This window comes from Thamnophis elegans, chromosome 12, assembly GCF_009769535.1.
Source record: "Thamnophis elegans isolate rThaEle1 chromosome 12, rThaEle1.pri, whole genome shotgun sequence".
Lineage (NCBI taxonomy): Eukaryota > Metazoa > Chordata > Lepidosauria > Squamata > Colubridae > Thamnophis > Thamnophis elegans.
In genome coordinates, this window is record NC_045552.1 from 46,411,895 (window position 1) to 46,483,983 (window position 72,089).

The following is a 72,089-nucleotide window of genomic DNA, read 5'->3' on the forward strand; positions in this document are numbered from 1 at the left end:
ATGCGTGAGCATGAATGAACTGGTAGCACTGGGATTTGAATCCCACCCACCAAGCCATGCCCTGCCCACCAAGCCGCACCCACAGAACTGGTAGTAAAAAAAAAATTTGAATCCCACCACTGCCATAGACACATGTTGTACAGGTTTTTGCAGTCAATGTGGGTAGGTTCATCAAACTGGTTCTGCATCAAGGCCATATCCAATTTATGATGTGCCATTTGATCCGATCAAGTCTCCTTTTTCAGCAGAAGGAACCTGCAGGGAACCAGAGAGCAGGAGGGAGAGATGCGTCCTCTGCCCACTGCAGTGCTGACCTTCCCCAAGATGTGGCTCCAGAGAGCTGAGGGTCGTAAATCATTTCAGGCGGAGTTTTCTCGTAAATGGTTTCCATTTTGTCTCTCTTTGAGTGGGGGGGAGAGCTCTGCGTGATCTATAGCACAGAGACGGCTGTCCATTTTCCAAAGATCTGTCCCTCCCATTGGGGTCTCTCCTATTTCTCTCCCTCCCCCATATGCTTTTTTTTCCTCATTAATGGCCTGCTTGAAAGCCAAGAAAAGCCAAGAAGTTGCATTGTTAATCTGACCGAGACCATCTTTCAGACCAGGCTGGGCAAAAATAGACAGCAGCACCCTGAAAACATCCTCCATTCTCACTTGAGCCACATTTTTGTTTTACCATGTTTCCCCGAAATTAAGACAGGGCCTTATTTTCTTTTCACCCCTGAAATAAGCACTTGGCTTTATTTTGGGGGAGATCTTATTATTTTTGAGGTGCAGGAGGTGGTGAGCGTGGTCACCTCAAGGCTGCTGCTGTGTTGCAATATTTTCAGAGAGGACTTATTTTCAAGGGAGGGCTTACTTTAGCGCATGTGCTCAAAAGCCCAATTGAGCTTATTATCCAGAGAGGTCTTTTTTTTAGAGAAACAGGGTATGTGTTGTTGTTTTTTTAAATCCTGCATCAAGAGCATACGACCCAGAGTCTTCACTTTTTTGCTTTTGCAGCCCTTAGATCAAAATAATTACTCATCATGCTTTTCAAAGCGCACTGACAATGTCTCCTCGAATGGTGATGAAACGTTTGCAACCAAATTGCCAAGTTCGGAGCTCAAACCAACATCCCGATTACTCATTGTGTTTGGGTGGGAGGCAGATAATGTAGAAGATGATCAGATTGAGACGCAGGGAGGGGTCAAGTGTGTCATCAGTCTTGAGTCCCTTCATGCCCACAAGAGATCTAAGTCCAGCCCTCCTTGAATTCCATAGACTTGAGTGCCAATTTGCTTAGTAGTTCAGATTCTTGTAGGGAGCCTTAGCATGCAATAAACCTATATATTCATTTTAACTGCCTTGCTTCCCGATGCATTGCGCCTGACAGATAAAACCTGTGCTGGACATTGTAAAGTTTAAAAAAGCAAACTTTTCAAACTGTTCCTTAAATCCAAATCTTCCCAAAATGCAGTCTTCAGATCCCCTCGAATGTTACATGTTCACTAGAAGTTGCCACCAGTGCCCTAGGTGGACTAGAAAGCTACTCCAAGGATGGAGAGTCAGACTTTGTCTTCTTGAATGTTTGAATGAATGTTTATTTTATTTATATGCTGCCCTTTTCCCCCGAAGGGGACTCAGGGCGGCTCACAACTCAAACCAGGGAAGGGGGGATACAGACAAATTAAAAACGACACAAAACAATGCATGATTTAAAACACACAACAGTCATACCATTCGAGACGGGAGCAACGGTTCTTTAGCCCCAGGCCTGTCGGAACAGCCAGGTTTTAAGGGCTTTGCGGAAGGCCTGGAGGGTGGTGAGGGTTCGAATCTCCATGGGGAGTTCGTTCCAGAGGGTCGGAGCAGCCACAGAGAAGGCTCTCCTTCGGGTAGTCGCCAGTCGACACTGGCCGGTGGATGGAATTCGGAGGAGGCCTAATCTGTGGGATCTAATCGGTCTAGTGGAGGTAATTGGCAGCAGGCGGTCTCTCAAATACCCAGGTCCAATACCATGAAGGGCTTTATAAGTGACGACTAGTGCCTTGAAGCATATCCGGAGACCAATAGGCAGCCAGTACAGCTTGCGGAGGATAGGTGTTACGTGGGTGAACCGAGGTGCACCCATGATCACTCGCGCGGCTGCATTCTGGACAAGCTGGAGTCGCCGAATGCTCTTCAAGGGCTGCCCCATGTAGAGCACGTGCTCACATAGGGATTCTAGATTGAGCCCCTGTTTGACTCCTCCCCCTGATTCATCCAGTCTCTCTCCTACATTCACTGAATTGTATGCTTTGCATAGGACTTTGAGAAGCTTTAGTCCAAAAGTGGGAGAAGCTAAGGTTTATTTGGAGACTGAGTTCTGAGATTTCAAGGGGTAAAATGGGCACTTTAAGTATATACAATGTCGATGGCACCCTTTTCACTGCTGAAAGGGATTCCAAAAAGAATGATGGAAAGTTGGCATTCAGATCCAGCTCATGATTCAAAGAATGCATTTAACTTCAATGGCTCCACTTGATCCAGAAGCCCTGAGACACTGGGGCAGCCCTTGATGGACTAACTAGTGCCTATGCAATGTCAATTAGGCTGTATGCCATGATATCATCCAGATGTTTGCTGGGGGAGAGGGACATGGAGAGTAATGTAATGTCACCAAATTGTTTATGTGGAACTGATTGCTGAAACAATTTATCAAACTACATCAGCAGGCTGGAGTTACGTTGGAAAGCACAGTGGCTTTGTGCTTTTCTGCTGGATTTGACTGCCCTCCAATGGTCTCTTCTTCCTTTGCAAGAGATTCTTGAAGCTGAGCCATTGGAGCTATTGGAAATCTACTTTATTGTTATAGGGTCTAATAACAGAATCTTGAAAACCTGGCAACGATATTCTCTCCCTTTATACCCAAGAGAATCAAGATAATGAAGCCTTGAGTTTCTTTCTCACCATCTTCCTCTTTTCAGAGGAAGCTGGCTTTTACTTAATGGCTGTTGAATATCTTCTTCAAGGTCATTTCCATACAGCTGTACAGAAGGATCTAACTATACAAAAAATAGTTTGCCTTGGAATAAATGCACACTATTCATAGGCAGAGCATGACAGGATGGATCAATAGACACACACCCAGAGTCTTGAGAGCTATAGACACCCCAAATTCATCTCCATGTTTCTGGAGCTTGGTGGGAAAGGGAAAAGATGATGGCATGCTTAAAAGAAAAAAAATGGCTTAAAGAACTGTGCTCATTGAGTTGAAGATACAGTGATGTTTCTTTAAAAAGCAGGGTTGAAGTACATGATAAATATATTGGACTGGAGGATGAGTGAATAGTGATTTTTATTACATACTAGTTGATAACCCGGGGTTGCCTGGGTATTTATTTATAGGGGAGAATTGTCCGTACCAAATGTAATTTCTAATGTTGGATTTTCCCCCTTACCAGAGGGAGCCCCCTTGGTGGGTGAGTTGCCATGGTGGCGTGAAGCCGTCACCATGGCAACTCCACTGCACTGTACAGTAGAAGCCATTTGAAGGCACAACAGGTTATATCTTAACAGAACACACTCCCCACAGGGTGTTAGGGTGTCTTATCCCCACAGTATTTGTTTCCAGAGAGTAAGTCATCTGTGTACCGTTTGGTCGAAATTGTTTGTTCCAGAGTTATGTTGGAACATATCCACACACAGCCATTTATATATCTATAAGTTTTATGGGTTTAATGTGTGCGAGAACAAGTAAAGCTTTGATTACACCATCACAACCACTTCCCTGATATTTGTTGGCCACACCATTTGAACACTCTGGCATAAGTTTTCATAAATATTATGAATTGCACCTCTTTTCATCAGGGAGCCTAGTGCTAAGGCCTAGTAGTAGAGGTAGTCCTCGGTTTATGACCACAATTGAGCCCAACATTTCTGGTGCTAAGTGAGACATTTGTGAAGTGAGTTTTGCCCCATTTTACAACTTTTCTTGCCACTGTTGTTAAGTGGATCACTGCAGTTGTTAGATAGCAGATTTAGCAGATAGCTGCTACTATCAAGTTTACAATCAATTCCTTTTTTGTTTCATTTATATCCCGTTTTTCCACCAGCAACAATAATGCAATCCTCGGTGACATCTCTAGGTTTACATTCATCCGACAGATAATTTTATTATTTTTTCCCTTCTACAACACCTTACAGTCATTATATCAACATTATTGTGTCATCATACCTGTACATGTATATAATATTTCGCTTCTATATTTACACACTTTATACACAGTTCTATATATATTTATATATATATTGTTTTTTGGCTTAATTAATTTTATTCCTGTTTTGCAGCCATTTTTTACCAATTGTTCCAAATTTCATAATATTCTGACTCTTCTTTATCTTTTAATTTCAGTGTTAATTTGTCCATCTCTGCACAATCCAAAGTTTTCTTTATCAGGATCACTGCAGTTGTTAAGTTAGTAACACAGTGTTTTAGTTAAGGGAATCTGGCTTCCCCATTGATTTCGCTGGTCAGATGGCCACAAAATGTGGCCATATACTCTGGAACACTGCAACACTGGTCATAAATATAATTTAGTTGCCTACATCTGAATTTTGATCACGGGGATGTTGCAATAGCCGTAAGTATGAAGAATGGTCATATGCCACTTTTTCCAGTGTTGTTGTAACTTTGAATGATCACTAAACCAACTTTGTAAGTTGAATTTGTATCTGTATTGTTTTCAACAATACGAGCAAGGTGGGTTTGTTTAGATCTGGAAAACAATTGAGAGGGGAAAGGGGTCACTTGCATCTCTTCTTAATATCTTTCAGAGCGGAAATTCTTTCTGCACCATTTACTCTTTGTAGACCTTATAGGCAACGCGCCTTCACTTGCCCTGCAGGAAAAGATACGGCAGCTTTCATAAGCCTCCACTTCAATTTCCCACCACAAGAGGGAGCACGTTGTCTTCTCATTGTTGGGCTTTCCAGCCTGTGTATCTTGACCAATATGATGTGAAACTTAACTGTCAAGTTAGAAAAGTTTTCAAATCTCTCCGAACTAAAAAAAATCAAAACGAAAACAAACTCCTAACAGCATATTTGTAAGGTTGTTCTGAAAATCTTTGCCCAGATAATCCTTGACTTATGACCAGTCACTAAGCAACCAATCGAAGTTATGACAGACTTCCCCAAAGGTAGTTATTACTCAATTCTGAGATATCTACCCCACCTGTGATCATGTGATGCTCACCAACTGGTCCATGTTTTATGGGCATATGTAGCATCCCACAACCATATTTAATTCTGGTTCCTGACAAAAAGAAATGCCCATAGTGAATAATAGGTTCACTGAACAACCATTTAACAAGCAACATTTTTAATAACTTTGTAAAATCAGGTCAGTCACTTGATGACTTTACAACCCTCACAGCTTGTGACTGCAATTGGCAGCACACCCAATATATTCAACCTAGTAGAATGGTCCCATAATCCTGGCCCTATGCAATAGAATGGAATGGGATGGGATGGGATGGGATGGGATGGGATGGGACGGAACAGAATAGAATAGAATAGAATAGAATAGAATTCTTTATTAGCCAAGTGTGATTGGACACACAAGGAATTTGTCTTCGGTGCATAAGCTCTCAGTGTACATTAAAAATACATTCATCAAGAATCATAAGATACAACACTTAGTGATAGTCAGAGGATACTAAGTAAGCAATCAAAATCATACTGGGAAACTAAATAAAACAATGTAAAGATATGAGCAACAAGGTTACAGTTATAAGTAGAAGGAGATAGGAAGGATAAGAATAATAGTAATACAGTCTTAGTAAATAGTTTGACAGTGTTGTGGGAATTCATTGTTTGGTAGAGTGATGGCATGTGGAAAAATACTATCCATATGTCTAGTTGTTCTGGTGTGTAATGCTTTATAATGTCATTTTGAGGATAGAAGTTGAAACAATTTATGTCCAGGATGCGAGGGGTCTGTAGATATTTTCACAGCCCTCTTTTTGACTGGTGCAGTGTACAGATCCTCAATGGAAGGCAGGTTGGTAGCCATTGTTTTTTCTACAGTTCTGATTCTCCTCTGAAGTCCGTGCCTGTCTTGTTGAATTGCAGAGCCAAACCAGACAGTTATGGGGGTGCCGATGACAGACTCAATAATTCCTCTATGGAACTGCATCAGCAGCTCCTTGGGCAGTTTGAGCTTCCTGAGTTGGCGCAGAAAGAACATTCTTTGTCGTGCGTTTTTGATGATGTTTTTGATGTTAGGTGTCAATTTTAAGTCTTGAGATATGATAGAACCTAGAAACTTAAAGGGATGACCCTAAAGCTGACAACCAGCACCTTGAATTGATTCCAGAAAGTAACTGAATGGGATATTCTTATCTTTGATGCTCATGTTTAGTAAACTATTACATATTTGAATAGTAGGTTAAGGTTTCCTACTATACATAACACCCTTCCATCTTTTAGTTTCTAAAGATGCTAAGGTTTGATTGCACCCACCTATCCATGCGCACACGCAATCATTCTTAGCTTTCACAGATTCATGATCTTGTCTTTTTAAAAATGGGCTTCTCTGATATAATGTTCCTTTGGATTTTTATTTGCTGATGCAGCTGGTTGGTTGACTTTGTCTCCTCTGGGATAACCCCCAGGGAATGTTCTCCCTAAAAAGGCAGGACCTTCAGCGGTGACACAATTATCAATCAACAGAGATCCACCCGGATCGTAATTTGCTGGCCAGAGAACCTTTAATATCCAAAGCCAGCTATTCAACAATGTGGATTCAGCCAATGCTTTGATGCTTTTTACCTTTGGCAACAAGGCTGTTACAGAATTAGCAATCCGGTTACTGAACAATTTTTTGCTTTATTTTGTTTCAATGTATTTCATGCCAACTGCTCTTTTTTTTTTGTCCAACAGAGCAGTAAGATATATATTCCACTTCCTTTTGTGTGTGTGCGTGTGTGCTCTTCATGTGTCGTCTGAAACAGGACAATGGATCACAGATGCTGGTCCACGAAAGCCAGAAGGTGCTGGAAGTGATGCAAAGCAACGTAGCAAAGGAAACAGTTTACGGGAATCAAACGCCTTCTTTCTCTCTCTCCCTCTCTGTAAGTACCTCCACCTGTGTACTGGATCCGTGTCCCTCATGGTTAGTTACTAACTGCAGTGAGGTGACACGAGGCTGGATCCAGGCGGTTGTCACCGCCTCACTTCGGGAGGGGAACTTCCCCGCCGCACTGAAAGCGGCGGTGGTGAGACCCCTCCTGAAGAAGCCATCTTTGGATCCAGCTATCCTTAATAATTATCGTCCAGTCTCCAACCTCCCCTTTCTGGGGAAGGTTGTTGAGAAGGTGGTGGCCTTCCAGCTCCAGCGGTCCTTGGAGGAAGCAAACTATCTAGACCCCTTCCAGTCAGGCTTCAGACCCGGTTACAGCACAGAAACCACTTTGGTCGCATTGACCGATGATCTCTGGAGGGCCAGAGATGGAGGACATTCCTCCATCCTGGTTCTCCTCGACCTCTCAGCGGCTTTCGATACCATCGACCATGGTATCCTTCTGCGACGACTGCGGGAGGTGGGAGTGGGAGGCGCCGTGTTGCGGTGGTTCTCCTCCTACCTCTCGGACAGGTCGCAGTCGGTGTTAGTGGGGGGGCAGAGATCGTCCCCTAGGCCCCTAACTTATGGGGTGCCTCAGGGCTCGGTCTTATCCCCCCTACTATTCAACATCTACATGAAACCGCTGGGTGAGATCATTCACAGGCACGGGATTAGATACCATCAATATGCGGACGATACTCAACTGTATCTGTCCGCCCCGTGCCAACTCAATGAAGCGGCAGACGTGATGAACCGCGGCCTCGAAGCTGTTATGGACTGGATGAGGGTTAACAAGCTCGTGCTCAACCCAGAAAAGACCGAGTGGCTGTTGTGTTTCCCTCCCAGAGATTCGACCAATATTCCATCACTCAGGCTGGGGGGTCAAATTCTACACCCCTCAGAGAGGGTTCGCAACTTGGGAGTCCTCCTGGACTCACAGCTATCGTTTGACCACCATTTAATGGCTGTGACCAGGGGGGCATTCGCCCAGGTTCGCCTGGTGCGCCAGTTGCGACCCTACCTGAATCGGGAGGCTCTCACAACAGTCACCCGGGCCCTTGTGACCTCTAGGCTGGAATACTGCAACGTGCTCTACATGGGGCTGCCCTTGAAGAGCATCCGGCGACTTCAGCTAGTACAGAATGCGGCCGCGCGAGTGATTGTGGGTGCACCTCGGTTCACCCGCATAACACCTATCCTCCGCGAGCTGCGCTGGCTACCTGTCGATCTCCGGATGCGCTTCAAGGTGCTATTAGTCACCCATAAAGCCCTACATGGCAGTGGATCTGGATACTTGAGAGACCGCCTTCTGCCAATTACATCCCTGCGACCAATAAGATCACATAGATTAGGCCTCCTCCGTATACCATCGGCCAGCCAGTGTCGGCTGGCAACTACAAGGAGGAGGGCCTTCTCAGTAGTAGCCCCGACCCTTTGGAACGAGCTCCCCGTAGAGATTCGCACCCTCGCCACCGTCCAGGCCTTCCGCACAGCCTTGAAGAACTGGCTCGCCCGTCAGGCCTGGGGACAAGGATAATTCCCCTCCCGAATGATGAATGTATGTTGTTTATTATTTTATTATATGTCTTATCTTAATGTCTGTATCTCCCCTTCCCCTATTTTATGTGAGCCGCCCTGAGTCCCCTCAGGGAAAAGGGCGGCCTACAAATATTAATAAATCTCTAAATCTCTAAATCTCTTCCTGCTTGCCTCCATTTTTCGCAGCTGTTGAGGTTCACTTGTGAAGAGCTTTCTCATGTCAACCCTAAAAAAAAAATACCACACACACAGCATAACAAGAGACTTGAATACTTTAGAATTTTTTGCTCTAAAAAGGATAAGGATAATAATGATTTTATGTATACTTGATAGGTAATATAATGTATAACGTTAAGAACATATTACAATGATATCTTGTTGTTGATAAATAATTTTAATAAGGGAATAATTGAAAATTGGTATATATATATGGGGATTATACAAAGGTATACTGTTATCAAATAGACAATCAAGAATGTAAGGGAATCATGATTTACTGGGGAAAAAATAATACTAATTAACTGAACATATACTGTACAGTGAAAGTGAGGTATTTAGTTATACTAGATGTAAAATCTGAGATGGTAAATGTTATTCGAGAATATGGATGTTAAAACATCTGTAACCAAACGACATGCTGTATGTGATGATGGTTTTTTTTGTTTTCTTTGTTTGTTTTTTTAATTGTTGTGTGTATGTGTTGTCTATGTAATAAAAATAAAAATCTATATTAAAAAAAAAAGAGAGACTTGGCTGGCTGAGTCTAGCAGGAGAAGATCCTGCTGATGATGTCAGCAGAAGCATATTTTTAACCTGTGTTCAAGCCAGCAGGAAACGGCCCCAAGAAAAAACATCAAAGCTTGGACAATGCAGATCCTGCTTGGATTTTCCCAGAACAACAACAACAATGATTGAAACAAAGTTTTTTTTAAAAAATCCTGTCTTTGCAGGCTGTTCTTTGGGGGGGGTGGGGGAAATTATAAAGGAATTGGAAACAGGAAGCGCCAGCTAAATAAAGACTCTGCTCTCTTCCCTTTTCCAGGCCTTGTGCTGGGAATCGGGAAGAATACGCATCAGCCCTTGAAAAGGAAGGTCCAGCTGGGGTGGAGGGGGGGTGAGTAGGGTTACTCATTCTATTTGCAGCTGCCTTAGAAGCCAGTGCCTTGCGAACCTTTATTGGAAAAAGAATGTGATACAACAGGCTTGCTACATTTTGAGGAACATCCGTGACTTCCAAGTGAGGTCCTCTTGACGGTAAGAGTCAAGTTGAGCAACACGTAGAGGTTGCATCTGGAGCAAAGCACTTACGTAGGGAAGTAGGGAAAGGAAAATGTGTCACTCCAAAGAGAACATGGATTTTCATCTGATGTGCACATGCTGGTGTAGAGATGGAAATTTGGAGCAAGTGACTCAAGCTGAAATGCATGTGTCTCACTGCTTGGGGAAGGCGATTTTTATGCAACCACATTATTTATTGTTAGAGCTGCTGATGAACATCAAGTCCTTCTAATGAATTCTTTAAACCTGACTTGCCATGGTGGCTGCTGTAAATAAAAGATTCCCCTCAAAGAGGTTGAGAATGACTCCACTTTAAATGAGAACTACCCTCTATAAAGTGGACATATTGACACTCTAATCAAATGTCATGGTTGACAACTCATTTTTGTATTCTATCCCACATTCCTCCAAAATCCACTTTCTTACTCCTGGCCCAGTAAATTTCTTCTCCAATCTTCTTCAAGCGAACCTCACAGTCATCTGTGTATGACTAGAAAATACGTTGCATAGATTTGTCATGTCCTGTGTCTTTTGCACAACATTTGTTGTTGTTAGTTGAGAAGTCATGTCCAACCCATCGCAACCCCATGGACAACATTCCTCCAGGCCTTCCTGTCCTCTACCATCCTCTGGAGTCCATTTAAGCTCACTCTGACTGCTTCAGTGACTCCATCCAGCCACCTCATTCTCTGTCGTCCCCTTCTTCTTTTGCCCTCCATCTTTCCCAGCATTAGGCTCTTGTCCAATGAGTCCTTCCTTTTCATTAGGTGGCCAAAGTGTTTGAGTTTCATCTTCAGGATGTGGCCTTCTAAAGAGCAGTCAAGATTGATCTCCTCTAGGACTGACCGGTTGGATCGTCTTGCAGTCCAAGGGACTCGCAGGAGTCTTCTCCAGCACCATAGCTCAAAGGCCTCCATTCTTTGGCACTCAGCCTTCCTTATGGTCCAACTTTCACAGTCATCCATTGCAATTGGGAAAACCATCGCCTTGACTATACACACTTTTGTTGGCAGGGTGATGTCTCTCCTTTTTAGTATGCTGTCTAGATTTGCCATAGCCTTCCTTCTCAGGAGCAGGCATCTTTTAAATTCTTGGCTGCAGTCCCCATCTGCGGTGATCTTGGCACCCAGGAAAATAAAATCTGTCACTACCTCCATTTCTTCCACATCTATTTGCCAGGAATTGAGAGGGCCAGATGCCATGATGTACAACATACCTTAACTTAAAAGTTCTGGAGGAGAAATCATATCCTGATCATTACTGATCAACTCCTTCTGTAATCATGAACAGTTGCAAAAACATGTCCCCAATCAAATGGAGAAGTCTCGTGACCCGCCAAAAGCGCGAACGTCATAAGCGCGCCGACAACAGCGCGCCGACAACAGCGCGCTGACAGAAGCACGATTTCATTTAAGGTAAGATTTACAGTTAGGTTTAGGGTTAGGTTTAGGGTTATGTTGAGGGTTATGTTGAGGGTTAGGTTGAGGGTTACGTTACAGCGCGCTTCTGTCGGCGCGGTTTTGTCGGCGCGCTTTGGGGCTAATTAGTTGCTCATTCGTCGCGCGGTTTTGTCACCGCGCTTTAGACACCGCGGTTTAGTCGGGCGCGCTTTTGTTGTGCGCGCATTTGTGGTGGAACCGAGAAGTCTATGCTTGTGATGGTGGTAGTCTATGACAGTGTTTCTCAACCTTGGCAGCCAAGATGTGTAGACGTCGACTTCCAGCCACCATGGTAGTTGACTTCTGGGAGTTGAAGTCCATATATCTTAAAATGGCCAAGGTTGAAAAATAATGGTCCAGGACAAGTTGATGCTATCCATCAATGTTGGATTAAAACTCCTTAACTCTTAGGAGTTTTTGTCCAACACAGTTGAGGAAAGCTGACATGGAAAATGATTTCCGAAGGAGGCATCAAAAGCAAACAATCAACTACAGTAATAGCAAGAACAGCTTTGAGTCTACTCTGGAAGACTTTTTCACCAACTTCTTTACCCTGGGAGGATCAGTACATATAATCCTAATTTCAGTACACCTCTGTATGGGAAGTGGCTTCTGTGGGCAGCTTCTCTTATTCCAAGCTGTGTCACTCTCAGAGAGAAGGAAAGAGGGATGGGACATTGCTTTTTCTCTTCACTTGAATCAGTGTGCCTTTCCTTGTAGGAAGAAGTAGCAGATTAGACAGCAGCATCAAGAAAGTTGGACAATGAACTGAGCCAGTGGTGGGTTCCAAATTTTTTCGAACCTCTTCTGTAGGTGTGGCCTGCTTTGTGGGAGTGGCTTGGTGGCCATGAGACTGGGTGGGAGTGGCTTGGCAGTCATGTGACTGGATGAACGTGGCCAACTTGTAAAATGTGGTGAAACTCACTTAACAACGCTCTTGCTTAGCAACCAAAATGTTGGCTCAGAAACTCTGGCATTTGAAGCACGCAAGTCTTAAAGCTGTCAAGTTACAAGACCTTTGCACCCCTAATACTTTAGGAAAAAAAAAACCAGGGGTGTTCAAACTTGACAGCTTTAAGACTTGTGGACTTCAACTCCCAGAATTCCTCCTCTCGCTCTTCATCTTGATGATGTGAGGACGGGGGGGGAGGGAGCTGGAACTGGTTCTAAACGGCACTGTAGATTTGTGGAACCTCTTCTATAGAAGAGGTTAGAACTGGCAGGAACCCACCCCTGAACTGAGGCTTCTAGAATATTAGCACCAAGGCTTTCAATGGTACGGTGGCCTTGGCAAGGGCTTGACAACACTGTAGCTCCTGTGCCAACCCTGATTCAGTGCTTGCAATCTGAGAAAGATGAACTGTGCCAGAAGCTGTGAAACCCATCAAAGATCTTCATGGCATTTGCATGAATGACCTTCTCCAGGGAGTGAATGAAAACAAAAAGCTTGTGAATGAACAAAAGGATGAATGCAAGAGCTGAAGGTAGAAGCATTCCATTAGAAGTTGCCATCCTACCCAGCATCCAACCCAAGTAAGGAAGAATCAGTGAGCAGAACCACCGGTAATATCTTCTAGGCTGGCGTATCGTCCCTGCCGCAACAGCAGCCTGCTTTGCATTTCTTTCCCAATTGCAATCGGAAAAGAAGAGGGTTAAATGCAGAGAAACAGATGGCAGTCCCCAGAGAGCAAGCTTTGCTTTGGGACTCTGCCGCTGCTGACTTGAATATGCTAGGAATGCATACTGAGACTTCCTGTTGTGCTTTCCCCACACTGATGAGGTCAGATCATTTTAGTTCCTTGGCAATGGTCCAGCCCCTGGGCTCTAGCACCTAACTCCCTTAAGTGTCAGGACCTCTTGGGAGTTCTCCAGCTGGACATTGTTGACTCTTGGGGTCCAGGGAAGGCTTTCCAAATCCAGAGGAGAAGATGGGAGGGAGGCAGTCTGTCCTGTAGCCCCTCCAATAATCTCAAAGAGCCTGGATGTCTTCTAAGGATCCTTCTTTCCTTTGAGATTGTTGGCTGACTTCCCAAAACATGCTTCATCTCATGCCTGAATTCACCCATTTTCTGCCTTCACCTAGTGTTAAACCAATTAGGCTGTGATCTCACAACATGCTTCCCCCCCGCCCCGCAATTGCCTCCCAAACAAGCAAAAAGCACATTCAAATTAAAAGCAAAGCTTTGGAAATGGAACAGTGGTGGGATTCAAATCATTGAACAACCGGTTCTCTGCTCTGATGATTTCTTCCAACAACCAGTTCACCAAACTGCTCAGAAAGTTAACAACCGGTTCTCCCAAAGTGGTGCGAACTGGATGAATCCCATCACTGAAATGGAACTATTCAACTATTGCACTGACCCAATTAAGAATATTGTGCAAATGTCATTAATGGGCAATATGGAAGCATTCTTAGTACGAGAACCACCACCACCACCACCACCACCACCACCAACAACAACAACAACAACAACAACTGTAGTTCTAGATCAGTTTTCCCAATTTTGTTATGTTCTTGAGGTCTACAGCTATGAAATCCTATCATACCCACTCATGGGCCCTGCCCAGCAGTGAAGTTCTCTGAAGTCTGCTACCGGTTCGGTGAGTCTACTACCGGGCGCGCATTTTGTATGCACATGCGCCTGAGGCGTGCCCAGACAGCACTAAAAAAGGAACATTTTGAAGCATTCTGAGTCTGCAAAGGTAAGTAGAACAATGGGGGGGGGGGTGGAATTCTCTGTGCCACACGATTTAGATTAGCTAGAAAGCAGGTAATCTGACGATTCTAGCTAATATAAATCATGCATCACAGATGATTGTTACCAAGCTGATCATTGGAAATACTTGTTCGGCCAAACCAGTAGCATTTTCTGCTACCGGTTTGGGCAAACTGGTCCGAACCGGTAGTATTTCACCCCTGACCCTGCCTAGGAATGATTGGACCTGTTGTGCAAATAAAGAAGGTACTATAGACTCATCTTTTCAGAGAAGCAGAAGGATCTTTGAGACCCAGCCAAAGACATCAAAGATCCTACTGCATGTCCCTACAAAGCAACCAATATTAGTATCTCCAGCAGTGCACTGCGGACCCTCATTACCACAGGGGAGATTAGCAAAAAGGAGAGACTAAGTAGCCTTTCAGAACCTCTGCAAGAAACTCACACGGTTGGATCACTTTCTCTGCTGTCTAAATGGGACCGTACCCTTCTTTTTTTCTGTTGTATCTAAGGAGAAAAGACTAAATGAGGAATGCAGCAATATTACTCTTTTTGAATAGGTAAAGGTAAAGGTTCTCCGCACACATATAAGCTAGTCGTTCCTGACTCTAGGGGGCGGTGCTCATCTCCATTTCAAAGCCGAAGAGCCAGCGCTGTCTGAAGACGTCTCCGTGGTCATGTGGCTGAAATGACTCAATGCCGAAGGCGCCCGGAACACTGTTACCTTCCCACCAAAGGGGGTCCCTATTTTTCTACTTGCATTTTTTACATGCTTTCGAACCGCTGGGTTGGCAGAAGCTGGGACAAGGAACGGGAGCTCACTCTGTCACGCGGCACTGGGGATTTGAACTGCCGAATTGCCGACATTTCTGATCGACAAGCTCAGTGTCTTAGCCACTGACTTTTTGAATAGTCTACCACTAAACTTCTCTCTTATTCTCTTAGTGTCGGTTGAGATGGTTGTCACTCACTGCTCAGAAATGAGCAACTCTGCAGGAGAAGACAATGAGCAGAAGCCTGAGCAGATGAAGGAAGCTCCCTGCTAGGGAGGGAGGGAGGGAAGGAGGGAGGGAAAGTGGAAGGAAGGAAGGAAGGAAGGAAGGAAGGAAGGAAGGAAAGAAGGAAGGAAGGAGGTAGAGTTGGAGGAAGGAAGGAAGGAAGGAAGGGAGGAAGGAAAGAAGGAAGGAAGGAGGGAGGGAGGGAGAACGATTCCCTATGGCCTGACAGCTGGTCAATATGCTATGGATGCAGACTCCCTTCAGGCAAGGCTTCTGCCTGGCCACAAAAGCAACTCTCCTCCCTGTCTCTTCTCTCTTTCCCTCTCCCTCCCTTCACTCAGGCAATCCATTCCAATCAAGCCAGCTCAGAGATGGACGGGCTATTTGCTTAGTCTAACCTCCGCCCAAAGAGATCCATTAACCACCCCACAGTTCCTGGAAGGCAGACAATCCCTGACCAATAACACAAGCAGACAGCTATAAAGGAAGATGCACTGAATGGGAGGGAGAAAAGGAGGGGCCGGAGGATGGCAGGATCCAGGCTGTTTGTCTGGACCCCAGGCTGGAGCTCTGCAAGAGACATCCTCAGGGGAGGCTCCCTGATTTTTCCAGATATGCTTTCCAGAGCAATCCCCAGCCTCTCTGGTATCAATCAGCAGGTGGCGGGAGAACCTGTCCACCTGAGATTACACTATTAAACTTATTGAGACAGACAGATAAATAAGCTGAGCTAGACAAGGCATCTTCCAGGGTCCCAAAACTAATTCTGTTCAATAAATGTGATCCCAAGTTAGAGGGAAAAGCAAAGTTCTGGCATAGTGAAAACAGATTGCTGGTGTTTGTGCTAAAACAACATTCATGGGTAGCATCTCCAAATGTCCATTCCCCCTAAGACAAACGGCTAATGTTGCTTCCTTCCACCTTTTATTCCCTACCCTTGGAGAATTTCCACTTTGAGCATACTTCAAAACAAAGCATGCAGCAGATATCTCGACCACTCTTTAATTTCTAAACATAAAGGAGGGGAGAGTTACAGCACAATGAGACCTACAAGATTGTTGTCAGCCCCCCAAGTAGGCGAGATTAGGAATCTTAACTCCTTAGGAAGACTAAAGCTATTTCTATTAAGGGGGGCTTTAATAATAAATTTAAGGACCTTTTGATCCTTCTTACACTCATGTGAATTAGGGTGGGGTCTGTCTGAGTTTCTTGGGTATAAATTGGTTGTTTTAGATTTAAGATATTTTTTCCTGTCATTTTAATAACAGGTCTTATTGATTCCCATCAAGGTTATCTTCCTTACAGTTTGCATTAAGGCTCACAAATATCAAGTTTCCTTCTCTTGTCCTGGTTAAAGGATGTTAAAGTTCTAGGACTGAAGATCTAAACATCAGCATCTTGTTGTCAAGTCTGCAATCTTATCCTAGTTCATATTATCATTATCGCTAGGAAAATGTCTTCCAAAGGTGAAATAATAGAATAAGAGTTGGAAGGGACCTTGGAGGTCTTCTAGTCCAACCCCCTGCTTAGACAGAAAACCCTATACCACTTCAGACAAATTGTTATCCAATGTCTTCTTAAAAACTTCAAGTGTTGGAGCATTTACAGTTCCACCACAAATGTGCGAACAACAAAAGCGCGCCTGACTAAACCGCGGTGACAAAACCGCGCTGACAAAACCGTGCGACGAATGAGCGACGAATTAGCCCTAAAGCGCGCCGACAAAAGCACTCCGACAGAAGCGCGCTGTAACGTAATCCTAACCCTAACCCTAACCCTAACCCTAACCCTAAACCTAAACCTAACCCTAAACCTAACCCTAAACCTAACCCTAAACCTAACCCTAAACCTTACCTTAAATTAAATGGCGCTTCTGTCGGCGTGCTGTTGTCGGCGCGCTGTTGTCGGCGCGCTTTTGACAGCACGGTTTTAGCGCCACGCTTTTGTCGGCGCGCTTATGACGTTCGCGCTTTTGTCGGGTCACGGCATTTACAACTTCTGGAGGCAAATTGTTCCACTGATTAATTGTTCTAACTATCAGGAAATTTCTCCTTAGTTCTAAGTTGCTTCTCTCCTTGGTTAGTTTCCACCCATTGCTTCTTGTCCTGCCCTCAGGGGCTTTGGAGAATAGCTTGACTCTCTCTTCTTTGTGGACAACCCCTGCGATATTCAAACACTATGATATCATATCACCCCTAGTCCTTCTTTTGATTAAACTAGACCTACTCAATTCCAGCAACCATTCTTGTGTTTTAGCCTCCAGTCCCCTAATCATCTTTGTTGCTCTTCTCTGAGTCTCAACATCTTTTTTACATCATGGTACCCAAAACTGGATGCAGGATTCCAAGTGTGCACTTACAAAGCATTTTAAAGTGGTATTATCACTTCATGTGATCTTGATTCTATCCCTCTGTTTATGCAGCCTAGAACTGTGTTGGCTTTTTTGGCACCTGCTGCACACGGCTGGCTCATATTTAGATGATTGTCCACTAGGACTCCAAGATCCCTCTCACAGTTACTACTATTGAGCAAGATACCACATGCATTTTATTTTTCTTGTCTAAATGTAGAACCTTACTTTTTTCACCATTCAATTTCATTGTGTTAGAGAGTGCCCAATGTTTTTAATGTTAAAAAAGTTTAAACATTTGTTTATTGGTATACCCACCTTTGCCATCTAACAGGGTATTTTGGCATAGTCATTCCCATCAAATACAGTTTACAAATCTGGACTACAAATCCTAGAATTCCCAGCCAGCACGATCCCTTTGGTGGCTCCAGAATGTCTGGACAGCACCCAATTTGAAAAAGGGCATCCTTCATTTGACTAGTCATCACACTGAAAGAAAGAGAAGAACATCCCATCTATCCCCAACAGGTGATGGAGAATCAGGACATTGTTCTTAGGTGAGTTGATTTTTCTTCTGTGCAAAACCTGGCCTCCAATTCTACTTGCTGTTCTCAGGACAGCAAGAGGTTTTCCATATTGTGGCCATTGTCCATGCAAAGAAACAAACTCACTTACCCTGTTTTCCCCGAAAATAAGACCTAGCATGATTTTTCAGGATGCTTGTAATATAATCCTACCCCCAAAATAAGCCCCAGTTAAGATCATCAGCCAGATGGATGCAATTAGTACCGCATTTCCCCCAAAATAAGACCTAACCAGAAAATAACCCCTAATGCACCTTTTGGAGCAAAAAATAACATAACACCTGATCTTATTTTCTGGGAAACATGGTATTATTTGAAGGACTATCTTTTCCCACTTATATCTACCCGACCCATCAGAGAGTGGGATCCAGAAGAAGGACCTTTTCTTTGATGGCTTCCTCACTGTGGAATATTATCCTTATAGAAATAAGATTGACTCCAACCAGAGGTGGTATTCAGCAGATTCTGACCAGTTCTGGAAAACCGGTAGTGGACATTTTGAGTAGTTCAGAGAACTGGCAAATACCGCCTCTGACTGGCACTGCCCCCATCTATTCTCTGCCTCCCAGAGTCCCAGCTGATCCGGAGGGAATGGGGATTTTGCAGTAACCTTTCCCTGCCATCCCCACCAAGCCCTGCCCACAGAACCGCTAGTAAAATAATTTGAATCCCACCACTGACTCCAACCTGACATTCTTTCAAAAGGCCCAGAAAATTTGGTTTTGCCAATGGGCCTGGGGACCGCAAGGTGATATGGAATCCATCAAATGGTTGTTATCTTGAGGCGGTAGAGATTTATGGGCTTCTATATTGAGATTTTGTTTTTATAAGCCTCCAGGAGTCACCCATGAGTGGGTTAGGTGGCCATGTACATTTTCTTAATTAAGAAAAAAATAATAATATTACTATTCACCCCAGTTCCAAAACTCAGCCCTGAAGAGTTCCGGAGTTGTTCTAGGGAATCGGGGTGGGAAACGTGCAATGGGAGAAGGGAGGGTTGGACTGGAAGGACTTCTTTGCCAGAAAGCTGTTTTAGCTCCATCACGGAAAGAGTTGAAATGTGGAAACAAAAGGAGCTCTCAAGCTGCAGCCGCAGTGGCTCCTTCCTCTGCTATGCAACAGGATTTCAGAAACAGCTATCTTGGGAGAGAAGGCAGGGAAGAGTGGCAGTACAGCCCAGAGATAGAAAGAGATTAATCCCTGCCTCAATGCAGGCAAGCAGCAGAATAACAGTATAACAGAACTGGAAGGGACCTTGGAGATAACAGAATAACAAAATTGGAAGGGACCTTGGAGGTCTTCTAGCAGGAGACCCTTTACCATTTCAGACAAGTCTTTTCTTTAAAACCTCCAGTGAGAAAACACCCACAACTTCTGAAGACAAGCTGTTCCACTGGTTAATTGTCCTCACTATCAGGAAATTTCTCCTTAGTCCCAGGTTGCTCCTCTGAGAGAAGTGAACAGAACTTCACACTCCTGAAACGAATGAATCTAATGAACAAACAAATTGTTTCCTGCAAAAGCCCACTCCCCTTTCGCTCCTCTTTTATTTCCTATGGGGAGGGGCCATTCACCGTCCACCTATGGCTTTACTCCCAAGTCGACCCTGATTTCTTCTGGCAGCTCTGCACCTGTGCACAGTGGGAACAGGCTCCAGCTGTTCCTCTGCCTCCCTGCTGTCTAGCTCTGTAGGCACCTGATCACTGCTAGACAGCATCTCTGCCTCTGATGCAGAGCCCTCATCCGAGCCTTCTGCAGCCTAAAGGATTGGCCCATGCTCCTCCCCAACCTCCTCACTGTCCTCACTCTGCTGCCAGCTCCTCTGGCTGCTGGTGGGCCACAACAGTTCCTAACTTAACAACTTTAGTGATTCACTTAACTGTGGCAAGAAAAGTTGTAAAATGGGGCAAAACTGACTTAACAATTGTCTCACTTGGCAACAAAAAGTTTGGGCTCAAATATAAGTCGAGGGCCACCTGTAAATAAACCATTCCTAGTTTACCACGTTGATTAGAGTTTGGAACGTGCTGTAAGTATAATCTTTATCATCATTGTACTTAAATACCAGGGGTGGGTTTCTTGCCCCGTTCCAACCGGTTCAGTTGGAACGGGGCCGGCGGCGTCCTCGTGCACAAGTGCGGTGCACGCATGCATACTAGCGTCTGCGCGACGCTCCAGCTGCTCCTGCACAAGCGCAGAACTCGTCAAAACCGGGTAAGGACCGCAGGCGGGCGGGCGCACCCTTCGCCGTTCCCGGAAGTTACTTACTTTCGGGTTCACCGACCAACCGGTTCGCAGGGACCTCCGCGAACCGGTTGAAACCCACCCCTGTTAAATGCAATGAAATTGGTTATACGTGAGCATTCCCATCATCTCTGCTGGCATAGGCTCATCTCCAAGATGGATAACCATATTTTCAAAACAGGGTTTGAATAGCTATCCTTCCTTTAAAAAAAGAAGAAGTTGGAGGTTTTCAGAACAACTCCATCTCCTGATGGGTCTATCGGCCCCTGCTGGGCCCTACGTGCTCCCACTTGTCCTGAGGATATGATGGACAGCTATCTTCATCCTGAATGACACTTGTGGACTCCACAAAGTGTGTGAGGGGTTTTGTGGATGACTGATCTGGCTTTCCCCCCCCCCTCCCAGGCAAAGCTAACAAGAAAAGGCCGTCACCCCTCTTTAATCCACCTTCGGCTCTGCCACCAAGGGGAGTCAGTGAACCTTGTCCTTCTGACCCAAGGAAAGCTAAAGAAACAAGGCAGCCAGGAGCAAAAGCATCAGGGCTCTGCACAGTGGGTCAGCATTTGCTATCCCCCTGCTAGGCCCAGCCACTCCCAGGACTCTTGTCTCTTGCATTGTGCCCACCGAAAGAGGAGGTGGGGCCCCCAGAATATTTCAATCCAATTGGTACCATGACAGAAGGCTTTGTTGGACCCCTGTCACTCTTGCCAAGGTGTCATGGCCTCTGTTGCCAGGGCAACGCAAGGAGACTGAAGGGACGGGGAAAAGGTATATGATAGAGTAGATGGTTGTTGTTGTTTTTTAAGTGCCTGGGAATTAGCAGTTAACAAGGGGAACCCGTAAAAAAGCATCACAGTCTGTAAGAAAGCATCACAGTGTGGGAACTTCTCTTCAAGGTTCTCTCTTCTCTCCTTTAAGAATAAGTGAATGTTGTTGTTCATTTGTTCCTTTGGGATGTCCCCCCCCCCCCACCTCCCCAATTCAGAAGGACTCTGGGCAGTGAACAACCAGTTTAAAAAGCAAGATCAGAACATCAGCCTCAAAACCAAATAACCAGCAGCAAAGGACTCGACGTTCATCTCCCTAATATGTACTTTGAAACCTCTCTAAGTGTTAGCTTTAACTCACTACGCTGGTTCAACACCCGTGGGAAAAATAACAAGTCTTCAGTGATTTTCAAAAGAGCAACAGGGTCATCGCCATCTGAATTTGGGGAGAGGGAGGGGATGGTCTTCTATAACTGCTGTCACAACAGAGGAAAGAAGCTTCTTTGGTCATATAGCTATTGAGCCACTTGAGGCAAGGTTGGGCTCTCAGGAATAGATTGCCCTTAAGGTGCTGGTGTTAGTGATGATGATTTCTGGGAAAACTTTGACGATTCCCTTTTTGAAGTGTTGTTGTTGTTGTTGATGATGATGATGATCCATTGATATAGGAATGTCTAAACTTGCAATACTTGGGCTGGATATATGGAACACATTTAACCTCAACACAACACTTCTCTGTGGCTGCTCCGGCCCTTTGGAACGATCTCCCCATGGAGATTCGGACCCTCACCACCCTTCAGGCTTTCTGCACAGCCGTCAAGCCTGGCTGTTCCGGTGGGCCTGGGGCTGAGAGTTCCCAGCCCCACTCGAACTGTTGCGGCTGTTGAGATGTTTTTAATTTGTCTTTGTACTTGTTGTTGTCTTGTTTTGTCTTTTTGTATTGCCCCCTTTCCCTATTGGTTTGTCAGCCACCCTGAGTCCCTTAGGGCGGCATACAAGTTTAATAAACCAAATCTAACCAACCAACCTAATACAATAGCAGAGTTGGAAGGGACCTTGGAGGTCTTCTAGTCCAACCCCCTGCCCAGGCAGGAAACCCCATAACCATTTCAGACAAATGGCTATCCAACATCTTCTTAAAGACTTCCAGTGTTGGGGCATTCCCAACTTCTGGAGGCAACTTCTGTTCCACCGGTTAATTGTTCTAACTGTCAGGAAATTCCTCCTCAGTTCTAAGTTGCTTCTCTCCTTGATTAGTTTCCACCCATTGCTTCTTGTTCTACCCTCAAGTGCCTTGGGAAATAGTTTGACTCCCTCTTCTTTGTGGCAACCCCTGGCAGCCCCTCAAGCTAGGTGAGCGAAATGCAATGTGTGTTTTTACATGATGCATATTAGGATTTAACATGATGATCTGGTGTCGTTAAAATGCTAAGACTTGGCAAGCAGGCATCTATTCATGACTATTTCAATGTCCTGAGGTCATGTGATCACCATTTGCAAGCCAGGTACCAACAGCCAACATCAATGGACTCGCTTAACAACCACATGAATCACTTAACAATTGTGGCGATCCTCTTAACAACCATGGTTAAAGAGGTCACAAAATTGGAATGTCTCACTTAACCACCACCTTGATTATCAATGGACATTGCTACGTTATGGTTGTAGTTATGGTTGTAAGTTGAGGACTAGCTGTATTTTTCGCCCTGGTTCTTACTTAGATTAATAAAAGAATAACAGAGCTGGACAGGACCTTGGAGGTTTTCTAGTCCAACTCCCTTCACAAGAAGGAGACCCTATACCATTTCAGACAAATGGTTGTCCAATCTCTTCTTCAAAACCTCCAGTGTTGGAGCATTTACAACTTCTGGAGGCAAATTTCCTGTCAGGGAATTTTTCCTTAGTTTTAGGTTGCTTCCCTGCAGGGAATTGTGCAGCTGGTGTCCAAAACAGTGTCAGAGACGCTGGCACGACCCAGTTTTATACAAATAAATATATGTACAGTAAATAAGATAGACAAAGAGGAGCATCATCAGGTAAGTCCCTGTTTGCAGGGACATCGTGAGGTAAATTAACAGCGAGGACAGGGCGGAGGGAGAAAAAAGGCGGGAAAGGAGGAAATCCTCCCCTTTACACTCATAGCAACCAATCACAGCTCAGATTACCTCATCCAGTGCCCAACTCTCTTCAACAGATTAGCCATAACTGTGTGTTCTTCCTCATAGTCCAACCCTTCACTGTTCCAGCTATTAAATTTTAAACAACATTCTCTCCTTGGTTAGTTTCTGCTTTCATGTCACCCCTTATTTTTATTAAATTCCAGCAGCTGAGCAAAGTTGAATAGAGTAGAGTTGGAAGGGACCTTGGAGGTCTTCTAGTCCAGCCCTCTGCTCAAGCAGGAGGACCTTTACCATTTTAGATAAGTGGCTGTCTCTAGACTCGTCTTAAAAATGTCCAGTGATGAAGCGCCCATGATTTCTGGAGGCACCCTGTTCCATTGCTTTATTGTCCTCACTGTTAGGAAGTTTCTCCTTAATTCTAGGTTGCTTCTCTCCTCGGTTAGTTTCCAATCATTGTTTCTTGTCCTGCCCTCCAGTGCTTTGGAAAATAAATTGCCCCCCTCTCTTTTCTTTGTGGCAGCCCCTCAAATACTAGAATACTGCTATCATGACCCCCCCCCTAATTCTTTTATTTAGACCAGCCAAACCCAAATCCTGCAACCATTCTTCATATGTTTTAGCCTCCAGTCCCCTAATCATCTTTGTTGCTCTTCTCTGCACTCTTTCTACGTCTCAGAGGTTGTTGTTTTTTTACACCTTGGCAACCAAAACTGGAAGACATATTCCAAGCGTGGTCTGACCAAAGCATCATAAAGTAGTAATAATTAATCTCTGAAGCTTCTGCTCGGCACAGATTTACAAGGCCCCCAAAATCCCACTGAATGCAACGGGAATGTTCGGTTCAGCTGCAGCTACCTCTTTGCTGCCCATTCAGGCCTGAATTCATTTTCACCTGCGCAACTTTGTCAGCCTTGCCTGGGATGTGAAGCTCTTGAGTGCAGGTGATTCCCTTTGTGATATGGATATCTCACACACACACACACACACACCACCTCCCTCCAGAATGTTTCAATGCTGTGTTGGCTGCAATGAACAAGACTAGGAAACGTGATATTTATTATTGCACCAACTGCAGTATCGTTTTACCGGGCTTTGCAAATCCCTCGTTTGCTCAAGCCAATGAAGAGGTGGGCAGCGAAACTCAATGCTGCCGCTTCCATTCAGGAGGATTTTTCAGAGAAACCCATAATGAGCCTGCCCTACGTGATGTGATCCTGTAAGCCCTGCCTTACACCTGCGTCATTAGCAGCCAATGTCACAGTTTCCCTTTTGCACCACCTTTGCTGCTACTGTCACTTGAAGACAAAGCTATCTTTGGATTCCCTGCATGGTTTGCCTCTACCAAATCTCACTCCCTTTGATGTGCTTGTTTGAAAGAAATGTCCTTCTGGGTTCAGCTCCAAGTGGGGAAGAAGACACTGGAGACATGGAGGCTGCTTGGAAAGATGGTTTATTGTTGGACAGGACCACATGGCTTGAGCCCTGAACAGAAAAGGTGATCACATGGTTCAACGTAGGTGGAGAAGAAGAGAAGGGCTGAGGAAGGGGCTTGCTAGGCTTTTTATACCCTGTTTAGTCCCACCTCTCTGTTTCCTGTTCCTGTGTAAGAAATGTATTCTGATTGGTTGTCAGACTCCCATGGTGCCATGCAGGGGGCTACTCTCTAGGCTGTGATGAGTCCAGGTATAGATGAGTTCTCAGATGCCATGTGGAGAGTTGAGTAATATCCCTTCCCCCTGCAGCTGCAGTGGGGAAGTCTTTATTATGTAAAGTGAGCTAGGCTGGCCTTCTCAATGGCCTATTGACAAAGTGTGGATGGGCAGGAAGCTACAGGAAACTATTCTGTCTTTTAAAGCATGTTTCTTTCTTTTCACATCCAGAGAAATATTCTGCCTTTTCAATATTTCCTAGGATATTTCATTTTTCTGGGAGAGGGCTGGGTGATAACTTCCCACATGCTAAAAGAAACATGGCCACAATTTCATTTTCGTTTTATGATTAAATGTTTTTTTTAATCCCAGCTTCATTACTTTGTAAGTAACTCAAGGCAGCCAAGGTTGAGGAACATTAGTACAAACATATAAAAGTGTTTAAAAGAGAAAACAAAAACAGGAAAAAAAGTGTCAAGGCTAGCTAAGGAACAAGAAGAAGAAAAAAATAAAGATGCACCAGGAAGAATGAGGAGAGAAAGAGAAGGGAGAATAGGAGAATTCCCAAAGATGATGGGTAGATAGATCTTCGAGGCAAATGTTCCCCAGAGTCCATCCATTCTACAGAACACACCTGTCATTATGTGCCATTCAGTCAGGATCCACATATGTTTAAAATACCAGTAGGCACACAACTTGGGTTAACTATTGATATATTTTCCTTGGTTTAATCTCTATATATAAAAGGCAAATACCACTCACTCATCACGAAATCTCCAGAACCGTAAAGCCTACAAACTTGAAATTTGGCGTGTATGTTCCTCTTGGCTTCTAGGTGCTCACTAAGAAAGGATTTGTCAAAATGGCCATCAGGTCATTAGTAGTTCTTATACAGTATTAGATTAACATGCTCTGATGCTAAGGAGTTAGACATTCTACTTCCCCTCCCCACCTGAAAACAACTCTGTTCCAACTGCCAGTTGCCTTATATTAACACACTCAGATGCTAAGGAGTTAGAGATTCTACTCCCCTGGCCCACCTGAAAAGAACTCTGTTTCAACTGCAGACACAATCCATCTGGAGACCTCTGATTGGGAAGGTTATTCAAGAAATAGCAAAATTACAGGAACTGTGGGCATGGCTAGTCTATTGAAGAAAAGGACCAGGGGAGACATGATAGCAGTCGTCCAATATTTGAGAGGCTGCCACAGAGAGGAGGGGGTCAAGCTATTTTCCAAGGCACCTGAAGGCCAGACAAGGAACAATGGATGGAGACCGATCAAGGAGATATTCAACTTGGAAATAAGGAGAAATTTCCTGACAGTGAGAACAATCAACTCATGGAACAGAAGTTGCCTTCAGAAGTTGTGGGAGCTTCATCACTGGAGGCTTTCAAAAAGAGACTGGACTGCCATCTGTCAGAAATGGCGTATAGTCTCCTGCCTGGGCAAGGGGGTTGGACTAGATGACCTACAAGGTACCTTCCAACTCTGTTAATCTGCAACTTGTCAGGCTGGTCCAGAAAAAAAAAGTGGTTTCTCCTCCTCCTGATTTGTTTAAGACATCACACAGTCAATGGCTCACCCAGGCTTATGTGCTCTGCTCTTTGACCTTCGGGAGGCCAAAAGATTAAGTGATACATACCATTTTTTTCTCTGCCTCTTAATTCTTCCTTTTGGCCCCGTTCTTTCAGGGCTCAGCAGAATAGAAGCTTGGATGAAGGCTAGATGACCTTCCAGCCTCTTCCCAGAAGGTCAAATGCTATATTTTTATCCTCAGGATTCCTCAAAGTGGATTTCTCTGTCTCTCTTTTATTTTCCTCTGTTTCTTTTTTGTCATTTCCTCTTCTTTAATTTCCCCATATCATCCAGGCACCGTGCAGTGGGGAAAATTGATACAGATAAGGAAGCAAATGTGGCTTTGGTCCAAAGAAAATCAGAGGTGCTATTAAGTTTCTTGACAGAACAATTAATCAGTGGAACAGCTTACCTCCAAAAGTTGTGAGTGCTCCAACACTGGAGGTTTTTAAGAAGAGATTGACAATCATTTGTCTGAAATGGCATAAGGTCTCTTGTTTGAGCAGAGGGTTGGACTAGACAACCTCCAAGGTCCCTTCCAACTCTGTTATTCTGTTAATCTTCAAAGGATTCATAAAACGTTCCCCAACCTAATGTGTGTGATAGGCTACAATATCCCACAACTTTTAAAGTCGAACACATTTTTAGTCCTGGCTCCATCTACTTTGTAATATGGCTGTTGACCTACTGCAGAAAACTTGGGATAGCCCTCAGATTGACCAAATCTATAGATCCAAGCTTTAAAGTAGCAATAGACCAGTTAAAAAGCCAAGTCAACCAAGAAGTTCCCCTCGCACATATGTGCGAGTTGTTCCTGACTCTAGGGGGTGGTGCTCAAGTCCGTTTCAAAGCTGAAGAGCCAGCGCAGTCCGAAGACATCTCCGTGGTCGCGTGGCTGGCATGACTCAATGCTGAATGTTAGGGATGTAACCTTAGTCTTGGCTTGACAATGTATATGTATAAGCATAAACCATGATTGTAACAAATGTAGCTGTTACTTTAAATGCTAGAGAGATGTAATTGGATGCTAATTGTTTTAAGCAGCCATAAAAGGAGGAAGGAACTAGTACTGAGTTCTCCCTGATGCTCCTTGATGCCCCTGATGCTCCTGATTCTACTGTTGTTCCTGATAGTTACTGACTATTACTGTATGTGCTTAGTAATTGGAGAGAAGTCCGTGTATTGGATGGTGGCTAGTCTGTATAGTAGTTACCTGTAGAACGCTGTTACCTTCCCACCAAAGGGGGTTCCTATTTTTCTACTTGCATTTTCACGTGCTTTTGAACTGCTAGGTTGGCAGAAGCTGGGACAAGTAACAAGAGCTCACTCTGTTATGCGGCACTAGGGATTCAAACCGCTGAACTGCCAACCTTCTGATTGACAAGCTCAGGGTCTTAGCTACTAAGCCACCGGGTCCCATTTATGATGGAGCACCTGCTGAGCCACCACGTCTTACTTTTCCTATTTGATTTACTTACTTTTCCTATTTAATGGGCTTCATCTCTTAAGCCTCAACCCTAAAGTCCTCCATACCTTAAACAGGGTCTTTACCTGTTCCTGAGCAGAAAGATCCCAGGTACCTTACTTCTAAAAATCCATCTTGCCTTTAGCACCAAGTGCTAAAGAAGCCAGCCTCATAAGCAATTACTTCCCAGCCAGAATAATTTGTGTGATTTCATATCTAGGGGGCAGCTGACTTAAGTAGGAGCTGCATTTGTGGTGTGTGCAGCTCAGCTCAGCTGAAGGAAACCAACCCACCCTCCCGCCCACCCATTCTGCTCTTGACTTCCATCAGCTCAGAGACCCCCTTGGAAGGGAGCAGAGGTTAGCTCTTCTTCTGAACTTTCAGGTAGGAAACAGCAGAGTTAATAGGTGGCCTGGAGGATCAGATGAAGACAGAAGAAATAAGCATGACATGTTGCTACGTTAAAACCATAGAGCTGATTTGGGTAGTGAGTGGGGACTTGAAAATGCTTTTCCATGGCTTTTTAGTTCCCTGTTGGTCTATGTTCTGACATAGCATGAAGCAAATGCCTGGTCCTGACAAAAAAAAACCCTTTTATTAATTTATTGTAAATTCTGCTTATTCACATACAGCAAAGTCTTTCAAGGGAGGATTTACAGTCACAGACCTTCTCTGGCTTGGAGAGCTGCCAGGCTGATATCTGCAAAACTTGGCAAGGAGTCTCGGAGAGTCATGAACCAATTAAGCAAACTAATTGTCTCCTGCAAACTCCACTCCCCTTTTGCTGCTCTTTTATTTCCTCTGGGAGGGGCCATTCATCATCCACCTGTAGCCTTACTCCCAATTCGAGCCCTGTTCTTTAGCTGTTTCCTTTGTCTGGCAACTCTGCGCATGCGCACACTGGGAACAGGCTCCAGCTGTTCGTCTGCCTCACTGATGTCTGACTCTGAAGGCAGCTGATAACTGGCATATGGCTCTGGCCCCCTCTCTGCCTCCAATGAAGAGCCCTCATCAGAGCTTTCCCCAGACTCCAGGACTGGCCCATGTTCCTCCCCAACCTCCTCACTGTCTAAATCTACTGCCAGCTCCACTGGTTGCTGGTGGGCCACAACAGTCTATTTTTTAATTTCATAGCAGTTCCATCCCCATTTTGCTTTGAATTGGAAGCATCACCTTGGTATATGACGTGCAGAAGGTAGTTATTTCAAGCAAGGTGTGCTACAGACATCTGAACTGCAAGTAAGGTGTCATCTTCTTTCAGTCAGCTGGTGCTTTTAGCACTGGTGAGATTTCCATGTCTCACTTCCTCATTTATTCCCCCCACCCCATCTCGAAAAGTTTGGAGCCTGAAGCACAGGGCTGGCATTTTCATGAAGAGCAAAGTATGATCCAGGGCCAGCTTTCTGTCCTAGATCCTTCCATCACAGATCTCTTCCTGATTCACAATTTTGTAACTTTAACCTGGGGAAATCACAACTTTCGTTGTGAAGTTTCACGCTGTTTGAGAATCAGAAGTGTGGATATGCAATAGGGCCTTTTCAGTTGGATACCCTCTTCCAAATCAGGAATTCTCAGGAAGTGGGAGAGAGGGAAGAAGAAGAAGAAGGAGAAGGAGAAGGAGAAGGAGAAGGAGGAGGAGGAGGAGAAGGAGAAGGAGAAGGAGAAGGAGGAAAGAAAGAAAGAAAGAAAGAAAGAAAGAAAGAAAGAAAGAAAGAAAGAAAGAAAGAAAGAAAGAAAGAGGAGGAGGAGATAGAGCTCATGTTTGGCCTACATCCTCTAGGATTTTGCCCACCCAGAGACATTCATAGTTTTTGCAACACTTCACATCAAAACAAGAACAAAAAAAGATTCAAAATGAATATATAGATATTTTTATTGTATAGTTGCTTTGATGTAGCTTAGAACACCACCCATAGAATTGTTTTTCTTCTCATTATTTCAACCAGAGGTTCAGAAATTCTTTACTTTGGTTTGCAAGAAAAAGGAAGAGGAGGAGATAATTAAGAAAGTTATAATAAATACACTAGGATGCATTTTAACCCTTTAAATAAATTTCTGAAATAAATAGCTTGCTTTGTTGCAGAAGATATGAGTATAGTTAACAAAAATATATACAACAAAGAAGGAGGTATACAGTCAGCCATTATTATATTGTATATAAGGACTTGCAAAAAACACAACTTGAGGGAACAGACTAGTCAGAATGCCTTCAGTTCGAGATCCTAGGAAGAAGCTTCCCAAAAACAAAGAAAGGAAAATATGTCACTTATAGCAGAAGCTATAAATGCTTGGGATGGAGGTGGTGGTGGTGGGCTTTAAACTGGACAGGCCAGAGGATGATAGCTTCAAACGTTTATGAAAAAACAAAGAAAATAGGCAACAAACAGATACTCAAACCATTATTACTTTTGCCAGACAAGCAGTGACCAGTGACTGTGGACGCAAACAATACCCATGATTTAACCATATTTAGCTAATGGTATCTAGCTCAGGTGTGAAATTCAGCAGGTTCTGATGGGTTCTGGAGAACCGGTAGCAGAAATTTTGAGTAGTTCGGAGAACCGGCAAATGTCACCTCTGGCTGGCCCCAGAGTGGGGTGGAAATGGAGATGTTGCGATATCTTCCCCCAGGAGTGGAGAGGGAATGGGGATTTTGCAGTATCCTTCCCCAAGGAGTCGGGAGGGAATGGGGATTTTGCAGTATCCTTCCCCTGTCTCACTCACCAAGCCACACCCACAGAACTGGTAGTTAAAAAAATCTAAGTACCCTTTGGTCTCCACATGAACAAAGAGAAGAGAAATTATTTTTTACAAAACTTCTGGTTTACCCTCCACAAAAAAAGGTGTTTTCAGACTGATGTTTTTACTGTTTTGATTTTCACAAAAGGAGACCATTTTCACAAATAACCTCAAATCAGTAGCAGCATAAATCTTCAAGATTTGGAAAGCTGCTCCTCTCTGGTCTTGATGCCTACAAGGGACTGCATCATTAGAAAATAGTTTCCTAATGAATTAAATGTTTCAAAATTGGCATGATGCAAAAAACTAAAGGCAAGGCTACCGGTATGACTAGTCTAACGAAAAGAAGGACTAGGGGTGACATGATAGCAGTGTTCCAATGTTTGAGGTGCTCCTCTAAAGACGAGGAGGCAAAAGTATTTTCCAACAAAGTAAAAGGCAAGAGGAGAAACAATGGATGGAAACTAACCAAGGAAAGAAGCAATCTAGAACTAAGGAGAAATTTCCTGATGACCAGCTGGGTAGGCGTGGCTTGGTGGTCATGTGACTGGCTTATGTGGCCAAGTCAACGTCTCTCACGTCGATAGGCACTTGGCCTTAGTGTTACAATGTCATAAGGGTTAACTGGAGAGGCAGTTTCTGTAAGGAGGGCAATAAAGATGAGGCTAGAAACAACACCAGAATGTTTCCTTCCTGCCTTCCTTACAGGATTAGCCCTGTAAAGTGGGAAAAAACAAAAGGAGATTTCTTCCAACAACTGCTTCTCCGAACTGCTTAGAAGGCTAACAACCGGTTCTCCTGAATAGGTGGGAACTGGCTGAATCCCACCACTGCTCACAACTCTTCTTCCTCAAGGCACATGGGATTGAATCTATGATCCTTGGAATGTGAGGGCATCTCTGTGACCTCTGAGCTGTGATTCTCCCCAAATCCAAAAAATGCAGCTCTTCTACCGCAGTGCCTAGACAGTGCAAGACTTTCAGGGTAGAGGTAATTGTGAGTTATGTTGGTCTCTTTAAATGAGTGGGATTGAGGTCCTCAGGTAAGACAGGGAGCCAATTCCACAACACATCCAACAGATGGTGCAGCTGAAAGACTGTTCCTGCCCTTCTTAAATGAGAAGCTCCATTTTCATTGAAAATGAAACTCTCTATGGCCAGGCCAAAGGGCATGAACTTCCCTTCCCTTGTATGTTTCCATTTGTGCTTCAAAGAGGAAAAATAAATAAATGGGTCACGGATGCCAGTTATAAAAAAAAGTTGCTACTTTTATTGGTAGATCAGGGCTTGGTTCTGTAACACCCCAGAATAGAACCTCTGTGCCGGGAGTCAGGAGATGGGTGGGGAAGCACCTCCGATTCAGAAGTGGTATCTGCCAAGTAGGACCTCAGGAGGACTTGGTTAGTTGTGATCTCTAAAAAGGGGTCGAAAGAAGAAGAATTCAGTTGTCCAGAAACCCCTCACGTTAAACCAAGCTGTAAATCAAAGGACTATAATTGTGCAAGACACTCCACACCAGTGATGGCAAACCTTTTCAGCACTCAGTGCCCAAATTGGAACACGTATGAAGGCTTGCGTGCCAGAGCACCAAAAACCACAGCTGGCCAGGGGGCATGAATGCAACTACTGGCTGGTCTTCGGGTTTCCAGCACATGCATGCATGCCGGCCAGTTGGTGTTCGCACACACTGGGGCACCAGAAACCTGAAGACCAGCTGGCTAGCACACACATGCCTGTTTTTGGCTGTTTTGAGGGCAGTTTTCAGTCTGAAAAAATGGTCCCAAAACAGCCAGAAAACAGCCTGAAAACAGCTCCAAAAATGGCCTAAAAACAGCCTGTTTTGTGGAAGTTTCCAGGCTGTTTTCCGGTGCTCCAGCACCTGCAAAGACCAGCTGGCCAGTGTGCATGTGCGTGCCACAAACCGTAAGAGCAGCTGGCGACAGCGCATGTGCCCACAGAGAGGGCTCTGTGTGCCACCTCTGCCATGCGTGCCATAGGTTCATCATCATGGCTCCACACTGTCCTTCTGCCATTCTTCCGAAGCTACTTAACTTCCCTGTATAACCAGCGAGAACATCCGTGTCATCTTTCTCCTCTCTGGAAACCTCACCTTGCTACAGGTTTGCAGAAACACCTGTTCCTACAGCATTTTTAATGCTTCCGGCGACCAGCCTCTTCTCACCTGCAAACTGTGCACAGCAGATGGAAGGGTTGGGATGCCAGGGAGGCAGCCATGGTGGCCCGGCGAAAAAGAAAGGAAGAAAACTGGGTGGCCTTGTCCTGAAGATGCCATGTTTTTTGGAGGGGGGCAATACCTCTCTTTTTGGAACCCCGACAGACGAGTCAACTCATAAGGCATTCTGGAGGTCACACTCCTGAGCCAATCCATAGCAAATTGCATCTTCCCTCCCACCCCGCCCCCTTCCACACCCAACCTGATGTCCAAGATGACTAGTGCATGCCTCCACCTGCCCTTGGCTAGGACCAAAATGTGCGAGGCCTTAAAAAGCTCAGCTTGGACACAGCGACCCGTGGCTTCCCCCCCATTCCAGAAACGGTGGTTAATCTCCCAGGAGAACCTCAACAGCTAACCAAAAATTTGGTGCTCTGCTTTGTTCTCGCGCCAGAGGCTCTCAAGAGAAGGGAGCCGAAAGAAGGAGGTCAAAGAGAACAACCATTTCCCTACCCCTTCCCAAGAGGAGTCATACTGGTTTGTCCAAAGTTTTGGGGAGAGCGAGACCACTAGGCGGGGAGATCTTCCTGCAAACGGTATTGGTGTGGTTCTGGCAGCGGCAGCCTGGCCGTTTGACGGCATCGTAGCCCTTCTGGCAGAGTTTGAGGCAACCAAAGGTAGGTAGATAGCAGCATAGGCAGGGCATGAGCAAGGAGAGCAAGCCCATGGCCACCCAACGGGCACAGCAAGAGCCAGGGCCACAGGAGCAGGGATCGTCTGCACAGGTGTCCTCATCATCCGAGGAGCAGTGGTAAAAGATCCCCTTGACGCAGCAGAGGCAAGTCCCATAGTCAATGAGGTTCTCCGGCGAGCAGAGGCAACGCTGGTTGCAGAGCCAACAGGAGGGCAAGGTGCGGGCAGTGGCGCACTGGGCACATTTGCAGTGACCACATTCTTCACAGATGAAGAGATGGCCTGGGTGAAGGGTGGGGGATTTCTCCGGGGTCCCCTTCAGCAGCTCTTCGGCCTTCGGGTCGCTTGCCCGAGGCTGCGTCCGGATGAGTGAGTGTCCGGAGTGCGATGGCGTGATGGCCCTGAGGAGCTGCTGCTCTGACGTGGCAGTGCTGTGGGAGATGGAGCTGGCTGTGCTGGAATGGCTCAGAGGCTGTTGGGGCAGGAGTGTCTGGTGGGGTTGGCTGGGGTGAAATTCCTGGAAGACGGGGGACACCAGGCGTTCCTGAGTCACCTCCACTTTATGGACCGGCGGCGTCTGGGACAGCGAAACCATGGAAGTGGCCTGTTTGCAGGCAGGTCTCTCCACGTAGTCATTGGTGGCACGGGTGGCACGGATCTGGCTGATGGAAAGGACCTGCTGGAACTCATCCGGCATGGAGTCCATGACTTCTTCAGGGCTGTGCTCAGTGGTGCTGGATGCCAGGGGCATTCTGGGAGAGCAGAAAGGCTGGGATCAACAGGGAACATCAGAAGCTCCTACGGGGGAAAGAAGAAGAAGAAGCAAAAGTTATGAACAACAAGTGTGTTAATCCTAAGAATGAACAAATATCATCAAGTTGGGGGGGGAATCCCTCCAGTGCTACCCAAAATCGTATAGCTTCTGAAAACACCCATCAGTCTTCACTCAAAGGACAGCTATATACGTCTTGACATTCCAGATACACAATTCTGTATCCTGGAACAAGCTTTCAACAGAAGTTTCACAGATACAATCCAGCTAGAGAAGGTTTTTTTTTAATATATTGCAGAGAAGTTATAAGTCATCTATGAAGAGAAGATCTACCCAATGGTAGATCCCAGAAATCAACTGAAAGAGAAAAAAGATAGATGTTAGTCCCAGATTCCATAGAGGAAGGGGTCAAAGAAGAAGAGGGAAACCCAGAAGAAAATAGGGAGATAACATCAAAGACATACTACAACAACATCAATTAACAATGGTTGAGGCTGCCAGAGCAAGAGCTACACCCAAAGCAGTAAAAGAGGAATTAAAGGAGGAGGAGGAGGAGGAGGAGGAGGAGGAGGAGGAGAAGGAGAAGGAGAAGGAGAAGGAGGAGGAGGAGGAGGAGAAGAAGAAGAAGAAGAAGAAGAAGAAGAAGAAGAAGAAGAAGAAGAAGAAGAAGAAGAAGAAGTAGTAGTAGTAGTAGTAGTAGTAGTAGTAGTAGTAGTAGTAGTTAGCTCCAGATTTCAAATGCTGGGTCTTTTCATATGCCTCTTGAATAATTGGAAATTCCAGCCTTCAGAATGGGGGACACTTGCTCACTGTTGACTTAATGATGCTGCTTAGCCTTGCCCATGTCAACTCTTACACTTTCTCCAGTTCCCTGCACAAAAGCTGATTGGATTGGCAACGGACGCTTACTTCAGTCTGATACTGTAAAGTTAAAGCTCCCCTCACACATATGTGCTAGTCATCCCCAACTCTAAGGGGTGGTGCTCATCTCCATTTCAAAGCCGAAGAGCCAGCACTGTCCGAAGACGTCTCTGTGGTCATGTGGCCAGCATGACTAAACACCAAAGACGCACGGAACGCTGTTATCTTCTGATACTGTAGGAAGCTACTTAAAAGAACAAAAGAACAGGTGGGGTACTCAACTTTCTCTTCCCACACCTTGCTGCCTTCCTTCCTGTATTGGAAGATATCTCCCTAATGCCATGGTTGGTAGATCCTAGACAGGAATTTTTAGGAAGGCAAAGACATGCATGTTTGAATTGGAAACTTATTTGAACAGGATCTGATTGGTATCTATGATCCTTGCTTAACTCATTCAGCAACAGTTCAAACTTATGACAGCACTGAACAAGTGGTGATTACTACTGTCCTTGGAGTTCTAGCCATTACAGAATCCTGAAGTCACATCATTGTAATTTGCAGCCTTCCCTGCTGGTTTTCCACAACCAAAGTCAATGGGGAAGCCAGCAGGAAGTTGGAAGTCGCACTTACCTAATGTCCTTGCTTAACGACAGCAATTGGGACTGCCAAAACTGCTGTCACTAAAGCAGTACAGTCGTGTGACATTGCACTTCATGACTGCATTGCTTAGTGATGGCCATTCCAGTCCCAATTTCTTTCATAAACTGAGGACTACTTGTTGTCATAGAGAACATTTGTATGGAACTACTAATTCAGCCATCTCTATTGAAACACAGGATGATTTCACACATGTTTCAAGTTGGCAAATCTCTTGTTAGGCAATGTTTGATACCAAAGCATGTAATCTATTGCATGGCTCAACCTCAAAGGCTTGGTTTACACAACAGGCTAGGAGAACAAGCAATCATCACAACATTCTGATCCACGGATTCCATCCCAATCCACAGATAGCATATTATATGAGTCCGTCCCTTCCCCAGCATGTTAGGAGGGAGCTGTTACCTGACTAGATAGCAAGACTGCTGTTATAAAAGAACCAGCTGAATCAGCCATTTTGCAGTGAGGAAATAACAGAATTATAATCATCTGAATCACCTTGTTCCTTTTCCTTGTTTGAAAGCTTGGAGCAGTTGAACAGGGGTAGTTCATTTGTGTCCCATCCAGGCCACAATTAAGCCCACATTTTCTCTGCTGCATCTCTGTAGAACATTTTTGTTGGGCTTTCCATGACATCCCCCACCTCCACACACACACACACACACACCAGTGGTGGGTTTCAAAAATTTTTTGAACCTACTCTGTGGGTGTGGCTTCCTTTGTGGGAGTGGCTTGCCGGCCATGTGACCTGGTGGGAGTGGCTTGCCGACCATGTGTTTTCTTTCTTTCTTTCTTTCTTTCTTTCTTTCTTTCTCTCTCTCTCTTTCTCTCTCTCTCTCTCTATCTATCTTTCTCTCCTTCCTTTTGTCTCTCTGTCCCTTTTTCCTTTTTTTCTTTCATCTCTCACTTTTTCTTTTTTCTTTTTTTTTCTTTCTTTCTTTCTCTTTCTCTGTGTAAGTCTGTCTGTGTGTGTTTGTGTGTGTGTGAGTGGTGGGTTTCAAAAAATTTTGGAACCTCTTCTGTAGGTGTGGCCTGCTTTCCGGGTCCACTAGTGGAACTTCTTCTAACCAGTTCGGTAGATTTGATGAACCGGTTCTACCGAACTGGTGCGAACTGGTAGGAACCCACCTCTGACACACACACAAGAGAATGTCAAAGCTCGGGTTTGGGTTTAGCATTCACTGGTTGGCAATCCTTGGTTGCGTTTCGTAGTCTCAAGTTAAAAATTTGCTCAATAAACTGTAGGGACAACTGAAGAATATTTGAAGGCAGTTGCTTCAGTTGAAGGATTTGAAGACTCATATGACCAAAGTCATCCCGTGCATTAAGTAGCAAATGTCCCATCTGCTGTGATCCATTAGTCTAGGTTATTATGGATGCATCCTTCAACAAACCATAACTTAGCCGAATATGCCCATCATTTACTTGGCTTGGATGTTACAGTACCTGGATTAGTTGGGGACAGAGAAGCTTCATTGATCAATCCAGAGAGGTTGGCCTCTCAAGGATCAGGGGGGGAAATCATTACTGGAGCAATTGATTGGACACAATCCATTGATTGCTCTCCATTTCTTAGAGAAAGCCTGATTTCTATATTATAGTCTTCCCAACCTGATGCCCACTAGAGTTTTTTTTTTAGACGACAACCCTCCATTTGAGCCCTGTGGTTCCACCCCAGCTGGAGGCTTCCAGGTTAGGAAAGGAGCAAACGGGGAAAACGTGATGTCCAGGCCAACAAAATTACACAAGAGCTGGTGCTGCCTTGAACAGCAAACCGCTGACAGGAAGAGGCACAGCGGTGGGAAGATTGATTTTCATTGGTCAGGTTGACCTTGAAGAAGAGTGGAAGATCACGATCTCCTCCCTTTGATTGCTAAAAGCCAAAGCTAATTTGGGTGTTCCACCCATCAAAGGGAAGATAAAAGAATGACAAGCAGCAAGGATTCATTGAAAATATTCTCTCTTTTTTGGGTTCAAACGAAAAGGATGACAGGAGAAAACAAAAGAAGACGATGCAAATCTTAATCTGAGTTGGGCAGGGGCTCAATGCACAGGACAGTTTCTTCTGCATCACATGTGCATAACATCTGCCCACCCTTAGAACCGTTCCAAGCTCTACATGGTATTTTAGAATAGAACAGAAAGCTAGGAGGTCTTCTAGTCCAACTCCCTTCCCAAGCAGAAGATCCTTTACCATTGCAGACAAGTGGCTCTCCAGTCTCTGCTTAAAAGCCTCCAGTGATGGAGCATTCACAACTTCTGGAGGCAAGTTTTTCTACTGATTAATTGTTCTCACTGTCAGGAAGCTTCTCCTTAGTTCTAAGTTGCTTCTCTCTTTGTTCAGTTTCCACCCATGGCTTCTTGTCCTGCCCTCAGGGGCTTTGGAGAGTAGCTTGACTCCCTCTTCTTTGTGGCAACCACTCAACTATTGGAACAATGTTATTATGTCACCCCTGGTCCTTCTTTTCAATAGTCCAGTGATGGCAAACCTTTGAGGCACAGAGTGCCCAAGCTGGAAGGTGCACATGCACACTGGAAACTCAATGTCCAGCTGGCTGGTGCGCACGCACACACAGAGCCAAGGTGGCGCAGTGGTTAAATGCTACTTCAGCTGACTGCAGTTCTGCAGTTCGGCTGTTCAAATCTCACCGGCTCAGGGTTGACTCAGCCTTCCATCCTTCCGAGGTGGGTAAAATGAGGACCCGGATTGTTGTTGGGGGCAATATGCTGACTCTGTAAACCGCTTAGAGAGGGCTGAAAGCCCTATGAAGCGGTATATGTCTAACTGCTATTGATATTGCTATCTCGGAAACCTGATGACCAGCTGGCTGAGCTGTGGCAATGGCAAAAATGCCCACAGAGAGGGCTCTGCGTGCCACCCCTGGCATGCATGCCATAGGTTTGCCATCACGGCAATAGACTACTGTAGATAAACACAATTCCTGCAACCGTTCTTTAGGTGTTTTAGCCTCCAATCCCCTAATCATCTTTGCTGCTCTTTTCTGCACTCTTTCCAGCATCTCAACATCTTTTTTTATAATAGGGTGTCCAAAACTGGATGCAGTATTCTAAGTGTGTCCTCACACATGACCATCACAGGGTTACCACAGTCACACGATCTCAACTCAAGTGCTTAACAAGTGGCCTGGACATTGTTTACGATGGTTGCAGCATCCCAGGTTCACGTAATTGACGTCTGGGACCTTTCCAGCTGGTTTCTGACAAGCAAAATTGATGGGGGAAGCCAGATTTGTTGAACAGCTTAACAATCACAGCAAAAAAAGGGCTGTAAAATCAGGTGCAGTTCACTTAAGGACTGCATTACTTAGTGACAGATGCTCTGGTTCCAAGTGGAGGACTACCTATAACTCAGAGCAGTGAAGCAGACGGTGGAAGAAGACTGTCTAGGCACATTATTCACCCCAGCATCTACAATGGCAAAGCACCGGTCCAAGTATTCTCCCATGCCATCCCACTCTTTTGGTAAGTCTTTGGAGCCTCAGACATCCTGGTATGGCCCACAGAGAACAATGTAGTAGAAACCTTGCAAAGTGAAATACGGGTGATCTGTAAGCTGAGCTAAAGTCCTCTTGTCCAAATTATGGAGCTTTGGGGATTCACAGAGGGCTAGTTTTGCAAAACCACGTTAAACTCAGATTCTCAACCCATATAAGTTTCATTAACCAAACACGCTAAACCCACATCAATATACCATAATATGTTCCCAGATATAAATGTATCATGGATGGATGGATGGATGGATGGATGGATGGATGGATGGATGGATGGATGGATGGATGGATAGATAGATAGATAGATAGATAGATAGATAGATAGATAGATAGATAGATAGATAGATAGATAGATAGATATTGAGACAGGGGGGAGGACAGATAGATACAGATTGAGATAGAGATAGATAGATGCATATATATATGTACATGCACACACATACCTATACCCACACCTATAGCTATACATATACAATACATAAACAAGAAATTGAGCTTGTCATCTGTCAAAACCCAAGCGATAAAGATATAGATACAGATACAGATTAAGTGTTTTTTCTTCTATCAAAGTACCTGGTCTTCCCAAATATGGGGGGGAGGAAAACTTGTGGCTCAGAGATTAATACAAGTGCCTAAGATGTAAAAACAGCCCAGGTTCAAATCCCAGTAAGGGTATGGCTAGTTGATGAGAGCTAAATAGCTTGAAATAGATCTATACTAGTCTATCTTTATTTCTTTATCAGCAAAAAATATATACATATACGTACACACTCCCCATAATATTCATTGACGGTACCCACAACCAAATGAATCACAAATCATTCAGCTCCATTTTAGCTGAATGTGTTGCGTGAATCCATCCGGGGATTTCCCATAGTGTGGGAAGAAGGAAGGGAGAAAAGAGATCCTATCCTGGCACTGACGGGATCCCTATGGAGGATGAAAATGGAGGCGGTGCCCAAAGGAAGAACAAGGGCTCCTTTCCGCAATTGAAAAAGAAAAAAGAAAATCGCGCTACACTAAATGCATCTTTGGAAATCAACCCAATTCTCCCAATCCAATTTCTTTTGTTCTTTCTCCTTTGCTGGAGATCCTGAGCTAGAGTCCGGGAGCAAAGCTGGCGGGTGGGTGGGGAACAACCTTGTTCTTAAAAACAGCCTCCAATGCAAAGTAAAATCAACCGAGGTGGCAAAAGCATTCAATTTCTTCTCTGTGTGAAGGCCCCGTGCTGTCACTCAACCGCTTGGCAAGGAAGACTTCCCCATTCCGTGGACAAGGCATATTAAAATCCTAGGCCATATCTATTGTCATTAGTTCCCTGGCACTCAACCAACATCTGGATGTAAGGCTGCCCATTTAGCCTTCGCTGCAAGGAAGATAATCACTAAGAGAGAAAGGTCCCTCATTCAGACAAAAGCTCTCTCTCCATGCCATGGAAATGTGAATGCTCCGTTGGATATCACTATTCGACAGCATTTTTGGTGTGGCAGCAGTTATAGAGAAGAGGAGAGAAGGCCAGCTCCGTTGGTATGGACATGTCCTGAGAGCAGCACCTTCCAAGGTTCCCAAGACTGCCAACCAACTAGAAGTCAATGGCTGACAACCTCATGGGCACCCAAAACAGAGATAATAATAAGACACCATCAACAAACAAAGCAGTGGACCTGCGCCCTGGAGATGAAGTTGACCATGCAAAGTTCAATGATCCAAAAAGAAGAGGAGGAAGAAGAAGAAGAAGTAGAAGAAAAAGAAAAAGAAGAAGAAGAAGAGGAGGAGGAGGAGGAGGAGGAGGAGGAGGAGGAAGTAGAAGAGGAAGAGGAAGAGGAGGAAGAAGAACAAGAGGAGGAGGAGGAGGATCACTTATTAACTATAAGAGAGTCATTTATCCTGGATGGGCTGCCAGTATTTTTCTAGGATCTCAAGAACTTAAAGAGTTCTTGAACCATTGAAACTGGACACAATCACTTTACTTATTATATGTATGCTTTATTGGATTAATAACCTCTTTTATTCTGCCTGAAATTCAAGGTAGCACATGGAAACCTCCTAGCTTTTCCTTCAAAACAAAATACAGAATACAGCACAACAGAGTTGGAAGGTCCCTTGGAGGTCTTCTAATCCAACCCCAGCTCAAGCAGGAGACTCTATATTCCATTCTGGATAAATTTCTGTCCAATCTCTTCTTAAAAACTTCCAGTGTTGGAGCATTCACAATTTCTGGAGGCAGGTTGTTCCACTGATTAATTGTTCTCACTGTTAAGAAATGTCCTCCAAGTTCTAGGTTGCTTCTCTCCTTGATTAGTTTCCATCCTTGTTTCCAAACAACAATCCTGTGAGGTAGGCAGGGCTGTGAAAGAGCGACTAGCCCAAAGCCATCCAGTGAATTTGGAGAGTGGAATGAAGCATCCCTACTTCAACAATTAACCAAGAGACGTTTCCACAGTTTAAGATGGACTTAACCACTTAAGCATTATATCACATCAGCTATCACATAAAATAGTCATCTTACCTTACTACAGTCTCAAATCACATCTATAATTCAGCCAGCCAACTTCTGGGTTTCTTACCACCGCAGTGCTGAATAAACCACTACTGGCTGGGTTCACACAATCCTCTCTATACCATTAAATATTACATTAGCTGGAGTGAAAAATCTGCAAAGCCTATTGAAGGCCACCCAAACAAACCACGTTGTGCTTCAGTACAACAATCATCTCACAAAGCACATCATAGTTTTTTTTTAAATGCTAGAGAAACTCTCGGCTCAACTCATCTCACAGGCGTTGCTATTGTGGGTAAAATAGAAGGCGGAAGAAGTATTAGGTGCATTTGCTACTTCAAAGTATGCACAAATGAATGAATGAATGAATGAATGAATGAATGAATGAATGAATGAATGAATATTTTTTTAACCCTACAGATAATCAGGAAGTCTGGGAAAGTTTAAATAAATAAATAGGAGGAGGAAGGAATATAGGGTATGTTTGCTACCTCAAAGTAGAAAGAAAGAAGGAAGGAAGGAAGGAAGGAAGGAAGGAAAGAAAGAAAGAAAGAAAGAAAGAAAGAAAGAAAGAAAGAAAGAAAGGGAAGAAGTATGGGTTTGTTTGCTACCTCAAAATATGAATAATTGAATGAATGAATGAATATTTTTAACCCTACAGATAATCAAGAAATCTGGGAAAGTTTAAATAAATAAATAGGAGGAGGAAGGAGTATTGGGTATGTTTGCTACTTCAAAGAAGAAAGAAAGAAAGAAAGAAAGAAAGAAAGAAAGAAAGAAAGAAAGAAAGAAAGAAAGAAAGAAAGAAGGAGTATTGGGTATGTTTGCTACTTCAAAGAAGAAAGAAAGAAAGAAAGAAAGAAAGAAAGAAAGAAAGAAAGAAAGAAAGAAAGAAAGAAAAAGAAAGAAAGAAAAGGAAGAAGGAGTTTTGGGTATGTTTGATAATAAATGTATGAATGAATGGATGAATGAATGAATAAATAAATAAATAAATAAATAAATAAATAAATAAATAAATAAATAGACTTTTTTAACCCTATAGCTCATCAGGAAAGCTGAGAAACTTTATAGGAAACTCACCTTATAGGGAAGATGGGCGGCATAAAAAATAATTTAAAAATACGTTAAAATAAATAAACTATCACCAATACCAGCTCTGTTGACCCTAAGCGTACAGTGACAACCACCAGCCAGCCCAGAAGTCAGGACATGCTCCAGATGCAACTCCTAAAATCCACTCAAAAGAACCATTGCTAGGCTGTCCAGGGGCTTAATTTGAAGCACGCACGTTGCCCTGCCACCTAGTGAGGCTTTCCGTAAAATAATACAAGGTCTGCCTCTCTGACCTGAAGAACGACGGGAAGGTCCCTTTAAGACCTGCCACAATTCTCCAGCAACAAACTGAAGGGAGGAGGAGGGAAGAGGGAAAGCGGAAGATTGAATGACAATAAACTGTTTGCCATTCAGAACGGAATGGCAGGAAGGATCCAACCCAGCCAGCAGGAGAGACTGAAATAGATACTGCAGGGAAGGGAAAGAAAGGAAGGGGGTAGGGTGGGGGGGAGGAAAAGAGGAGAATTGGCCACTGCAGCAGCCGAGCATGAAAAGCAGGCTGAAAAGAAGCTGAGAAAACCCCGAGGAGGAGAAATTGGTTTGCAACCGTGCCTGGCCACACACCAGTGGTGTTGGCAATCCCAAGAAGCAGAATAGGTGGGACAAACTCAAGTGCCATTAAGGGCTCATCCTTCTCCGCCTGGCCCGAAGCCACAGAATAATGCGCTTTAGAGTCCAGGAAGGTCATTTCTCAATCTCGTTAATGGGGAGAGTGCTTCTGAGCATGTGCTGAGCGCATTCAACACCACAGCCTGCAGAAAATGGTCCTTTTGGCATCTCAGAAGTTGCCCCAGGTGGACTCCTGATGAAACCAATGGACAGGCTCCAAGCAGATCTAAACCCTGGGATTGTTCTTCACTGACCTCCTATAAATGTATAAAAGTAAAGGTTCCCCTCACACATATGTGCTAGTCGTTCCTGACTCTAGGGGGCGGTGCTCATCTCCATTTCAAAGCTGGAGAGCCAGCACTGTCCGAAGACGTCTCCGTGGTCATGTGGTCGGCATGACTAAACACCGAAGGCGCATGGGACACTGTTACCTTCCCACCAAAGGTGGCCCCTATTTTCCTACTTGCATTTTTTACATGCTTTTGAACTGCTAGGTTGGCAGAAGCTGGGACAAGTAACGGGAGCTCACTCCACTACGCGGCACTAGGGATTTGAACCGCCGAACTGCTGACCTTTCTGATCGACAAGCTCAGTATCTTAGCCACTGAGCCACCGTGCCCCTTATAAATGTATAGTCAATCGCAAAGACACGCCCATCTTGTAAACTACCCCAAGTTGCATGCTTTGGATTAGCTTTTCGTGGTTCAGTTGCTAAATTGTGTCCAAGTCTTTGCACAACCCCATGGACCACAGCACATCAGGTTCCCCTGTCCTTCACCATCTCCCAGAGTTTGCCCCACTTTCGTGTTCATTGCATCAATGACACTATCTAACCATCTCATCCTCATGCCTTCTTCTTTTGGCCTTCCATCTTTCCCAACATCAGGGTCTTCTCCAAAGAATTGGGTTGTCTAACAGGGATGAATTTCTAAATTCTGCTGCTGCCCAATTCTGCATTCGACACCTGATTTCTGCAGATAACAATAGCACTTATACCACTTTACAGTGCTTTACAGACCCCCTAAAAGTGGTTTTACAGAGTCAGCCTCTTGCCCCCAACAATCTGGGTCCTCATTTTACCCACCTCGGAAGGATGGAAGGCTGAGTCAACTTTAGCCTCAGGATTGAACTATTGGCAGTGGGCAGAGTTAGCCTGCAATACTGCATTCTAACTGGGAGGGAGGGAGGGAGGGAGGAAGGAAGGAAGGAAGGGAGGGAGGGAGGGAGGGAGGGAGGGAGGGAGGGCAATAGCAACGTGGCACGACAAAACCGCGATCCACTAAAGCGCGCCCGATTAAAGCACGTACCTGACGTCATCAGCAGCGCGACAAATACGACCGCGGAGAAAAAAGGGCGCTTTAAAAAGCGCTTTTAAAGCAAGCCGATTCACGTAAAGGTAAGGGTTGGGTTTAGGGTTAGGGTTAGGTTAAGGGTTAGGGTTACGTTAAGCGTTAGGGTTAGGTTTAGGGTTAGGTTAAGGTTTAGGGTTAGTTTTAGGGTTAGGTTAAGGGTTAGGTTTAGGGTTAGGTTTAGGGTTAGGTTAAGGGTTAGGTTTAGGGTTAGGGTTAGGGTTAGGTTTGGGGGGGTTAGGGTAAGGTTTTTGCATTAATTTTAACTTTACCGCTCACAGCGTGATGTTTTCGTCGCGCTGTGATGACGTCAGGTACGCGCTTTCGTCGAGCGCGCTTTAGTCTACCGCGGTTTTGTGGTAGAACTCAATAGCAATACCACTTAGACATATACCACTGTGCAGTGCTTTCCAGCCCTCTCTAAGTGGTTTACAGAGTCTATTGCCCCCAATAATCTGTGCCCTCATTTTACCCACCTCGGAAGGAGGGAAGGCTGAGTCAACCTTCAGCCTGTTGAGATTCAAACTGCCAAATTGCAGTCAGCCGGCAGTCAGCAGCAGTAGCCTGCAGTACTGCACTCTCACCACGGCGCCACCACAGCACCCCTTCCACTCTATACAGATAGTCCTCAACTTACAGCAGTTCCTTTAGTGACCATTCAAAGTCACAACAGCGCTGAGAAAAGACACTTACGACCGTTTTTCACAGTTCCGACTTTTGCAGCATTCTCATAGTCACCCGATCAAAATTCAGACGTTTGGCAACTGGCTCATATTTATGAGGGTCGCCGTGTCCTGGGGTCATGTGATCCCCTTTTGCGACCTTCTGAGAAGCCAAAGGCCATGGGAGGGTTGGGCAGATTCACTTAACAACCGGGTTAATAAGATCAAATGCAGTGATTTACTTCACCACTGTGGCGAGAAAGGTGGTAAAATGGGGCAACACTCACTTTAACCAATGTCTCACTTAACCACAGAAATGTTGGGCTCAGTTGCGGTCATAAGTTGAGGACTGCCTGGTCCAAGTCATCATTTTCCTTCTATGCCAATGATAGGACGTCTTAGGAGAATAATCATCCTAGTCATTTTCCATGCAATCCATTGCCAATCCTTCAGTTGCCGAGAATCAGATTGAAAAACCAGCTTAAAAGCCCAACAAGTAGCAACTTTTCTATCTGTTTCCTCTTTCCTGGGAGCCTCCTTTTGGAAGCTTGCTCAATGCCCTCCGCGAGGGCGTGGTCCCAATGAATGAATTTGGAAACGGTCCCTCCTCTGGCTGCAAATTTCCCAATCAATGAATGCTGATGTAACCACTAGCTGCAGGCAGAACTTCCTAGATCCAAGTCTTCGTTGTGGTATCTCAAGGGCTCTCAGCTCCTGCCACAGACCCAGACCTTCTTTTAGAGAAACAAGGAGAAGGCTGTAGCACAAATGGCCACGGACAAATCACTGGCCACTAACCTACTTTGCTGGATAGTGGCAGTGATGTGTTGGTTGGTACTAGACCAAAGGTGATGGATTTTTTTTATTATTATTATAATAGAAGACTCTTACAATTAAGAGCCGGCTCAAGGGATTGTCAATGGTCAATGACAAGCAATCAGGTTGATTCCTTTATTTAAAAAACCCTTCTCTAAAACGATGATGGTAGAAGGAGAATGAGGAAAAGGAGGAGGGGAGGAGGAGGGGAAGGAGAAGGGGGGAAGAAGAAGAAGGGGAAGAAGAAGGAGGAGAAGGATAGTATAATCTTCAATGTCATTGTACAAAATAAATGGAAGAGGACGAGGAGAGGAAGAGGAAGAAGAATAATATAGTCTTTATTTCCTTTATTTAGAGGAGGAGGAGGAGGAGGAAGGAGAAGAAGGAGAAGGAGGAGGAGGAGGAGAAAAAGAAGAAGAAGAAGAAGAAGAAGAAGAAGAAGAAGAAGAAGAAGAAGAAGAAGAAGAAGAAGAAGCTATCTGTTCAATCGTATCCAATATCTGTTGATTCCACAGATCAGCTCTCTCCAACATTTTCTAATTTTTTCTTACTGTTTTTTTCCCCTTTCGATTGTTTCTTTGCTCTGGTCTGTGTCAGCTTTGATGGCACCTCACCACCTCTTTTCTGGCAGCCTTGTTTCCTTTTACTGCTGACCCTTCCAAACACAACTGCCTTTTCCAGTGAGCTTTGGTCCACTGGTGGACCAAAATACGGGCTTGCAAAATTGTTCACAAAATGCCTTCTTCCCAAGAAATATCTTCCCCTTGTTTCATTAACATCCTTGATCATCTAGCCTTGGATCATTCCCCCACCCCCAAGCTGCTCAGCCAGCCCCCTTTCCCGGTTTCCTATTTGCCTAACTGCCCCAGGGAATCCATGGGTCTCCTTCAAAACTACTGGATAACAAGGTTTTCCCCCTTTCCCAAATTATTTTCTGTCTCCCGTTCCGACAATCTATCCAAACCTCAGTTGAGCTTGCATTTTGCCTACTTCAGGGATACATAGAATGATGAAGAGAGCACCCTATTTTTTTTAGTGCAGCTACATCCACACCATCCACATTCTGCCATCCCCCAAGAGCTTAAAGTTTGGTAGAAAAGACCAAGAAGACACCCTCCCCAACCCAATTCCTGCAGCAGACACCCAAGAAACCTCTAAGACGTCAAGAGAGAACCCATCCATTACTCCAAGGCAGATTCGCCTCTCCAGGTGAACATTTCATCGAGCTATTTTACCCGTAATAGTCAAATCGTCGGAGAATTTCCCAGTCCTGTTTGCCCGAAGAGATCCATAAACCTCGCCACTTTCTTGAGCATTAGGAATACTATTTTTTTTAAAAAAAAGCGAACACCTGTAGGATGATTTGGGATCGCGCAACATCCCAGGGATCAGGAGGAAGATTTGGATTGCAATGCCCATCTCTCCCAATTGAACAGTAGCTCCGCAGAGCATCTCTTGCCTTCTCTCGGCCGTCCGTTCTCCTGCTCCTAATTCTTGGGAGGGCAGAATAGGGCAGAATTCCACTCAATAAGGAATTCTCCTACCACCAATATCCCCCACCCCTACCCCCACCCGGGCTGCAACATTCGTGAATTCTAAACGATGGTTATTAGTTTTAGTTCTTCAATCCATATACATCTTCTTCTTTTTTTGTGGGGAGGGAAGTGAGAAAAAAGCAAGACCCCACAAGCTGGAAAGTCCAACACACACACACACACACACACACACACACAGAGAGAGAGAGAGAGAGAGAGAGAGAGAGAGAGAGAGAGAGAGAGAGAGAGAGAGAGAGAGAGAGAGATCTTCTTGTTAGACAGGGGTCTAACGTTCGATTCTTAAACCCGGTTAGATCCCCAGCAGAATCGAGGTTTGCCATTCGGATCAAAAGCCCGAATGGTTGAGATCTCGACGAAGAAGGAATAAAGTCGCACCTTGAGCTCCGTCGGAGGGACGAGCAGGGAGGGGGGAATCGCGGCTCCTTCCAAAGCACCCCCCCCCCGCGCCCTCTGCGGCTCGCCCCCTCCCTCCAAAGAGCGACCCCACCCACCCAACGGCAAGAGCGCAGAGAGGACGCCCCGAGCGCCAAGGTGGTCGGGTTTCCCCCATTGGTAGTTCCCGTAGACAGCTTTCCCACCCCGGGAAAAAAAATCCCTCGTGGAACGGACGGGGCTTGGCAAATCCCTGCCAGCGGGTGCAGCCAAAAAGGGCCGTCTGATTAAGAGCAGGAGCCGTCGGCTCTCCGGGAGAGAAGTGTCCCCTGCGTCCTGCGTTCCGCGTCCAGGGCTGGGAGACCCAAGGAGGCTCTAGATCGCTCCACTTGCCCCGGAACCCGGAGCCAAGAGGCGGATGCGCTGCCAAAAAGCCACCGGAGACCCCGGAGCGAGCCCCGGACGGATGAGGTCTCCGCCGGGATGCCTGGGAGCTTACCTCGACGTCGCTCCCGTTCTCCGGGCGTCTGGCCGGGCGCTCTCCCCCTCCCCCGGGTGGCAGTCAAGGGACGCCGCCAGCGGCGAGGAAAAGCCGCGCCGTCTCCCGCGAAAGCGCAGCGGCTCCGGATGAGGCTGGGAAGGGACCTCCCTACGGGGCGGAGACGAGGCCTCGAAGGGGCGGCGGCTGGCTTTCTCTTTTTTTGTGAATGTAAAGAGCGCTCGGGGGCGCGCTTTGTGAATGGAGAGAGGGGAGGGGAAAAGAGAGGGGTGGGGACTCCGCCCCCTGACTCCTCCCCCTTCTCTTCTCTTCCCTCCCTGCGTTCCTCACCCTCCCCATCCCTCTCTATTTCCCCATCCCCATCCCCCTCTCTCTTCTTTCTCCCCTCTCTCTCCTCCCTCTCCCTCTCGTTCCGTCTCTCTCTTTCTCCCCCTCTCCCTCTCTCCTCTCTTCTCTTCTCTCTTCTTTCTTCTCTCTCTCTCCCTCTCCTTCCGTATCTCTCTGTCTCCCCCTCTCCCTCTCTTCTCTTCTCTCCTCTCTTCTTTCTTCTCTCTATCTCCTCTCTTCTTTCTTCTCTCTCTCTCCTCTCACCTTCCGTCTCTATCTCCCCCTCTCCCTCTCTTCTCTACTCGTTCTTCTCTTTCTCCCTCTCTCTCCCTCTCTCCCTCTCCTTCCCTCTCTCTCTGTCTCCCCCTCTCCCTCTCTTCTCTCATCTCTTCTCTCCTCTCTTCTTTCTTCTCTCTCTCTCTCCCCTCACCTTCCGTCTCTCTATCTCCCCCTCTCCCTCTCTTTTCTACTCTTTCTCTCTTCTTTCTTCTCTCTCTCCCCCCCCCTCTCTCTTACTTTCCTGGAGCAATTAATGCTCTCCAAGTGGCGTCATTGCGTTGAAATGGAATCGGCCCATTAAGGCGTCCCCGCAGGGAGCTCCAGCTCTCGCGCGCCCGCCGCCCGCTCCTTCCAACCGGGCTGCCTGCCACGCAAACAGCCAGCGGCGGAACCGCACGAATTGCCGAGGCTGGGGCGGCTGGGAGGAGAGAGGGAAGAGAAAGAGAGAGACCCCCGCTCGCCAGTCTTGCAAGCGGGGATGGCTCAGTCCTGGGGACCGAGTCTCGTCCGATCAATTGAGTTGATCCCTCCTTTGTAAAAAAAATAAAAAAATCCCGGAGACGACCGTGCCTTTGAGCATTATTTATTTATTTGTTTGTTTGTTTGTTTATTTCCTTGCTTACTTACTTAGTTACTTACTAATTTACTAATTTGCTTATTTATTTATTTACTTATTTCCTTCCTTGCTTGCTTATTTACTTATTTATTTATTTAGTTGGTCACACAGGTGCAAGATAACAGGAATAAGAATAAACATGAATGAGAACACAGGAAATGGGTACAAATAAATGGGGGCAGAAAGAAAACAGAGACGTTAGGAACGCTGGTGCACTTATGCCCGCTTTTAGGTTTATGCCAACCCCTTATGCTTTTGCACTTATGGGCAAAGTCTCCCTTCCTGTCTCTTCCCCGCCCACCGCCTCCATCCCAACTGATCTGGGGGAAGAGGTTGTTGGTCGGAAACAACGTGAAAGTAGCGACAAATAAAATAAACAATCAGAGAGATTGAGAGAGAGAGAGAGAGAGAGAGAGAGAGAGAGAGAGAGAGAGAGAGAGAGAGAGAGAGAGAGAGAGAGAGAGAATGCACCTGAGTTCTCAGCACACACGCATTATTGGAGCTTTTAAACGCTCAGATCAATTGGATGGGGGGGGGGCTCAAAGATCGGACAGTTTATCATCCTGAATATGTTACCACACAACAGGAAGGTCTGGTGCATTAAAAAGAAAGGGAAGATGATTTCTGAGCATTGGAGTTTCCCAGCAGGGAAAGATCAGAGAAAAATACCCATGGGTGAGAAACCTCAAAAGCTGGCTTTGAAATCCAGGATTCTTAACACACTGCGAGAACTGCCATGGCTTAACCCCTGTTTTAATCATGGTTTATTGAACAAATCACAATTGGCTGTCTGCAACATGCTAAGCCTTAAGATCCTGCCGAAAATTCAATAAACTGCATTGTATTAGCATTGGAAAAGAACTTTAAGCAGAAAATAAGAAACACGCAATCTAAAACTGCAAGAATCTTCTTGAGAGCCAATATAATATAGTTGTTAAGAATAAGAATACTGTCCCCCAAAAAAATGCTTTTTCAAGAGGCAACTGGACTTTCTTGCTTTTCTTTGAAGATGTTTCGCTTCTCATCCAAGAAGCTTCTTCAGTTCTGACTGGCTGGTGTTTGTGTGTGTGTGTGTGTGTGTGTATGTGTGTGTGAAAGGATGCATACTCTTTGCAGATAGGTCGTTTGCATTCTTCTGCATCTCAAACTGAAGCAAAAATGGTTCCTGCAGTCTGCAATTTTCCATTCCCCACCAGCCAGTCAGAGCTGAAGGTGGCGCAGTGGTTAGAGTGCAGTACTGCAGGCCACTTCAGCTGACTGTTATCTGCAGTTCAGCGGTTCAAATCTCACCGGCTCAAGGTTGACTCAGCCTTCCATCCTTCCGAGGTGGGTAAAATGAGGACCCAGACTGTGGGGGGCGATATGCTGACTCTGTAAACCGCTTAGAGAGGGCTGAAAGCCCTATGAAGCGGTATATAAGTCTAACTACTAAGAAGCTTCTTGGATGAGAAGCAAAATGTCTTCAAAGAAAAAAACCAGAAAGTCCAGTTGCCTCTTGAAAAAAGCATCTTTGGGACAAACATGACCTGGATGACTGAGAATCTCCATAGACAATAAGAATACTGAGATCTGGATTCGGGTCCATTCTTGGTCATAGATATACTCTTAAGTAGCTTTGGGCCAGTTTCTTAACCATTCTGCCTCCCAGGGTCGTTGTGGCGACAGAATGAAGGTAAACACTTATGTAGAACAGGTGGGGTCATCTTTATCCATCATAATAGTCTTGATACCTTAGGAGCAAATCCTCTTCTGGTTAGAGCATCATCTATATAATGACATTATGGTACTTATGTTAGTAATATAATACCAATAGAAAACTCAGTTCCTTTGCTTCTGCAATTAAGCAGATCACATCTAGAAAGAAGGAAGCAGAAGGATGGAGGTGGGAGGGAAAATCAGACACCAACTTATGTGGGCTGGACAGCTTTAACAGATTAACAGAGTTGGAAGGGACCTTGTAGGTCATTTAGTCCAACCCCCTTGCCCAAGCAGGAAACCCTACATCATTTCTGACAAATGGCAGTCCAATCTCTGCTTGAAAGCCTTCAGAGATGAAGCCCCCACAACTTCTGAAGGCAACTTCTGTCCCATGGGTTGATTGCTCTCACTGTCAGAAAATTTATCCTGATTTTCAGGTTGAATCTCTCCTTGATCAGTTTCCATCCATGATTCCTTATCTGGCCTTCGGGTGTCTTGGAAAATAGCTTGACTCTCTCCTCTCTGTGGCAGCCCCTCAAATATTGGAAGACTGCTATCATGTCTCCCCTGGTCCTTCTCTTCATTAAACTAGCCATGCCCAGTTCCTGCAACCGTTCATCGTATGTTTTAGCCTCCAGTCCCCTAATCATCCTGGTTGCTCTTCTCTGCACTCTTTCCAGAGTCTTAACAGGTTTGGCAATTCGGTGTCTCAGCAACTTTAAGAAGTGTGGACTTTAACTCCCAGAAATCCCCAGCCAGCATTCTTGAAGTCCACACCTCACCAAGGCTGAGAAACATTGGACTGCATATGAGCTGGGTGCAGAATCTGAACAGATAACCCTCAGCACTGTGTCTGGTTTTTCCGGGTTCCATTTTGTGTGTATTTTTGCGTGCATACAACTTCCCGCCCTGTATGATTATATTGTCATGCATGTTACATAAGTTGCCCAAGAAAGATGTACATTCTCTATTTGGGGAAAGTTTGCTTTGCATAAGGATTGTGGTGCGTACTTCTTGAGAAGGAAACTGCATGGAGTTCAATGAAATGAATGTTCTCGTAGCACTTACAGCCACTTAACTGGAGCAGCTTCTGGAGAGCAAAGGGAAACTACTTTGTTCTTTTCTTGAATTGAGGTTTAGCTGCAAATAGGAAGCAAGAATAACTTTTGTGTTAATACTCTGGCAAGTCAGCCAGTTCAGCCTCCAGGGATTTAGGTTTCCTTCCTTCCTGCCTTCCTTTCTCCCTCATTCCCTTCCTCATTAACTTTCTTTCTTTCTTTCTTTCTTTCTTTCTTTCTTTCTGCCTTCTTCTCCCTCATTCTCCTCCTTTCCTCATTGACTTCCTCCCTTCCTTCGTTCCTGCCTTCCTTTCTCCTAAATTTCCTTCTTCCCTTCCTCATTAACTTCCATTTTCTCATTCCTATCATTTCTCCTTTCCTGCCTGCTTGCCTTTCTGTCTTCCTTTCTCCCTCATACCCCTCCTCCCTTCTTCATTAACTCCCTTCCTTCCTTCCTTCCTTTCTTCCTGCCTTCCTTTCTCCCTCATTTCCTTCCTCCCTTCCTCATTCCCTTCCATTTTCTCATTCCTATCATTTCTTCTTTCCTGCCTGCTTGCCTTTCTGTCTTCCTTTCTCCCTCATACCCTTTCTCCCCCATTTCCTTTCATTCTCTCATTCTCATTACTCCTTTCCTTCCTTCCTTCCTTCCTTCCTTCCTTCCTTCCTTCCTTCCTTTCCTTTCCTTTACTTCCTTCCCTCTTTCTTCCTTCCCTCCCATCCTCTCTCTCTCTCTCTCCCTCCCTCCCTCCATGTGTCCATCTATCCATTTTTTCCTTTCTGATTCAGACATGAGCACAGCAAGTTTCTCTTTAAGGCAGCAGTTTGAACGACACCTTATTCAACCCAAGAACAAGAAGGTATCATTTTTAAAAGACATTGGATCACAGATCAAACTGCTACAATTCCTTTATCAATCATAGGGGATGGGTGGGCTAACTGGGTTCCTGATTTCTTTCTGATGAGCCATTTCTCTCCTTGGCTTCCTCCTAATGTTCAAAATGCTGATTAAAAAAAAAAAAGACTAAGAAGCTAATTTTGGAGCCAAGAAACTCCTAAAGTTCCAAGCTTCCTCGTCCAAACGAGCATGGGGAGAGGAAAGCAGGGAGCTATTTCCGAGATCCATTAGCACTTTCTCTGCATTTTCTTTTCTATTTTTTTCCCCTTCCTGTGTGTGTCTTTCCATTTACTATCCAGCCCAGAGTCTGCTTTCACAATCCAATAATAAACTGCCATGAATCAGCCAGAATGCACTAAAGAGGAAGGAGAGAATGACTTGTAGCTGGCTACTGAGGTGGAGTGGAGGACCAGCTCCCCCCACCCCACCACCACCGAAGGGAACAGAGGTTCCCCAGTCATGTCCGCCCCCACTTTCCAATGAGAACTAAAACTGTCTTTAACAAGGAGGTTAAAAAATTCTCCCCGACCAAGATAGACAATTTATGTCAAGGTTCCAAGTACTGTCTTTCCCCAAAAATAAGACAGGGTTTTATTTTCTCTTGACCCCCAAAATAAGCGCTTGGCTTTATGGAGGAAACATTGAAAAAGAACATTGAATATTTGTGGTGGTAGTGGTGGTGGTGGTTGTGGTGGAGGAGCAGGAGCAGGAGGAGCAGGAGCAGGAGCAGGAGGAAGAAGAAAAAGAGGGAAAGAGAAGGAGGGAAAGAGTAGGAGAAGGAGAGGAGGAGGAAGAAGAAGATGGGGAGAGGAGGAGGAAAAGAAGAAGGAGAAGAAGGAGAAGGAGGAGGAGGAGGAGGAGAAGGAGAAGGAGAAGGAGAAGGAGAAGGAGAAGGAGGAGAAGAAGAAGAAGAAGAAGAAGAAGAAGAAGAAGAAGAAGAAGAAGAAGAAGAAGAAGAAGAAGAGGAGGAGGAGGAGGAGGAGGTGGTGGTAGTAGTAGTAGTAGTAGTAGCAGTTGTTGTTGTTGTTGTTGTTTCCATTGAAACAGAGAACTGACTTGGTCAATCTTTCTTTCTCAGTCCAACCATGTTAGATAGAAAATCCCTTGGAATTTCATGTAGGGAGATTCCAGGCCACGGGTCAGATGGCTTTGTCATGAAAACAGGACAGTATCTCTCTCTCTCACACACACACACAACCCTCAGCCATCTCATCAGTAAATAAGTGTGAGAATACCAGTCCACTCCAGAGAATTTTTGAAATTCTTTTGTTTTTCAGCAAGATGTTCTCTTCCTTTTTCTTGTCATTAATCAAGCTAAGTAAAAACAAATAGAAGGGGGGGGGGTAAATACAAGCTTCCCCCCCTTTTTTTAAAAAAAAAAACAAATGTACACTTAGGGGGATTGCAATTATGCTGAACTTTATTATTTATCTATTTATAAAATGACTCACGGTGGTTTATGATTATAGTGGAATTTTACAGAGTTGAACAAAAAAACGCAACAAGCATTTAGAATTAAAAATTATACATCACAGTGAACAAATAGCTATTAAAATGAACAAAAAGAAAAAAAGACAAGATCCAGGTCAGATCAATACACAACTGATTCAATCCTTTAATATATGAAATCCAGACCATATAAAAACCTTTACACAAGAGGATGTTTTTTTTTTTACTTCCACTAACATAGATCATTGAAAGAAGGTTGCTGGGTTTTACCAAAAAGAAAACTTAGATATTAGCATTAGACATTGGTATCCTTTATGCATAAAAAGGGTCAACAATAGCAATAGCAATAGCAGTTAGACTTATATACCGCTTCATAGGGCTTTCAGCCCTCTCTAAGCAGTTTACAGAATCAGCCTCTTGCCCCCAACAATCCGGGTCCTCATTTTACCCACCTCGGAAGGATGGAAGGCTGAGTCAACCCTGAGCCGGTGAGATTTGAACAGCCGAACTGCAGTTAGCTGAAGTAGCCTGCAGTGCTGCATTTAACCACTGCGCCACCTCGGCTCTCTTTTGCCCAGTCCACTTACTACTATTTTTTTTTAATCTGGGGAAACAATTTCCCTGTGAGAATGATTGACACTAGGACAGAAAGTGCCTTGTCTGAGAGGGAAAACCTAGTTGACTTAAAATGTCCTTTGACTTGGTTTTGCAGATAGACGCCTTGGACTCTACCTTCTGAAGCTGTAGCTGGTGATTTAGGAGACAACGTCAGGGCCCCTATGTGTTTCTGAGTGCTCCAACTCAGCCTGATAGGGTCAATGTTACAGGAGAAGAGGTGGGGTAAATTAAGGCTCATAAATTAAGAGTAGAGTAGAGTAGAGTAGAATAGAATAGAATAGAATAGAATAGAATAGAATAGAATAGAATAGAATAGAATAGAACAGAGCAGAATAGAATAGGAATAAGAATAGGAATATAACTAGAGCAGAATGGAATGGAATGGAATGGAATCACAGAGTTGGAAGGGACAGCTTTGGAGAATAGGTGGACCCCGGTCTTCTTTGTGGTAGCTCCTCAAATATTGGAACACTGCTATCATATCACCCCTGGTCCTTCTTTTCATTAAACTAGACCTATCCAATTCCACCAACTATTCTCTATGTTTTAGCCTCCAGCCCCCTGATCATCTTTGTTGCTCTTCTCTGCACTCTTTCTAGAGTCTCCACATCTCTTTTTTACAATGTGGCAACCAAAACAATAATTTATCTCCCACCTGATCCCTGAATGTCTATTGTTTTTCCCGGCCAACTTCTTCTTTACAGACCTAAAAATCACAGAAGTCGCCCTGACAAAAAGCGCAGGTACAACGTACAACAATTCATTCAGTGACTGTTCAAACCCCACTGGGGGAGAAGAAGGACTTGCAACCGTTATTTTCACAGTTAGAACCTTGGCATGGTGACGTGATCAACATTCAGGTGCTGGGCAACTCCTGGGTCTTTATGACGGCCGCAGAGTCCCGGGGTCACATGATCAGAGGTGGGTTCCAACCTATTCAGTCCGGTTTGGCTGAATAGGCAGTAACTCCGGCACCGGTTCTATGATTGGCAGCGCCATCTTGGTTTTCTGTTCTGCACATGCGCAGAACAATCTTCATTAAAAAAATGTAATTTTTTTTTTTTTTGCAAATTTTGTTTACTACCGAACCGGTAGTAATTGCAGCCAGAAACCACCCGTGATCCTCTTTGGTGACCTCCTGATAAGGAAAGTCAATGGTTCATCCACTTCTCCTGAGGTCATCTGAGAGCAGCTGATGTTTCTGACAAGGGCTGGGCACACAACAGTTGCTACTGCGTTGGCTTCCTTGGCTGAGGACCAGGATGGAGGAGAAGAAGGAGAAGATGAGAAGCTTCAGAAGGTGAATTCTTGTGAAAGTCAGCTGCTGCGATGAGGTGGGGCGAAGCTGAGAGCATCCTGCCTTACCAGAGAGGGTGGGACAACATCACCATTTGCCAACCCGCTATTTTCACAGCTGACATCCTATCTAGGGCTAAATATAGCCATGTGGGGCTTCTAGGCTGTTAAACTTTAATAAACTGCTCTGCTCTGGATCACCACTGCCTTCCGTTTCTTAGTCATTCCCTCCGTCTTTGCCTGTCTCTGCAAAAATAAATAAATCTGAGAGCAACTTTTCCAGTTTCTCAAAGTTCTTATAAAAAGAGGGAGGGGGATTTTAACGGAAGGGAACAAAGAAATAGACAATAAAGCAGGGAAATAGATCTGGAAGGCAGGAAGACAAAGCTGGTTCTTTTGAGGATGATGGAAATGCCCCCAAACTGCGTTTTAAAACGGGATGGAGAAGAATTGCAGCACCATCCTACGCCCACAGCTTGTTGAAAAATAAGTCCTCTGAAGCCAATTTATTTGTGAAATGTACAACCTGAATCTCCATAAGCGTGGCTACCTGAAGTTGTAATAATTCAAATGGAACATCAATAAAAAAGAAGGTGGAAAGAAAAATACTGCTGGAAGAAAAAAAGGCCCAAAGCCAAGAACCGTCAACCCAGTAATATTCAGGAACAGTGTTTAAAAATGATATGATGGATTGTGGAGAGAGATTCAACTTGGAAAGAAGGAGAAATTTTCTGACAGTGAGAGCAACCAACCCATGGAACGGAAGTTCCCTTCGGAAGTTGTGGGAGCTTCATCACTGGAGGCTTTCAAGAAGAGACTGGACTGCCCTCTGTCAGAAATGGTAGAGGGTCTCCTGCTAGGGTGAGGAGTTGGACTAGATGACCTACAAGGTCCCTTCCAACTCTGTTAATCTGTTAAATTTTGTAATTCCCCACCCTCCAACAGGCAGGAAAGTTCGTGCAACTCAGCGCTGCCGTTTAGTAACCAAGTTAGTAGAAAAACATAGGGGTAGGGGTAGGGGTAGGGGTAGGGCAGAGGTGGGTTCCTACCAGTTCGCACCAGTTTGGTAGAACCGGTTTGTCAAATCTACCGAACCGGTTAGAAGAGGTTCCACCAGTGGACCCGGAAAGCAGGCCACACCTACCGAAAGGGTTCCAAAAATTTTTGAAACCCACCACTGACACACACACACACACACACACACACACAGAGAGAGAGAGAGAGAGAGAGAGAGACTAACACAGAGAGAGAAAGAGAAAGAAAGGAAAAAATAAATAAAGAAAAAAGAAAAAAAGAAAAAGTGAGAGAGATGAAAAAAAAGGAAAAGGGGACAGAGAGACAAAAGGAAGGAAGGAAGGAAGGAGAGAGAGAGAGAGAGAGAGAGAGAGAGAGAGAGAGAGAGAACACATGGCCAGCAAGCCACTTCCACCAGGTCACATGGTCAGCAAGCACGCCCACAAAGGAGGCCACACCCATAGAGTAGGTTCGAAAAAATTTTGAAACCCACCAGTGGGGTGGGGTGTGTGAAACTCCCAGGGGCTGTTATCCATCTTTGGCTTGAGTTAGCTTCATGGCAGACCCAATGGCAGAAGAGGACCCGGTGGCCCAAAGAGAGATATCCTGGAAGCCGCTTGCCAAATGAGCCTCGGATGCTTCTGCCAAACCAAAATTGTGCTGAGAAGACAAGGGTGGACTGAAAGGGTATGGAAGAAGCTGCAGGAAGGCCAATAAATCGCCATTGAGGTTGGCAAAAGAGACAGAGAGAGCATTTGTAAGCTTATTTCCTGTGTGCGCTGAAATCCAGCATCCCCCAGAGCTGGATTGAGTCCTAGAAAGGGGCAGGGCAGCCGAAAACAGAAGTGTTTACCTTTCATTACTTCATAAGAGAATAGTTTCTGAGTTCTCACCTCCCATTATCTATCTATGTATATAAAAATGGTCGTGTGTGTGTGTGTCTGTGTGTGTTCCAGCATAACTCTGGAACGCCTCGAGCAATTTCAACCAAACTTGGTACACAGATGACTTACTCTCTGGAAACAAATACTGTGGGGGTAAGACACCCCTAAAACCCCTCGGGTGTGTGTTCTGTTAGGATATAGCCTGTTGTGCCTTTAAATGACTTCTACTATACTGCTGTAAAATGGTTTCTGCTGTACAGTGCAGTGGAGTTACCATGGTAATGGTTGCACAGTACTCCACAAGGGGGCTCCCTCTGGTAAGGGAAAAAATCCAACATTAGAAATTACGTTTGGTCTGGACATTTTCCCCTTATAAATAAATTCCTGGACAACGCTGGGTTATCAGCTAGTTTATTATATTTACCGGTATCTCAGTTCCTTGGCTCTTAATAAGGAAAAGATTGCTCTTTCCTTCCCCACAACCATCTTCATCAAGAGATCTTCCCTTTCCCATGTCCCTCCAGGGAAAATTTAAAGTTCCAACCTAACCTGACACTGAATCTCCATCTCTTGAGATAAGTCATTGCAAGACATGTGTAAGATATTGCCACTACCGTCACTTCTAAACGCCTGAGAAAATATTAGATTTTGCTCTAACAAATCTCTAGGGGTATCCAGGAAAGATTCATTACTGTTTCCCTTGAAGTTATTAAAAGTGCAAACTTTTACAGTTTTCCTCCTTCCGGTCTAAATATTTGAGGGCTGGTCTTCTCAGCTGACCAGGAGTGGAATGAGACAGCTAGAAGAGAAGACATGCGTGGCATCAGAAAGTCCTGGATTTAATCTCCAGCGATGGGAGCTTGGAAAAAAAATCATTTGGTCAACTAGAAAAGCTGGTTTTGTCCCCAACCGTCTTCCACCCATCATCTCCTACAGTCCTTACCACATTGATGGGCCTGGTCAGAGTTCTCAACAACTTGAGAAACAAAGATCTGGAGAGATCTGGAGAACTGTACCAAATGTGATTGGTTTCTGTCCCATCTTTCCTCCAATATGAAAAGCAGATGTTCTGACTTCCGGGGAGGGACCTGTTGCCGTCGGCAGCTTAACAGAGCTGCCCCCAGAGTTCTGGTTCGTTATCTACTCAATATCAAGAAGATAACTCTTTTTTCAGACAAGAAAAAAGCAGTGAGGAATCTCAGCTGGTAAGAATCTTCTTTGAAGTTCACAGTTTGTTTCTTTTTGGGCTGTGGACGGAGGGGGAGGATCAACCCAAAGCTGAGTCATTCAACTCCGACCTGAACTTCGCAGCTGTTATTTACAGCACAAGACAGGAACCCCTCCCCCTTAGGACAATCTTTAGAAAACAGACTATTGAAAATCAATACGAGCAAAGACCAAACTTGTGAACTTTAAAATTTTTCCCTATCTGAAATACCAGCTTCAATGTTATAAAAATCTCTTTTGTTTAATTGTCTTCAAAATGGCGTTTACAGCTTCTGCATTTGTTATCTCCGGCTTCCTGGTACAGAATCAAAGGAATAACTTCTTATAATCTAATTAGACCTACTCCCTTAAAGCCTTCAAAGACTCTTTGTTGTTGATACAGAGACATTCCAAACATTCCAAACGGACTTTCTCTTTTGAAACCCTCCGTAAAACCCTTTGTAAAAAAAAAAGGGGGGGGGAGGAATTTCTTTTTCTCCAAACAACACAGTGGATTAGCAATTTAGAATAAACAATTAAAACCAAAATATAATGGCATCCAAATCAACCTCTGTGAAATTACCTCCGAAAACGTCTCCCATACCTGGCACAAAGTTGCAGCCCCCACCATCTATGCCCCCTAGTGGAGACGTACTAACAAAAGAATTTTTCTTGGAAATGTTCAAAGAATCCAGAGAACAGAACTTAGAAATGTTTAGAGAATCCAGAGAACAGAATCTAGAAATGCTTAGAGAGTTCAAAGATGAAATAAGGAATGAGATGGAAGTTCTATATGACAAATTCGATACTAGGGTCACTAAAATGAATGATAATATGATGGGAATTGTAAATGTGATAACAGAATATATTTCTGGAATGGAAGATAATTTAGAAATTCTCAATGAAGCTAAAACTAACCTGATATCCAAAACTGAAGTGGTGGAACAAAAAATTGATAATGCTGAAAAACAAATTATTATGATACAGTATAAGCAGATGGAACTTGCATTAAGAGTGAGGGGGCTGCGTGAAGAAAAGCAGGAGAACTTAAAGCAAATGTTTTCTGAAGCTTTTGACCGTCTGGTGGGAAAACCGGGATCCAATTTTGATTGGCAGATTGACAAGACTTTTTGTGTTAACTCGTGGGCGGCAAAACAAAGGCAACTTCCCCGAGATGTGGTAATATACTTTGTTACAAGAGAATCTAGAAATATGATATTACAAGAGTCTTATAATACTAAGCTTCAAATTGGTGGACAGGATCTGATTGTTTTGAAAGAAATACCACCTCAAATGCTAAGAGCCAGAAGAGATTATGCTTTTCTGGTGGAAGAGCTCAGAAAGCGTCAGATACAGTACAGATGGGATGCCCCATTCGGTATTATAGTTACAATGGACAAACAAAGATATCGTCTCAGTTCTGTATGGAAAGCTCGTGTTTTCTATCATAAGATTCTGAAGATGGGATACCCTGAATCTTCGGGATATGGTGAAAAACCACGAGACGAACAAGATAAACAGCAAACCACACAACCATCAGATAAAATGTATCATCTCCCTCTCCCGGAGGGGCAAGGAGTCAAGGAAAAAAGATCCAACCGTATGACCACCAGACAAACGGATAAACAAACTACCATGCAACAATCTCAACAATCGTTGGCCACTGATCAAGGAGCTACTGCAACAAGCTCAGAAGCTGTGGGAGGAGCCAAACCAAAGGTGAGACAGGCCTTGCGGGAGGCTCTAAAAAAGCTTCAGGCAACCAAAAATGACAACTAAGATTTTGACATGGAATGTTAACGGACTGAACTCTCCACAGAAAAGAAAGAAAATATTTCATTATCTCAAACAGTTTAAGAATGACATAATTTGTTTGCAAGAAACTCATATCAAATCAACCGATCAAAAATATTTGTTTAACCCCAAACTGGGCCAACATTTTGCGACCTCAGCCATGGAAAAGAAAAACGGCATAGTAATATACTTAAGAAAAGACATTAAAGCTGAGCTAATTGAAGCAGATCCCTTCGGAAGATATATTGCATTAGATTTAATCTTAGAAGGGAAAAAGACGTTATTTTGGGGAATTTATGCTCCTAACCAACAACAAGATGGATTTTATAGAAATCTCCATGCTAAATTAGTACAGTGGGACTTTGAGTCTTGTATATTATTGGGTGACTGGAATGGCGTGATCGACACCAAAAGAGATAAGAAGACATCTCGCCCGAACACCAAATTCCGAGCTAAGTTACCCAAACCCTTTTTTGACATGCTGGACGACTTTGAATTGCGAGACGCTTGGCGCGAGAGGCATGCAGAAGAATATGACTTTACCTTTTTTTCCAACAGACATCAATCTCTTTCAAGGATTGATTTTATACTAATTACAAATGATTTACTTTGCAGGGTGAAGAAGACAAAGATTATGGCGAGAGTTCTTTCAGATCATAATCCAGTCTGGATGGAATTGGGAAGGGTAGCCCAGGCAAGAAGGTCCTGGAGGTTGAATGAAAACTTATTTAGATATGAAAAGTATGTTAATGATTGTAAAAAATTGCTATCAGAATATTTTGTTCTCAATATGAATAAGGGTACATCTATGGAATATGTATGGGATGCAAGCAAAGCGTATATGAGAGGAGTATTAATGAATATAAACAAAATACATAGACACAAACAAGGGCAAAAACGAAAAGAATTGGAAGAGGGAATTAAAGGGAAAGAGTCAGAATTAACATTGAATCCAGGAGATACAAAGATTAGGGAAACAATTGCTATATTAAAATCTCAGTTTGATATGCTGATCTCTGACCAGGTAGCCACCAGTTTATTATATGCTAAACATAATACTTTCTGCAATGCAAATAAACCCGGTAGGTGGTTGGCTTATCAGATTAGAAAAAAAAGGAAAGCTCGAAATGTATCCAAATTGTGTTACAGAGGGAAGGAAGTGTTTCAACAGGAAGAGATTCAAAAGGTATTTCGGGAATTTTTTACAGAGTTGTATAAAGGGGATAAAATTAAGGACGTAGATATAGACAAATACCTAGATAAAGAGAAAATTCCCCTAGTTAGAGAAGAACATAGGCATAAGCTGAATCAACCTATAACCTCTGGGGAAATTTTGCAGGCAATTAAACAATTAAAGTTAGGGAAAGCACCAGGCACAGATGGTTTAACAGCTGTTTATTATAAAAATTTACAGTTAGAAATGGTAGAACCCCTCAGAGAACTATTCAATAAAATTCAATCGGGAGGGAAAGTGCCCCCTTCGTGGAAGACTGCGTTCATATCGTTGATACCCAAAGAAGACCAAGACCTTACCCAACCAAAAAACTATAGACCTATTTCATTACTCAATGTAGATTATAAAATTTTTACTAAAATATTAGCAAATAGGCTAATGGTGGTAATTCAACAATTGATACATACCGATCAAACTGGTTTTATACAGGGCAGACAGATGAAGAACAACGTTAGATTAATTATTAATGCTTTAGAATACCTGGGAAAGAACAATCAAATCCCAGCCGCATTCATATTTTTGGATGCGGAGAAAGCCTTTGATCGAGTTAATTGGCAACTCCTGCTGAAGACATTGCAAAAAATGCAGATAGGAGATGGCTTTTTACGGTCAATTGGTGCAATATATCAGCAGCAAACAGCCCAGATCATTGTCAATGGAAGTCTCACAGACTCCTTTCAAATTGAAAAAGGTACAAGACAGGGCTGTCCTCTGTCCCCATTATTGTTTATTATAACTTTGGAAATACTGTTGAATAAGATACGGGGCTTGGGCGGTCTAAAAGGGATTAAAATTAGACAGCAAGAATATAGAGTCCGTGCATTTGCGGATGATCTGGTCATAATATTGGAACAACCGCAGGAATCTAGTAGGGTATTATTGAACACGATCAATCAATATGGTCAAGTCTCGGGATTTAAAATAAATCTAGGAAAAACCAAAATATTAGCTATAAATATGACTATCAAACAGAAGGAAGAACTGGGGGCGATGTTAAGATGTGAGGTAGTTAAAAAAGTTAAATATCTTGGAGTTAATATTTTAATCTCAAATGGGAAATTATATAAGCATAATTATGAACCACTTTGGCATAGTATACAGTTGGAATTGAAAAGGTGGGAAAAACTGCATTTGTCCTTGCTGGGTAGAATAGCGGCAGTAAAAATGAACATTTTACCAAAATTTTTATTTCTTTTTCAAATGTTACCAATACTTAAAAGAGATGCGAATCTTTCAGAATGGCAGAAGGGTATTAACAAATTTGTGTGGGCAGGAAAGAAGCCGAGGGTAAAGATGAAAATAATGCAAGATGCACGTGAAAGAGGAGGATTGAAATTACCTAACTTAAAATTATACTATGATGCAGTGGCATTATCTGCAATTAGTGACTGGATTCATCTAACTAATGACAGAATTTTGAATATCGAGGGATATGACTTGTTATATGGTTGGCATGCTTACCTGTTATTTAACAAAAAAATGGATAAGAAATTTAAAAATCATATCTTAAGAAATGCTTTATTGCGGGTTTGGAAAAAATATCAACATAAATTAAATGATAAAGTGCCCATGTGGGCAATTCCTAGACATGCAATTGAAAATATGAATGTAGAACAAAAACACGATAGAACCACTTATAGACAACTTCTTATCTCAGAAAGAGGGGTGATGCAACTAAAATCTTTAGAGGTACTTAAAGAAGAGAAGGTAGTTCAAACGTGGTTTCAGTATGGTCAACTACAGGCTAGGTGGAAAACAGATCAAAAAATTGGCTTTGTAAAAGTTGAGGATAATTTGTTTAAACAAATAAGAGATCAAAGCTCAATGCATATAAAGAGGATATATAATGTACTAATACAGATGGATTCTGAAACGGAATTGATTAAGGATTGTATGATAAAATGGGCTCAGAATATCGAGGAACCAATAATGCTTGAAACATGGGAAAGAATCTGGGTAAGAAATGTGAAATTTACACAAGCACAAAACTTGAGAGAAAATTTTTATAAGATGTTTTATAGATGGCACCTAGATCCTAAAAAGCTTGCCTCTATGTATCCAAATGTTCAACCTAAATGTTGGAGATGTGGTTCTTGTGATGCTACATATTTTCATATATGGTGGACATGTCGTAATGTCAAGGCATTTTGGATAAAAATATGGTGGATCCTGCAAAACATCTTCAAAAGAAGGATAAAATTCACCCCCCAGTTGTTCTTACTGGGTATATGTATTGACTTTACAGCAGCAGAGACTAATTTGGTTCTGTACTTAATAACGGCAGCAAGACTCTTGGTGGCGCAGTATTGGAAGAAGAAAGATTTACCTACAATTCAAGAATGGACTTTGAAAGTTATGAACTTAGCCGAAATGGCCAAAATTTCAGCATATCTCAAAGAACACTCAAACGAGAGATATAAACGAGACTGGAAAAAATGGATTGATTACATAAAAAGTAAATATGGGACTAAGAAACTCCAGATAGCTTATGCATAGTATCAGTAACAATTTAAATTGTTTAAAATTTGGGTAACAGTAATGAGCTGAGTTCAATGTAGAGATATTTTAGACTGTGATTGTCCAAAAGTTATACCACGTATGGTCTTTGGGAAGTCGGGGGGAGGGAAGGGAGGTGGGGATTTAGGGGGAGGGGGGAGGGGGGAAATACAATATGTGTTAAATTCCATGATTGCATTTGTATACTGTGGCTTTTCAATGTTAGTGCGAAAATAGAACAAACCAAATATACTGGAAGGTAATAGAAATATACCGAAGGAAAGAGTCGAGTGAAAGAAGAAGGAGGGTGGAGAGGGTGAGAGAGAGGAGGAGGAGAAGGGAGGGAGGGAATGGATTAGAGGGAGTGATAGGGTTAGGGTTAGAAAGAAGGGGAGGGGAAGTAGGCGTAGAGGGGTGTGTGAGAAGGAAGAATGAAAGTTGGAGGGGGTTGAAAGAGGGTGTATGGTGGGCCAAGGTGGTATATTGGGTTTGTATTGTAGAGGGCATTTTCTATATAAGTGAAGGCCGTGTTTATTACTCAATGTTATATGCCCTGATCAAGCACAGTAAATATGTGATTGTATAGAATGAAAACATAATAATATATATATATACACAGAAAAAAAAAAAAAAAAGCAGATGTTCTTTTTATAGTGGTCATTGAGGTGTTACCAGATAAAGAGAGGACACCACAGGCCATTCATAGCTTTCTGCAGAGAACAAGTTTGGTCTAATGATGAAGGCACCAGGCTAGAAAACAGGAGAGGGAAAGTTCAAGTCCCAACTTAGCCATGAGAGCCAGATGGGTGACTTCAGGTCAGTCACTCTCTCTCAGCCCAACTGACCTCACAGGGCTTAGATGGGGAAAATATGAGGAGGAAAGTTTTTTTTTGGATATGTTCACTGCATTGGGTAATTTGTAAAAAATAACAAAGGCAGGATAGAACTAAATTTTTTAAATGCTAATAGACAAGGGCAGCTCCAGAAAAAGTAAGCCGAACTGACTTATTTGTTAAATATGCATCTTGCATTTGCTCCATTGGGTATTTTCCCCTGCATTTGCACCCACACCAAACAACTCTGTGGGAGAGAGAGTGTGGGCTGGGAGCAGGGGTGGGTTTCTCACCCCGTTCCAACCGGTTCGGTTGGAACGGGACCGGCGGCGTCCTCGTGCACATGCGTGGTGCACGCATGCATACTAGCATCTGTGCGATGCTCCAGCTGCTCCTGGAGGATCGCACAGGCGCTGTATGCGTCCTGCGCATGCGTGGAAGCGCAGAACTCGTCAAAACTGGGTAAGGAGCGCGGGCGGGCGGGTGGGCCCTTTGCCGTTCCCGGAAGTTACTTACTTCCGGGTTCGCCGACCAACCGGTTCGCAGGGACCGCCGCGAACCGGTTGAAACCCACCCCTGGCTGGGAGACAGGACTAAAGTCACCCAGGTGCAACAGAATAGAATAGAATAGAATTCTTTATTCTATTCTGTGGTGTGAATTGGTCACACGAGGAATTTGTCTTTGGTGCAGAGGCTCTCAGTGTACATAAGACAACATTAATCAAGAATCATAAGGTACAACACTTAATGATAGTCATAAGATACAACAAGCAACCAGGAAATAATATCAATCGTAAGGATACAAACAACAACGCTACAGTCCTGCACTCATAAGTGGGAGGAGATGGGTGATAGGAACAATGAGAAGACTAATAGTAATAGTAATGCAGCCTTAGTTAATAGTTTGACAGTGTTGAGGGAATTATTTGTTTAGCAGAGTGATGGCATGGCGTAGGGGAAAAAAACTGTCCTTGTGTTTAGTTGTCTTGGTGTAAACTTCACGTGGCTTAAGCATCAACCTGAAGTAGGATCTTCCCAGTCACAATTAGTCACTAAGCCATGCTGGCTTAAAGCAGAACAGTCACCAATCATTAGGCAATCTGTAACTGATGAATAGTTACTGTAACTTATGAATGGTTACTCAGAGAGTAACTATCCATCAGTCACCTGACTACAGGACAATAGGGTGTCCTGAAATCAGGTGACTGATGAATGGTTACTCCTGGCTGTAGGTTGTTTAATTTTAAGTCGCTTGACAGGCTGCCCAAGAATGGATGCTTTCAGAGAAAAATCTACTTGTGTAGCTCATTGTATTTCTTGCCCTCCCCCTCTGCAAAGAGAGGCAGACACAGAGAAGAATATTGCTCACACACAGTTTCTGCTTTCTACTCTTTCATTGGTCAGAGGTCAACTGCATTGCAATCGAGTCAGGAGTTCCAACAGAGCATTATTAGCTCTTTAGGCAATGCGTTTATTTTCTCTCTCTCTCCCTCTCTCTCTCTCCTGCTTTCCTTCCTCTTCCTCTATCACTTTAAGGCACAGGCTTGGCTCCTGGCCAGCCAGCCATTTCCTGGTAATCCAATAGCTGCAGATAAACTGAAAATGCATTTCCTGCCACCCTGCATTTCCTGCCACCCCACTGTAAAAAAAATTTTTTTTGTATTTAAGTAACTGGAGAATTTGCATCTTTGGCACTGGTTGCATCCTGGATTTATCCCACGAATGAGAGCGGTTGCAAAGATGAGGAAGGGAGGGTTGAAATGGGGTGGGAGGGGATGGATGTCTACTGAGATGGCCACAGATGTGTGGTTAGATCTTTTGTCGATTTGTTACCGATATATTCTACCTTGCCTCGGGATTGCAAGGTAGCCTACACAAGCAGCCCTCTTTCCCCTTTCCCTCATTACAACAGGATGCGATATAGGTTGGGTTGTGAGAAAGTGACTGCCCCCTAGTCATGTTCCATGGTTGGGGTAAATTCATCCCTGACTTCTACATGAATGTATGTTACCATTTTCCATGGTGCAAAATTGCTGCTGCTCTTGAAATGTGCTATTATCCAATAAGTGGGGCAGCCCTTAAAGAGCATTCAGAGACTTCAGCTTGTTCAGAATGCAGCCGCGCGAGCGATCGTGGGTGCACCTCGGTACACCCACGTCACACCTATCCTCCGCGAGCTGCACTGGCTGCCTATTGGTCTTCGGATACGCTTCAAGGTGCTAGTCGTCACTTATAAAGCTCTTCATGGCATTGGACCTGGGTACTTGAGAGACCGCCTGCTGCCAATTACCTCCAACAGACCGATTAGATCCCACAGACTAGGCCTCCTCCGAATTCCATCCGCTGGCCAATGCCGACTGGCGACCACCCGGAGGAGGGCCTTCTCTGTGGCTGCTCCGGCCCTCTGGAACGAGCTCCCCATGGAGATTCGGGCCTTCACCACCCTCCAGGCTTTCCACAAAGCCCTTAAAACCTGGCTGTTCCAACAGGCCTGGGGCTGATGAGTTCCTGTCCCCGCTCGAATGGTGTGGCTGTTGATTGTTTTTAAATTGTGGTATTGTTTGTCCATGTCTTTTTTTTCCCTATTTGTATCCCCTACCCCCCCCCCCCTGACTTGGGTTGTGAGCCGCCCTGAGTCCCTTCTGGGAAAAGGGCGGCATAGAAATATAATAAATTCAATTCAATTCAATTCAAGTGTGTCATTCGTTTGTTCTCCTTCAGTGCAGTGAAGTTGTGGCAAGCACAGCATCACCTTTGCCCTGTTCAAAGCTTGGTGGATGCTGTTCAGATTTCAGAAGTTTGGTCCATTGCTAGGAAAAGACAAAGCAAGCATCCCCGATCTTTCTAGGTCAGAGGCAACTTTGCAATCTCAAGAGTAAAATATTTGCACGTACATAAAATAGCCAGTCTGGAGTGGAGGGGGTTAGTTGTACCCCCCAAAGCAACTGTTTATGGACAATCACAAAATACACCATTACAAGAAGGCCTTGCAAATCAAAACATTTATTTGTGGTCAGAGACCAATAAAACCATGTACACACACACACACACACGCATGCACGCACACACACACAGAGAGAGACACTGAAACAAAACAATAATAAGAACATGGTATCAACCCCCTTTTGCAAGACATGGCTATTGCTAGAAAGTTGGTGACCTTTATAGTGGTTCCCTAAATAGATTTTGCAAAAGGAAGCTTGCAGTTTCTTGACCTGAGAGACAATCAGGCTTATGAGGGCCAGAAGCCCTGGTTGGACAATAGGCAGAGTAATCACACATGGATTCCTGACACAATCTGGTAAGATTTGCTGTGCCTTGGATGGTCTAATGGGCTGCATAGGCACTGGATTAGTTCACAGTTGAAGTTACAGAACAGCAGTAAATGGTTTTCTGCTAAAGAGCTGGAGATTACCTGACTAGTCTATTCCAGCCTTCGGTCCCCAAAATTCTTAGTACACAATTACTTTAATCCCCAGCCAACATAGTCAACTCTCAAAGATGGAGCCAGGACAGTCTAACATCTGTAAATGAAAGGTAGGGAAAGACTCTTCCATTAACAGCACTTACTGCCTTAGCCATCAATGGGAGCTGTCCAGGGTACTGAAGAATTCATTCCCCCAAATATCTACAAACTTTCTTTTTTGAGGAGCATGGGAATATGTTTATCAACTAACCCTGGGGTAGGCTCCCCAAACCAAAACATTATCCAGATGTGTGGACTTCTTAGCCATCCCAGAATTCTTAGCAGCAGTATACTGGGTTGAAATTCAGGGAGTGAAGTTCACTTCTCTGAAGTCCTTTGAAGACCACTGGAGGACAACCAGACTGGAGAAGCTGTTCTTGATGTGTCTTGCGACAGAGATGTCAGAGCTAAGATAATCCTAAAATAAGAGTATCCAAAGATATTATATCTTCTCCTGGAGTTACTGTAGTCATGTTTAAGCAAACAAACACCACGAAAGCCATACAGACTCATCAGGAGAAATTGAAAAATCAAAGCTAGGTATTACTCAGACCAACTGAACTGACTTCAGAAGTTTCCATAATCTTTCACGTTCTCCACAAATATACCCAAAATGAAATGTGGCTCCTCAAAAAAAAAGCAACCATTTACTTTTATCACGACAAATGGTTTTGGAAACTTCAGTCTATGTTTGTCAAGGGTATTGCAAGTCTTTCTGCACTGATATTTAATTGTAATTGTCTTAAATTAATTCACATCTAGTTTTTATCCTGTTCTGCATGTCACTTCTCATTGTGAGAGGCAGTCCTTCAAACAGGTAGTCCTCAAAACTACAGGTAGTCCTTGAAACAGGAAATATTGTATAATCCTATTGTAAAAGAATTAAAGTGATGATGCTTATTCGGCCAATGGATAAAGCTGTAAAGAAGGTTAGCAGAGTCCATGCAGCTTGAAGGAATGACATTTACACCAGGAACAAAGGAGATTTGGCTGCCCCTTCTTTAGACCTTTGAAGTTCTATTTTACCTCTTGGGAGTTTAGAGGAATTGTTCCTGACCTTAACACAACAGTAAAGAGGGGTAGAGAAAGAAGTAAATAAAGACATGGCAGCTCCTGTAAAAAAAGATGCTTCACCGATCTTGCGTGTGATTGAAGAAGAGTTGCACATGCATATGTATGAGCTTTCATTAATACTTTGAGGGAAAAAGCAAGAGAGTGCTACTACAATCACACAGGGTGGGGGGGGACAGATGGTGCAACATATGAATGGCTAAAACAATATGAATTACAAATCGAGACTTTCCCAGTTGGACTGTCAGTTGAGATATAAAATTATGTCCTAACAGATTTCCCTAAACAGGCTCCCTCAAAATACGGAGGAATACATTAGCTGTCACTCTCAACTCGGCACAATCCTATAATGGGTGACATCATGTGACATAGTTGAGGGACACAATCAGTGTTGTATTCCTTCATGTCTGTAGCACATCTGGCCTGTGAAGGTTCTCAACCTTCTTAGTGAATCCAGATAGAGCTAATCACCCATTGTTTAGTCATAGTTATGTTAAGATGTTGAATAGCTCGAACAATAAAGTGGATAATGGGCCAGAACACACACTAGTAGTTGATTGATTGGACAGTGTGGGCTCCTGCATGAGGCAATCTATCTTATGATTGGTTGCTGGGTGTAAAGGGGGAGTTTCTCTTTTTTCCTGCTTTTTTCTTCTGTGTGTTCTGTGATTCACCTGACAATTTACCTCATGATGTAGTGATGTGCCCGACTATTTTATTTGCTGTAAACATAGGTGTAAAATATATTTATTTATATAAAACCACAAGCTTGTGTTGGCATTTATGGCATCATTTGGACAATGGCTGCACAATTCCCTGATAGATTTATATTTTTACATAGATGTATATTTTTATATTTTTATTTATACATTTTTATTTTTTTATATTTTTATTTATATATTAGTTGATAACCCGGTGTTGCCTGGGTATTTATTTATAGGGGGGAAGGTCCGGACCAAATGTAATTTCTAATGTTGGATTTTCCCCCTTACCAGAGGGATCCCCCTTGTGGAGTACTGTGAAGCCATTACCATGGCAACCCCACTGCGTTGCACAGTAGAAACAGTACAATAGAAGCCATTTTAAGGCACAACAGACTATATCCTAACAGAACACCCCCCCGAGGGGTTTTAGGGGTGGCTTACCCCCACAGGATTTA

The 72,089-nt window shown here is 44.1% G+C and overlaps 1 protein-coding gene across 1 annotated transcript; it reads right to left on the reverse strand.

The window, feature by feature from the left end:
• Positions 1 to 33,009: 33,009 nt before the first annotated feature.
• Positions 33,010 to 48,823, reverse strand: SPRY3 (sprouty RTK signaling antagonist 3). The gene is made up of 2 exons (XM_032228345.1): positions 48,697 to 48,823; positions 33,010 to 34,216 (listed from the first exon to the last, which is right to left on the reverse strand). Exon 2 carries the CDS (start codon positions 34,167 to 34,169, stop codon positions 33,255 to 33,257), a length of 915 nt encoding a protein of 304 aa, XP_032084236.1. The 5' UTR covers positions 34,170 to 34,216; positions 48,697 to 48,823; the 3' UTR covers positions 33,010 to 33,254.
• Positions 48,824 to 72,089: the final 23,266 nt, after the last annotated feature.

What these genes read in the sequence shown, in the direction of transcription:
- SPRY3 (XM_032228345.1), bottom strand. Translation starts at nt 34,169, where the DNA reads ATGCCCCTGGCATCCAGCACCACTGAGCACAGCCCTGAAGAAGTCATG.